This window comes from Staurois parvus, unplaced genomic scaffold (genome assembly GCF_062004578.1).
Source record: "Staurois parvus isolate SC_StPar_1 unplaced genomic scaffold, SC_StPar_1.0 ptg003855l, whole genome shotgun sequence".
NCBI lineage: Eukaryota > Metazoa > Chordata > Amphibia > Anura > Ranidae > Staurois > Staurois parvus.
In genome coordinates, this window is record NW_028321650.1 from 1 (window position 1) to 67,500 (window position 67,500).

General features: G+C 51.3%; 2 protein-coding genes across 2 annotated transcripts; one reads left to right on the forward strand and one right to left on the reverse strand.

The window, feature by feature from the left end:
* Positions 1-1,272: 1,272 nt before the first annotated feature.
* On the reverse strand, positions 1,273-4,496 carry LOC149427339 (mediator of RNA polymerase II transcription subunit 12-like; the record flags this gene model as incomplete). The annotated part of the gene is made up of 5 exons (XM_089668113.1): positions 4,372-4,496; positions 2,498-2,602; positions 1,808-1,999; positions 1,523-1,682; positions 1,273-1,445 (listed from the first exon to the last, which is right to left on the reverse strand). Coding segments are annotated over exons 1-5 (729 nt in total), but the record flags the coding sequence as incomplete, so codon positions are not given.
* A 9,532-nt stretch (positions 4,497-14,028) lies between these two features.
* Positions 14,029-47,399, forward strand: LOC149427340 (G protein-coupled receptor 143-like). Its single transcript, XM_089668114.1, has 9 exons — positions 14,029-14,236; positions 20,406-20,500; positions 21,985-22,079; positions 31,401-31,490; positions 37,328-37,437; positions 38,310-38,418; positions 39,855-39,966; positions 42,962-43,208; positions 46,489-47,399. Exons 1-9 carry the CDS (start codon positions 14,029-14,031, stop codon positions 46,599-46,601), a joined length of 1,179 nt encoding a protein of 392 aa, XP_089524240.1. The 3' UTR covers positions 46,602-47,399.
* The last annotated feature ends 20,101 nt before the right edge of the window (positions 47,400-67,500 follow it).

The following is a 67,500-nucleotide window of genomic DNA, read 5'->3' on the forward strand; positions in this document are numbered from 1 at the left end:
TTCAGCTTTCAGCGCTATCACACTTTGAATGACAATTGCGCGGTCATGCAACACTGCACCCACATTAATTTTTTAGCATTTTTTTGAGACAGATAAAACTTTATTTTGGTGGTATTTATTCACCGCTGGGATTTTTTTTTTTCGCTATGTAAATGAAAAGGTCCAAAATTTTTGAAAAAAAGTTTTTTTCTTATAAAATTTTGCAAATAAATAATATTTCATCGTAAATCTCGGCCCAAATTTATCCCGTTATCGCTTTAGTAAAAAAAAAACAAATTAGTTTATAACCAAAAATATAATTTTTAAACATTTTTTTATTTGTTTTTTTTTCTTTTTTTACATACTGTCACCCTAGCAGTGTGGGGTCACCATGGTGACACTGTACTACTTGTGGGGGGTTATGATTTTTTTTTTACACTGATTGCTTTTCCACCCATAAAGGCTGTAAGAGGAATCATTTCTCCTTCTCTCTGGCTGCATTCCTGCAGCCATTGAGAAATACTGTGAGAGCTGTGATTGGTCACAGCTTGTCACATGGTACAAGGCTGCTGTGAATGGCCCTGTACCATGTGACCTCTGTGATCATTCACACATTTCACTAGTAGTAAGCAATGATGTCAGAAGTGACAGTTTACTACTATTCATGTGATCACTGATTGGCCAATCACTAATCACATGATCGGGACCTCACACAGAGGTCCTGTACAGCGATCGGTCTTCTGTCCCTGTACCATGTGACCTCTGTGATCATTCACACATAGTAAGCAATGATGTCAGGAAGTGACAGTTTATTACTGTTCATGTGATCATGATTGGCCAATCAGTGATCACATGATCGGGACCTCGCACAGAGGTCCTGTACAGCGATCAGTGTTCTGGCCCTGTACCATGTGATCTCTGTGATCATTCACAAATTTCACTAGTAGTAATGTCAGGAAGTGACAGTTTACTACTATTCATGTGATCGCTGACTGGCCAATCAGTGATCACATGATCAGGACCTCGCAGAGAGGTTGTGTCCAACGAACGGTGTTCCACTGTGCCCGGAGGACACAGCGGGCAGCGGATCGCGGTCCTGCGCGCTTCCAGGGAGCGCGCACAAGCAGGGTGCGGGGAGGCCATTTATAAACATCCACCCGCCCCTGCACTGCCACCATCTGGCCGTTTATATACAACGGGCGGACGTGAGGTGGTTAATTTGGGATCCTGGAAGTCGCAGGGGGGCCGTCACTGTGGAAATATCTATCTAGCAGGAAATCCACCAGCCCTGACCTGGAACATGAACATGGCCAGCTTCTCGTTGTATTCCCACTGCTTCAGCGCTACTTCCACCTCCGGAGGAGCCGGTCCGGACGGAGGGCCACAGCCCCCAGTGGCCTGCCGGTAGAACTCTGCGATCTTCTGCAGCTGCTCCCACAGGTAGCGGGTGATGATCTGCGTCCATTCTGTAAGAGGCGGAGGGGACAGGTAAGTACCGCCCATGGACAGAGGAGAGCGGCCGTACGCCCATCGCCCACCTTACCTATGATGGGGTCCATCACGTGCCTCTTCTTCATTTTGGTTTCAGTAATGGCGGCGTAATACGCGCAGGTCATCTTTACCAGCCAGGCCGCCCGCATGACCGGCACCGAATATCGGGCCAGGTAACCGAACACCTCCTCCTTCTTCCCGAATATAGGGACCTGTCCGTCCAAGAGGCAAGAAGAAAACACTTAGAAGCGGGACGCTGGATTGGCCGCATTGGGTTCCTGGACATTTTCGGATATCCGCGTCCTGTATGGACCAATCACAGGCGACGCGCACTCACCTTCTTGGCCAGGTGTGTGAGGGGTTTGGTTCCGGCCAGATCGGTGAACCAGTTATGTATGGAGTTCTGGGAACGAGGCGTCACCAGCCAAAAGTTGTCCTTCTGGTTGACCTGAGGTTTCCTCCGGCCCGTGTCCGGCAGAGTGTTGCACCGCAGCTTCTCCGCCATGATGTTACTGAAGTTGGAGCTGATCTACAGAGAGAAACAGAGAATGGTGTATGGAGCGCACACTGCCGAGACGGGGGAGAAGGAAACAGAGAATGGTGTATGGAGCGCACACTGCCGAGACGGGGGAGAAGGAAACAGAGGATGGTGTATGGAGCGCACACCGCCGAGACGGGGGAGAAGGAAACAGAGGATGGTGTATGGAGCGCACACCGCCGAGACGGGGGAGAAGGAAACAGAGGATGGTGTATGGAGCGCACACCGCCGAGACGGGGGAGAAGGAAACAGAGGATGGTGTATGGAGCGCACACCGCCGAGATGGGGGGCTACGGCACAAAGTGTGGGGGGGGAGAAGGGGGGCTACGGCACAAAGTGTGGGGGGGGAGAAGGAGGGCTTCGGCACAAAGTGTGGGGGGGGAGAAGGGGGGCTACGGCACAAAGTGTGGGGGGGGAGAAGGGGGGCTACGGCATAAAGTGTGGGGGGGGGGTTAAAGGAGGATTCTGACCCCGAGCCGAAACACAGACCTTAGCCGGATTGAAGTTGACATTCTTGGCACTGCCGTGTTCATCTCCGGAGACGGCCGGCTGGTTGTTGAATCCTTGCTTCACATTCAGAGCCGTCAGCTCGTCCTGACAACACACATGTCACCGTTACACAGAATGACACCCCAATCAAGGGTCACCCCAATACCTGCACCCCCCACCGCCCATCAACCCAATACCTGCACCCCCCACCGCCCATCAACCCAATACCTGCACCCCCCACCGCCCATCACCCCAATACCTGCACCCCCCACCCCCCCAGCACCCAAATACCTGCACACCCCCACCTCAGATCACCCCAATACCTGCACACCCCCACCTCAGATCACCCCAATACCTGCACACCCCCACCTCAGATCACCCCAATACCTGCACACCCCCACCTCAGATCACCCCAATACCTGCACACCCCACCGCCCATCACCCCAATACCTGCACCCCCCACCGCCCATCACCCCAATACCTGCACCCCCCACCGCCCATCACCCCAATACCTGCACCCCCCCACCTCAGATCACCCCAATACCTGCACCCCCCCCACCGCCCATCACCCCAATACCTGCACCCCCCCATCACCCCAATACCTGCACCCCCCCCACCTCAGATCACCCCAATACCTGCACCCCCCCCCACCGCCCATCACCCCAATACCTGCACCCCCCCATCAACCCAATACCTGCACCCTCTACCCCCCATTACCTGCACCCCCCCCCTCATCACCCCAATACCAGCACACCCCCACCTCAGATCACCCCAATACCTGCACCCCCCCACCGCCCATCACCCCAATACCTGCACCCCCCCATCACCCCAATACCTGCACCCCCCCAGTGCCCATCAACCCAATACCTGCACCCTCTACCCCCCATTACCTGCACCCCCCCCCATCACCCCAATACCAGCACACCCCCACCTCAGATCACCCCAATACCTGCAACCCCCACCCCCCATTACCTGCACCCCCCAATGTCTGCACCCCCCACCCCTGAACTCAGATCACCCTAATACCTGCACCCCCCATAAACCCAATACCTGCAAACACCACCCCCCATTACCACCACCCCCCATTACATGCACCCCCCATCACACCAATGCCTGCACCCCCCCCCCAACCCCAGATAACCCCAATACCACCACCTCCAATACCACCACCTCCACCCCAAAAGTTACAATGTACAGTCTGATCACTGGGGGAGGGGACTGAGGAAATGACTCCTCCTCCTTCTACAAAGTTACAATGTACAGTCTGATCACTGGGGGAGGGGAGACTGAGGAAATGACTCCTCCTCCTTCTACAAAGTTACAATGTACAGTCTGATCACTGGGGGAGGAGACTGAGGAAATGACTCCTCCTCCTCCTACAAAGTTACAATGTACAGTCTGATCACTGGGGGAGGAGACTGAGGAAATGACTCCTCCTCCTCCTACAAAGTTACAATGTACAGTCTGATCACTGGGGGAGGAGACTGAGGAAATGACTCCTCCTCCTCCTCCTACAAAGTTACAATGTACAGTCTGATCACTGGGGGAGGGGAGACTGAGGAAATGACTCCTCCTCCTTCTACAAAGTTACAATGTACAGTCTGATCACTGGGGGAGGGGAGACTGAGGAAATGCCTCCTCCTGCCTGCAGCAGCCTGATGACGTCACCTGAGCCTAGGCACAGCCAATGATTGGCTCCCAGGGAGGGGTGACCCCCTGTATATGGTATATATGGGGACACTGCAGTCCTTGGCTCCTCCCCTCTGATGACAGTTTGTCTTTCTGTGGCCCCCAGCCCCCCTCCCTGTAGTATAATGTGGGGGGGCCATCCTGGGACCCCCCTGCCCTCCCTCCTCCCGGGGACCCTCACTCGCCTCCTTCTGTTTGGCGTCCTGCGGGTAGACATCGGGGGGCCCCAGCCGGGGTTTCTTCAGGGGCCTCTGCTCGTAGCTCAGGACACCGAAGGCCGCCATCTTTCCTGCTCCTCCGGGGGGCGCGCACCCGATGACGTCTGAGGAGAAGTCAAGAGCGCGCTATTGACGTCACGGGGTGGGCGGAGAGGCCGCCGGCGCCATGTTGGGTGCGGGCAGAGTTCTGTGGTGGGGACTTCCTATAGAATCTTTATAAATGATAAAGAGGACCTGTCACCTGTGAGAGACAAGAGCCTACCGTCCTAATAACACGGGCCAGTGCCCTCCATGGATCCTGGGAACTGGAATCTGACAACCGGATGGTGGGCTCTTCATGTATGGGGGGCAAAGAGACCCCCACAATATTCCCCTGTACACCACATTTCCCCTCAATGCCTGTCCATGTGACCCCATTACTGAGATTTCTCCCCACTTCATGTCCTTGTGACCCCATTACTGACATTTCCCCTCATTTCCTGTCCTTGTGACCCCCATTACGGAGATTTTTCCTCACTTCCTGTCCCTGTGACCCCATGACCCCATTACTGAGATTTCCCCTCACTTCCTGTCCCTGTGACCCCCATTACTGAGATTTCTCCTCACTTCCTGTCCCTGTGACCCCATTACTGAGATTTCCCCTCACATCCTGTCTCTGTGACCCCCATTACTGAGATTTCTCCTCACTTCCTGTCCTTGTGATCCCCCATTACTGAGATTCCTCGCTTCCTGTCCCTGTGACCCCCATTACTGAGATTTTTCCCTCACTTCCTTTCCTTCTGACCCCATTACTGACATTTCCCCTCACTTCCTGTCCCTGTGACCCCTATTATTGAGATTTCCCCTCATTTCCTGTCCATGTGAAACCCAATACTGAGATTTCCCCTCACTTCCTGCCTCTGTGACCCCATTACTGAGATTTCCCCTCATTTCCTGTCCCTGTGACCCCCATTACTGAGATTTCCCCTCACTTCCTGTCCCTGTGACCCCCATTACTGAGATTTCCCCTGAGAGTTCTGTGGTGGGGACTTCCTATAGAACCTTTATAAATGATAAAGAGGACCTGTCACCTGTGAGAGACAACAGCCTACCGTCCTAATAACACGGGCCAGTGCCCTCCATGGATCCTCGAACGGGAATCTGACAACCAGATGGTGGGCTCTTCATGTATGGGGGGCAAAGAGACCCCCACAATGTTCTCCTGTACACCACATTTCCCCTCAATGCCTATCCCTGTGACCCCATTACTGAGATTTCTCCCCACTTCATGTCCTTGTGACCCTATTACTGACATTTCCCCTCATTTCCTTTCCTTGTGACCCCCATGACTGAGATTTCTCCTCATTTCCTGTCCCTGTGACCCCATTACTGAGATTTCCCCTCACTTCCTGTCCCTGTGACCCCAATTACTGACATTTCTCCTCACTTCCTGTCCCTGTGACCCCATTACTGAGATTTCCCCTCACTTCCTGTCCCTGTGACCCCCATTACTGACATTTCCCCTCATTTCCTGTCCTTGTGACCCCCATTACTGAGATTTCTCCTCACTTCCTGTCCCTGTGACCCCCATTACTGAGATTTCTCCTCACTTCCTGTCCCTGTGACCCCATTACTGAGATTTCCCCTCACATCCTGTCCCTGTGACCCCCATTACTGAGATTTCTCCTCACTTCCTGTCCTTGTGACCCCCCATTACTGAGATTTCTCCTCACTTCCTGTCCTTGTGACCCCATTACTGAGATTTCCCCTCACTTCCTGCCCCTGTGACCCCATTATTGAGATTTCCCCTCACATCCTGTTTCTGTGACCCCCATTACTGAGATTTCTCCTCACTTCCTGTCCTTGTGATCCCCCATTACTGAGATTTCTCCTCGCTTCCTGTCCCTGTGACCCCCATTACTGAGATTTTCCCTCACTTCCTGTCCTTCTGACCCCATTACTGACATCTCCCCTCACTTCCTGTCCCTGTGACCCCTATTATTGAGATTTCCCCTCATTTCCTGTCCATGTGAAACCCAATACTGAGATTTCCCCTCACTTCCTGCCTCTGTGACCCCATTACTGAGATTTCCCCTCATTTCCTGTCCCTGTGACCCCCATTACTGAGATTTCCCCTCACTTCCTGTCCCTGTGACCCCCATTACTGAGATTTCCCCTCACGTCCTGTCCCTGTAAACCCCATTATTGAGATTTCCCCTCACTTCCTTTTCCTGTGACCCCATTACTGAGATTTCCCCTAATTTCCTGTCCCTGTGACCCCCACTACTGAGATTTCCCCTCACTTCCTGTCCCTGTGACCCCCATTACTTAGATATCTCTCCACTTCCTGTCCTTGTGACCCTCATTACTGAGATTTCCCCTCACGTCCTGTCCTTCTGACCCCACTACTGATGTTTCCCCTCACTTCCTGTTCCTGTGACCCCCTTTACTGAGATTTCCCCTCACTTCCTGTCCCTGTAACCCCCATTACTGAGATTTCCCCTCACTTCCTGTCCCTGTGACCCCATAACTGAGATTTCCCCTCACTTCCTGTCCTTTTGACCCCATTACTGACATTTCCCCTCACTTCCTGTCCCTGTGACCCCCAATTACTGATATTTTTCCTCACTTCCTGTCCCTGTGACCCCATTACTGAGATATCCCCTCACTTCCTGTCCCTGTGACCCCTATAACTGAGATTTCCACTCACTTCCTGTCCCTGTGACCCCCAATTACTGATATTTTTCCTCACTTCCTGTCCCTGTGACCCCATTACGGAGATTTCCCCTCACTTCCTGTCCCTGTGACCCCCATTACTGAGATTTCCCTTCACTTCCTGTCCCTGTGACCCCCATTACTGCGATTTTTCCTCAGATCCTGTCCTTCTGACCCCCATTACTGAGATTTTTCCTCAGATCCTGTCCCTGTGACCCCCATTACTGAGATTTTTCCTTAGATCCTGTTCCTGTGACCCCTATTACTGAGATTTCCCCTAAACTTCCTGTCCCTTTGACCCCCATTACTGAGATTTTTCCTCACTACCTGTCCCTGTGATCCCCCCCCGCATTACTGAGATTTTTCCTCATTTCCTTTCCCTGTGACCCCCATTAATGAGATTTCTCCTCACATCTTGTCTCTGTGACCCCATTACTGAGATTTCCCCTCACTTCCTGTCCCTGTGACACCCCATTACTTAGATTTCCCCTCACTTCCTGTCCCTGTGACCCCCATTACTGAGATTTCTCCTCACTTCCTGTCTTTGTGACCCCCCATTACTGAGATTTCTCCTCACTTCCTGTCCTTGTGACCCCATTACTGAGATTTCCCCTCACTTCCTGCCCCTGTGACCCCATTATTGAGATTTCCCCTCACATCCTGTTTCTGTGACCCCCATTACTGAGATTTCTCCTCACTTCCTGTCCTTGTGATCCCCCATTACTGAGATTTCTCCTCGCTTCCTGTCCCTGTGACCCCCATTACTGAGATTTTCCCTCACTTCCTGTCCTTCTGACCCCATTACTGACATCTCCCCTCACTTCCTGTCCCTGTGACCCCTATTATTGAGATTTCCCCTCATTTCCTGTCCATGTGAAACCCAATACTGAGATTTCCCCTCACTTCCTGCCTCTGTGACCCCATTACTGAGATTTCCCCTCATTTCCTGTCCCTGTGACCCCCATTACTGAGATTTCCCCTCACTTCCTGTCCCTGTGACCCCCATTACTGAGATTTCCCCTCACGTCCTGTCCCTGTAAACCCCATTATTGAGATTTCCCCTCACTTCCTTTTCCTGTGACCCCATTACTGAGATTTCCCCTAATTTCCTGTCCCTGTGACCCCCACTACTGAGATTTCCCCTCACTTCCTGTCCCTGTGACCCCCATTACTTAGATATCTCTCCACTTCCTGTCCTTGTGACCCTCATTACTGAGATTTCCCCTCACGTCCTGTCCTTCTGACCCCACTACTGACGTTTCCCCTCACTTCCTGTTCCTGTGACCCCCTTTACTGAGATTTCCCCTCACTTCCTGTCCCTGTAACCCCCATTACTGATATTTCCCCTCACTTCCTCTCCCTGTGACCCCATAACTGAGATTTCCCCTCACTTCCTGTCCTTTTGACCCCATTACTGACATTTCCCCTCACTTCCTGTCCCTGTGACCCCCAATTACTGATATTTTTCCTCACTTCCTGTCCCTGTGACCCCATTACTGAGATATCCCCTCACTTCCTGTCCCTGTGACCCCTATAACTGAGATTTCCCCTCACTTCCTGTCCCTGTGACCCCCAATTACTGATATTTTTCCTCACTTCCTGTCCCTGTGACCCCATTACGGAGATTTCTCCTCACTTCCTGTCCCTGTGACCCCCATTACTGAGATTTCCCTTCACTTCCTGTCCCTGTGACCCCCATTACTGCGATTTTTCCTCAGATCCTGTCCTTCTGACCCCCATTACTGAGATTTTTCCTCAGATCCTGTCCCTGTGACCCCCATTACTGAGATTTTTCCTTAGATCCTGTTCCTGTGACCCCTATTACTGAGATTTCCCCTAAACTTCCTGTCCCTTTGACCCCCATTACTGAGATTTTTCCTCACTGCCTGTCCCTGTGACCCCCCCCCCCCCCGCATTACTGAGATTTTTCCTCATTTCCTTTCCCTGTGACCCCCATTAATGAGATTTCTCCTCACATCTTGTCTCTGTGACCCCATTACTGAGATTTCCCCTCACTTCCTGTCCCTGTGACACCCCATTACTTAGATTTCCCCTCACTTCCTGTCCCTGTGACCCCCATTACTGAGATTTTCCCTCACTTCCTTTCCCTGTGACCCCCATTACTGAGATTTTCCCTCACTTCCTTTCCCTGTGACCCCTATTACTGAGATTTCACCTTGTTTCCTGTCCCTGTAACCCCCATTACTGAGATTTACCCTCACTTCCTGTTCCTGTGACCCCCATTACTGAGATTTCCCCTCACTTCCTGTCCCTGTGACCCCCATTACTGAGATTTTTCCTCAGATCCTGTCCCTGTGACCCCTATTACTGAGATTTCTCCTCACATCTTGTCTCTGTGACCCCCATTACTGAAATTTCCTCTCGCTTCCTGTCCCTGTGACCCCCATTACTGAGATTTTTCCTCACTTCCTGTCCCTGTGACCCCCCCATTACTGAGATTTTTCCTCACTTCCTTTCCCTGTGACCCCTATTACTGAGATTTCCCCTCACTTCCTGTCCCCGTGACCCCCATTACTGAGATTTCCCCTCACTTCCTGTCCCTGTGACCTCATTACTGAGATTTCCCCTCACTTCCTGTCCCTGTGACCTCATTACTAAGATTTCTCATAACTTCCAGCCCCTGTGACCTCATTACTGAGATTTCCCCTCACTTCCTGTCCCTGTGACATCATTACTGAGATTTATTATCACTTCCGGCCTCCTGTGACACCCCCCCACAGAATTGTTGTGAGATAATTCAATGAGTACAATTGTACCCCTCCAGATCCTCCATAATTCCATATGTGGTCTTCCTGGATCCTCTGTGCCATGGTCCTCCCGGATCCTCCATTCCATGGTCCTCCCTGATCCTCCATTCCATGGTCCTCCCTGATCCTCCATTCCATGGTCCTCCCTGATCCTCCATTCCATGGTCCTCCCTGATCCTCCATTCCATGGTCCTCCCTGATCCTCCATTCCATGGTCCTCCCTGATCCTCCATTCCAAGGTCCTCCTGGATCCTCCGTTCCATGGTCCTCCCTGATCCTCCATTCCAAGGTCCTCCCTTATTGTCTATTCCATGGTCCTCCCGGATCCTCCATTCCATGGTCCTCCCTGATCCTCCATTCCATGGTCCTCCCTGATCCTCCATTCCATGGTTCTCCCTGATCCTCCGTGCCATGGTCCTCCCTGATCCTCCATTCCATGGTCCTCCCCGATCCTCCATTCCATAGTCCTCCCCGATCCTCCATTCCATAGTCCTCCCTGATCCTCCATTCCATGGTTCTCCCTGATCCTCCGTGCCATGGTCCTCCCTGATCCTCCATTCCATAGTCCTCCCCGATCCTCCATTCCATAGTAATCCCCGATCCTTCATTCCATGGTCCTCCCCGATCCTCCATTCCATGGTCCTCCCCGATCCTCCATTCCATGGTCCTCCATTCCATGGTCCTCCCTGATCCTCCATTCCATGGTCCTCCCTGATCCTCCATTCCATGGTCCTCCCTGATCCTCCATTTCATGGTCCTCCCTGATCCTCCATTTCATGGTCCTCCCTGATCCTCCATTTCATGGTCCTCCCTGATCCTCCATTCCATGGTCCTCCTGGATCCTCTATTCCATGGTCCTCCTGGATCCTCCATTCCATGGTCCTCACTGATCCTCCATTCCATGGTCCTCCCTGATCCTTTATTCCATGGTCCTCCTGGATCCTCCATGCCATGGTCCTCCATGATCCTCCATTCCATGGTCCTCCCGGATCCTCCATTCCATGGTCCTCGCTGATCCTCCATTCCATGGTCCTCGCTGATCCTCTATTCCATGGTCCTCCCGGCTCCTCCGTGCCATGGTCCTCCCGGCTCCTCCTTTCCATGGTCCTCCCGGATCCTCTATTCCATGGTCCTCACTGATCCTCCATTCCATGGTCCTCCCGGATCCTCCATGCCATGGTCCTCCCTGATCCTCTATTCCATGGTCCTCCCTGATCCTCTATTCCATGGTCCTCCATGATCCTCCATTCCATGGTCCTTCCTGATCCTCTATTTCATGGTCCTCCTGGATCCTCCATTCCATGGTCTTCCCGGATCCTCCATTCCATGGTCCTCCCGGATCCTCCATTCCATGGTCCTCCTGGATCCTCCATGCCATGGTCCTCCCTGATCCTCCATTCCATGGTCCTCCCGGATCCTCCATTCCATGGTCCTCCCTGATCCTCCATTTCATGGTCCTCCCTGATCCTCCATTCCATGGTTCTCCCTGATTCTCCATTCCATGGTCCTCCCGGATCCTCTATTGCATGGTCCTTCTGGATCCTCCATTCCATGGTCCTCCCTGATCCTCTATTCCATGGTCCTCACTGTTCCTCCATTCCATGGTCCTCCTGGATCCTCAATTCCATGGTCCTTCTGGATCCTCCATTCCATGGTCCTCCCTGATCCTCTATTCCATGGTCCTCACTGATCCTCCATGCCATGGTCCTCCCTGATCCTCGGTTCCATGGTCCTCCTGGATCCTCTATTCCATGGTCCTCCTGGATCCTCCATTCCATGGTCCTCACTGATCCTCCATTCCATGGTCCTCCCTGATCCTTTATTCCATGGTCCTCCTGGATCCTCCATGCCATGGTCCTCCCTGATCCTCCATTCCATGGTCCTCCCAGATCCTCCATTCCATGGTCCTCCCAGATCCTCCATTCCATGGTCCTCCCTGATCTTCTATTCCATGGTCCTCCCGGCTCCTCCGTGCCATGGTCCTCCCTGATCCTCCATTCCATGGTCCTCCCTGATCCTCTATTCCATGGTCCTCCCTGATCCTCTATTCCATGGTCCTCCATGATCCTCCATTCCATGATCCTTCCTGATCCTCTATTCCATAGTCCTCCTGGATCCTCCATTCCATGGTCCTCCTGGATCCTCCATTCCATGGTCCTCACTGTTCCTCCTTTTCTTGGTCCTCACTGATCCTCCATTCCATGGTCCTCTCTGATCCTCCATTCCATGGTCCTCCTGGATCCTCCATTCCATGGTCATCCTGGATCCTCCATTCCATGGTCCTCCCTGATCTTCCATTCTATGGTCCTCCCTGATCCTTTGTTCCATGGTCCTCACTGTTCCTCCATTCCATGGTCCTCCTGGATCCTCCATTCCATGGTCCTCACTGATCCTCCATTCCATGGTCTTCCCAGATCCTTTATTCCATGGTCCTCCTGGATCCTCCATGCCATGGTCCTCCCTGATCCTCCATTCCATGGTCCTCTCGGATCCTCCATTCCATGGTCCTCACTGATCCTCCATTCCATGGTCCTCCCTGATCCTCTATTCCATGGTCCTCCTGGATCCTCCATGCCATGGTCCTCCCTGATCCTCCATTCCATGGACCTCCTGGATCCTCCATTCCATGGTCCTCCCTGATCCTCCATTCCATGGTCCTCCATGATTCTCCATTCCATGGTCCTTCCTGATCCTCCATTCCATGGTCCTCCTGGATCCTCCATTCCATGGTCCTCCTGGATGCTCCATTCCATGGTCCTCACTGATCCTCCATTCCATGGTCCTCCCTGAACCTCCATTCCATGGTCCTCCTTGATCCTCCATTCCATGGTCCTCCTGGATCCTCCATTCCATGGTCCTCCCTGATCCTCTATTTCATGGTCCTCCTGGATCCTCCATTCCATGGTCCTCCTGGATCCTCCATTCCATGGTCATCCTGGATCCTCCATTCCATGGTCCTCCCTGATCCTCCATTCCATGATCCTTCTGGATCCTTCATGCCATGGTTCTTCCAGATCCTTTATTCCATGGTCCTCACAAGTCCTCTGTGCCATGGTCTTCTTGGATCCTCCTTTTCATGGTCCTCCTGGATTTTCCATTCCATGGTCTTCCCGGATCCTCCATTCCATGGTCTTCCCCTGTCCTCCGTTCCATGGTCTTCCAGGATCATTCGTTCCATGGTTTACCTGGATCCTCCATTGTCTGATTCCTCCAGATCCTCCACCATTCCATGCGTTGTCTTCCCAGATTCTCTGTTCCGTTGTCTTCCTGGATCCTCCTTCATCTGATCCCTCCAGGTCCTCCACTATTCCATGCGTGGTCTTCCTGGATCCTCCTTCATCTGATCCCTCCAGGTCCTCCACTATTCCATGCGTGGTCTTCCCAGATCCTCCATTGTCTGATAATTCCAGGTCCTCCACCATTCCATGCGTGGTCTTCCCGGATCCTCCATTGTCTGATCCCTCCAGGTCCTCCACCATTCCATGCGTGGTCTTCCCGGATCCTCCATTGTCTGATCCCTCCAGGTCCTCCACCATTCCATGCGTGGTCTTCCCGGATCCTCCATTGTCTGATCCCTCCAGGTCCTCCACCATTTCATGCGTGGTCTTCCCGGATCCTCCATTGTCTGATCCCTCCAGGTCCTCCACCATTCCATGCGTGGTCTTCCCGGATCCTCCATTGTCTGATCCCTCCAGGTCCTCCACCATTCCATGCGTGGTCTTCCCGGATCCTCCATTGTCTGATCCCTCCAGGTCCTCCACCATTCCATGCGTGGTCTTCCCGGATCCTCCATTGTCTGATCCCTCCAGGTCCTCCACCATTCCATGCGTGGTCTTCCCGGATCCTCCATTGTCTGATCCCTCCAGGTCCTCCACCATTCCATGCGTGGTCTTCCCGGATCTTCCATTGTCTGATTCCTCCAGATCCTCCACCATTCCATGCGTGGTCTTCCCGGATCCTCCATTGTCTGATCCCTCCAGGTCCTCCACCATTCCATGCGTGGTCTTCCCGGATCTTCCATTATCTGATTCCTCCAGATCCTCCACCATTCCATGCGTGGTCTTCCCGGATCCTCCATTGTCTGATCCCTCTGGTTCCTCCATCATTCATCCTTTGGTCTTCCTGCAGTCCTGATCCCACCAGATCCTCCATCATCCTGTGTATGGCCTCCCTGAGATTACCGAGGCTGTGCTGTGCGTCCAGGGATTGTGGCACGGACCTGGTCCTCCCCTCCCCCACCTATCATGTGGTGTGTGGGTGCAGCGCTGCCCTGGGGCTCCTGGGCCTGGCCTTCTGCTACCATCCAACCAACGTCCGGACTCAGAGGACGGGGAGGCGAGTGGTGCTGGCCGGGGGTCTGCTCAGCGCAGGTTCCATCTCCTATTTTTATCGTTTTATCAGATGTGATTGTACAGAAATCTCGCCGTGTTATCATGTATGTGTCCCCCTCCCCGTGTGGTCTGTGGGGCTCATTCACTCTAGCGGGGGGGGCAGTAAAACATGTTTGAGCTGCATTTTACCACCCCCCAATGTTACCCCTTTAGTCATGGGTGCACATCCCACATGCTGAGCTCCGTGGCAGGAATTCTACCCCCCCCCCGTCACTTTCGATGGGCGTACCGCCTGCTGAGTGCGACCCATTTCAGCAGGCGGGGCCACCCTGCCAGCATCGCGGTGCAGCCGGTTGTGGCGCTCTGGTTTGGGGATTCGATGAGTAAACGCTGGCGGTAAGAAAGCGAAACGACGCGTATCTGAAGAGCCGTCTGAATGTGGATCACTCTTCGAGAACAAGGCGCATGGGCCCTTGGTGGCTATTGTCTCGCAAAAGTGATTTCGGGGTTCTTTAATGCAAATTTTTTTTTTTTTTTTCCTAAAAACAAAACTAAAAAAAAAAAACTGCAATTTTTTTTATCGACTAAAATCAAAACAAAACTAAAAAAAAAAACTGCAATTTTTTTTGTAATCGACTAAAATCAAAACAAAACTAAAAAAAAAAAACTGCAATTTTTTTTATCGACTAAAATCAAAACAAAACTAAAAAAAAAAACTGCAATTTTTTTTGTAATCGACTAAAATCAAAACAAAACTAGAAAAAAAAACTGCAATTTTTTTTATCGACTAAAAACAAAACTAAAAAAAAAATTGCAGATTTTTTTTGTTTTGTTTTGATTTTAGTCGATTACAAAAAAAATTGCAGTTTTTTTTTTTAGTTTTGTGTTGATTTTAGTCGATAAAAAAAATTGCAGATATATTTTTAATCTACTAAAAACAAAACTAAAAAAAAAACTATTTTTTTTTTAATCGACTAAAATCCAAACAAAAGAAAAAAAAATTGCAGATTTTTTTTTTTTTTTTAGTTCTGTGTCGATTTTAGTCAACTACAAAAAAAAATTGCAGTTTTTTTTTTTTTAGTTTTGTTTTGATTTTAGTCGATTACAAAAAAAATAGTTTGCAGATTTTTTTTTAGTTTTGATTTCAATCAATAAAAATAAATTGCACATTTTATTTTTAGATTTGTTTTGATTTTAGTTTTGATCCTGCGGGTGGACGTCATGTCCCAGCCATTGATGTCTGAAGACGCATCACTTCCTGTTCACTTCCGAAGAAAACAAAAAGGTTGACTTTTATCTCCGGGAACTTTTATTTGTTCATTTTTAGAATAGCCGATCTATAAGAAAAAAAAAAAACAAAAGAAAAAATTGCAGATTTTTTTTTTAGTTTTGGGTTTGATTTTAGTTGATTAAAAAAAATTGCTGATTTTTTTTTTTATTGACTAAAATCAAAACTAAAAAAAAAAAAGCTGCAATTTTTTTTCTTTTTGCTTTTTTTTTTTCTTTTTTGATCGGCTATTCTAAAAATGAATAAATAAAAGTTCCCGGAGATAAAAGTCGACCTTTTTGTTTTCTTCAGAAATGAACAGGAAGTGATGCGTCTTCAAAAATCAATGGCTGGGACTTGACGTCCACCTGCAGGATCAAAACTAAAACTAAAAAAATCTGCAATTTTTTTTTTTTTTATCGACTACAATCAAAACAAAACTAAAAAAAAAATTGCATCATTTTTTTTTTTTTTAGTTCTGTGTCGATTTTAGTCAATTACAAAAAAAAATTGCATTTTTTTTTATCCACTAAAATCAAAACAAAACTTAAAAAAAAAAAAAAAAAAAAAGATGCAATTATTTTTTTAGTTTTGTTTTGATTTTAGTCGATAAAAAAACAAAAAATTGCAGATTTTTTTAGTTTTGATCCCTGGGTGGACGTCAAGTCCCAGCCATTGATTTTTAAAGACGCCTCACTTCCTGTTCACTTCCGAAGAAAACAAAAAGGTCGACTTTTATCTCCGGGAACTTTTATTTATTCATTTTTAGAATAGCCGATCAAAAAAGAAAAATAAAGAAAAAATTGCATTTTTTTTTTTTTTTTGTTTTGATTTTAGGCAATTGATTTTAGTCGATAAAAAAATGTCAGATTTTTTTTTTTTAATCGCCTAAAATCAATCAAAACTAAAAAAAAAAAAGCTGCAATTTTTTCTTTATTCTTTATTTTTCTTTTTTGATCGGCTATTCTAAAAATGAATAAATAAAAGTTCCCGGAGATAAAAATCGACCTTTTTGTTTTCTTCGGAAGTGAACAGGAAGTGAGGCGTCTTCAAAAATCAATGGCTGGGACTTAACGTCCACCCGCAGGATCAAAACTAAAACTAAAAAAATCTGCAATTTTTTGTTTTTTTATCGACTAAAATCAAAACAAAACTAAAAAAATCATTGCATCTTTTTTTTTTTTTTTTTTTTTTTTTAGTTTTGTTTTGATTTTAGTGGATAAAAAAATGCAATTTTTTTTGTAATTGACTAAAATCGACACAGAACTAAAAAAAAAAAAAAAAAAATGATGCAATTTTTTTTCAGTTTTGTTTTGATTTTAGTCGATAAAAAAAAACAAAAAATTGCAGCTTTTTTTTTTTTTGTTTTTAGTTTTGATTTTAGTCGATAGTCGATTAAAAAAAATTGCTGATTTTTTTTTTTTTTATCGACTAAAATCAAACCCAAAACTACAAAAAAAATCTGCAATTTTTTCTTTTGTTATTTTTTTTTTTCTTTTTTGATCGGCTATTCTAAAAATGAACAAATAAAAGCTCCTGGAGATAAAAGTCAACCTTTTTGTTTTCTTCGGAAGTGAACAGGAAGTGATGCGTCTTCAGACATCAATACCTGGGACATGACGTCCACCCGCAGGATCAAAACTAAAATCAAAACAAAACTAAAAAAAATCTGCAATTTTTTTTTTTTTTTTTGAATTTATGCGATAAAAAAAAAATTGCAAATTTTGGTTTTGTTTTGATTTTAGTTTTGATCCTGCGGGTGGATGTCATGTCCCAGGTATTGATGTCTGAAGACGCATCACTTCCTGTTCACTTCCGAAGAAAACAAAAAGGTCGACAGATTTGCAGATTTTTTTTTTTTTTTAGTTTTTGTTTTGATTTTAGTCGATAAAAAAAAGCAGATTTTTTTTTTTTAATCTACTAAAATCCAAACAAAACTTAAAAAAAAAATCTGCAATTTTTTTTTTTTTTTTTTCCTTTTTTGTTCGGCTATTCTAAAAATGAATAAATAAAAGTGCCCGGAGATCAAAGTTGACCTTTTTGTTTTCTTCGGAAGTGAACAGGAAGTGATGCGTCTTCAGACAGCAATGGCTGGGACATGATGTCCACCCGCAGGATCAAAACTAAAATCAAAAAGATTTTTTTTTAGTTTTGTTTTGATTTTAGTTGATAAAAAAAATCTGCAATTTTTTTTTTATCGACTAAAAACAAAACTAAACAAAAATCTGCAATTTTTTTATCGACAAAAATCTAAACAAAACTAAAAAAAAAATTGCAGATTTTTTTAGTTTAGTTTTCAGTCAATTAAAAAAAAATTGCACATTTTATTTTTTTTAGTTTTAATTTTAGTTGATTAAAAAAACAAATTGCAGATTTTTTTTTTCTTTTGTTTTGTTTTGATTTTAGTTGATAAACAAAATTGCAGATAAAAAATCTACTAAAAACAAAACTAAACAAAAATCTGCAATTTTTTTTTTATCGACTAAAAACAAAACTAAACAAAAATCTGCAATTTTTTTATCGACAAAAATCTAAACAAAACTAAAAAAAAATTGCAGATTTTTTTAGTTTAGTTTTCAGTCAATTAAAAAAAAATTGCACATTTTATTTTTTTTAGTTTTAATTTTAGTTGATTAAAAAAACAAATTGCAGATTTTTTTTTTCTTTTGTTTTGTTTTGATTTTAGTTGATAAACAAAATTGCAGATAAAAAATCTACTAAAAACAAAACTAAACAAAAATCTGCAATTTTTTTTTTTATCGACAAAAATCAAAACTAAAAAAAAAATTGCACATTTTATTTTTTTTAGTTTCGATTTTAGTCGATTAAAAAAACAAAAATTGCAGATTTTATTTTTTTTTTGTTTTGATTTTAGTTGATAAAAAAATAGCATCTTTTTTAATCTACTAAAAACAAAACTAAAAAAAAAAATCTGCAATTTTTTTTTTTTTTTTTTTTGATCGGCTATTCTAAAAATTAATAAATATAAGTTCCCGTAGATAAAAGTCGACCTTTTCGTCTTCAGAAGTGAAGAGGAAGTGATGCGTCTTCAGACATCAATGGCTGGGACATGACGTCCACCCGCAGGATCAGGGAGGAAAGGGTTACTGAGGGCGGCCTGGGGAGTGGGGAGAGGAAAACCAATCCTCAAATATATCAGTTAGGGGGCCCAAAGCCGGCCCATAGGGCCCCAATCACACCTCTGATTATGGGGGGGGATTGCAGTGATTGGCTGTGGGCTGCAAGCCATGGAGGGATTACCTGGGAATGATCGACCCCAGACACAGACAGTCTGCATCCAGAGCCGACCAATCACATGTGAGAGCCTGCGATCACCAATCAGAAAGTATTGTGTGTCTGCAGAGCAACCAACATCACCACTGACTGTCAGAGACTGCGGACACAGTACAGGAGATGACCAGAGACTGCGGACACAGTACAGGAGATGACCAGAGACTGCGGACACAGTACAGGAGATGACCGGAGACTGCGGACACAGTACAGGAGATGACCAGAGACTGCGGACACAGTACAGGAGATGACCGGAGACTGCGGACACAGTACAGGAGATGACCAGAGACTGTGGACACAGTACAGGAGATGACCAGAGACTGCAGACATAGTACAGGAGATGACCAGAGACTGCAGACACAGTACAGGAGATGACCAGAGACTGCGGACACAGTACAGGAGATGACCAGAGACTGCGGACACAGTACAGGAGATGACCAGAGACTGCGGACACAGTACAGGAGATGACCAGAGACTGCGGACACAGTACAGGAGATGACCAGAGACTGCGGACACAGTACAGGAGATGACCAGAGACTGCGGACACAGTACAGGAGATGACCAGAGACTGTGGACACAGTACAGGAGATGACCAGAGACTGCGGACACAGTACAGGAGATGACCGGAGACTGCGGACACAGTACAGGAGATGACCGGAGACTGCGGACACAGTACAGGAGATGACCAGAGACTGCGGACACAGTACAGGAGATGACCAGAGACTGTGGACACAGTACAGGAGATGACCAGAGACTGCGGACATAGTACAGGAGATGACCAGAGACTGTGGACACAGTACAGGAGATGACCAGAGACTGCAGACACAGTACAGGAGATGACCAGAGACTGCGGACACAGTACAGGAGATGACCAGAGACTGCAGACACAGTACAGGGGATGACCAGAGACTGCGGACACAGTACAGGAGATGACCAGAGACTGCAGACACAGTACAGGAGATGACCAGAGACTGCAGACACAGTACAGGAGATGACCAGAGACTGCGGACATAGTACAGGAGACGACCAGAGACTGCAGACATAGTACAGGAGATGACCAGAGACTGCAGACATAGTACAGGAGATGACCAGAGACTGCGGACAGTACAGGAGATGACCAGAGACTGTGGACACAGTACAGGAGATGACCGGAGACTGCGGACATAGTACAGGAGATGACCGGAGACTGCGGACATAGTACAGGAGATGACCGGAGACTGCGGACACAGTACAGGAGATGACCGGAGACTGCGGACACAGTACAGGAGATGACCGGAGACTGCGGACATAGTACAGGAGATGACCGGAGACTGCGGACACAGTACAGGAGATGACCGGAGACTGCGGACATAGTACAGGAGATGACCGGAGACTGCGGACATAGTACAGGAGATGACCGGAGACTGCGGACACAGTACAGGAGATGACCAGAGACTGCGGACACAGTCCGGGGGATCACCAGAGACTGCAGACACAGTACAGGAGATGATGATCACAATAAGTGGAGGGGGTCAGAGTTGGGTAGTCGGGGAGGGGGGGGGGGATGCTCAGTCTCTCCTGCGGATTGTTCGATCTCTGATCCCATTGGTGGATGTCGGAGGTGATGATTGATGTTTGTGTGGCTCTCTGATCTCTGTTCTCCTCTCTCAGGATTCTTGGTACATTCCATCCTCTGGCTGAGTCTTCCCGGGTTCCTCTCTGATCAGCACTATTGGCCGTCTCGTCTCCTCTGTATCCTCCTCTCGGTGAGTTGTATTCAGTGATCCCTCCAATCTCCTCCATTCGGGGGCGCAGTTCTGTACAACCAATCAGAGGCTTCCGTTTCGAGGCTTCGGTATCAGTACTCAGTATCAGTACCGGACCTCAGTACCAGTATCAGACCTCAGTATCAGTACCGGACCTCAGTACCGGACCTCAGTACCGGACCTCAGTACCGGACCTCAGTACCGGACCTCAGTACCGGACCTCAGTACCGGACCTCAGTACCGGACCTCAGTACCAGTACCAGACCTCAGTACCAGTACCGGACCTCAGTACCGGACCTCAGTACCGGACCTCAGTACCGGACCTCAGTACCGGACCTCAGTACCAGTATCAGACCTCAGTACCAGTATCAGACCTCAGTATCAGTACCGGACCTCAGTACCGGACCTCAGTACCGGACCTCAGTACCGGACCTCAGTACCGGACCTCAGTACCGCACCTCAGTACCGCGCCTCAGTACCGCACCTCAGTATCGGACCTCAGTACCGGACCTCAGTACCAGTACCGGACCTCAGTACCAGTATCGGACCTCAGTACCAGTATCAGACCTCAGTACCAGTATCAGACCTCAGTATCAGTACCGGACCTCAGTACCGGACCTCAGTACCGGACCTCAGTACCGGACCTCAGTACCGGACCTCAGTACCGGACCTCAGTACCGGACCTCAGTACCAGTATCGGACCTCAGTATCGGACCTCAGTATCGGACCTCAGTACCAGTACCAGACCTCAGTACCAGTATCAGACCTCAGTATCAGTATCAGACCTCAGTATCAGTATCAGACCTCAGTACCAGTATCAGACCTCAGTACCAGTACCGGACCTCAGTACCGGACCTCAGTACCGGACCTCAGTGTCAGTACCAGACCTCAGTACCAGTATCAGACCTCAGTACCGGACCTCAGTACCGGACCTCAGTACCGGACCTCAGTACCGGACCTCAGTGTCAGTACCAGACCTCAGTACCAGTATCAGACCTCAGTATCAGTACCGGACCTCAGTACCGGACCTCAGTACCGGACCTCAGTACCGGACCTCAGTACCGGACCTCAGTACCGGACCTCAGTACCGGACCTCAGTACCGGACCTCAGTACCGGACCTCAGTGTCAGTACCAGACCTCAGTGTCAGTACCGGACCTCAGTACCAGTATCGGACCTCAGTACCAGTACCGGACCTCAGTATCAGTACTGGACCTCAGTACCGGACCTCAGTACCGGACCTCAGTATCGGACCTCAGTACCAGTACCGGACCTCAGTACCGGACCTCAGTACCGGACCTCAGTACCGGACCTCAGTACCGGACCTCAGTACCGGACCTCAGTACCAGTATCGGACCTCAGTACCGGACCTCAGTATCAGTACCAGACCTCAGTACCAGTATCGGACCTCAGTATCGGACCTCAGTACCGGACCTCAGTACCGGACCTCAGTACCAGACACTAATCCTTCCTCTCTGTCCTCAGACGTGGATCCATTACTTCTCCTGTCTGCTGTTTTGGGCCTTTTTCTGCTCGTCCCTGGAGGTCGCTCAGCTGCTCAGTCCCAGCCCCCCCGGGAGGTGAGGTTCCTCTGAATACAGGTTATGATTTCTGTGTATCGCTCTTCATAGGAAGGTTATAGAATATAAATGTATAATGGACCGTTAGGCCTTGACATGGACACTATTGTTCTCTCTGGCGGTCCCCCGAGAACGTGGCTGGATGGTCGGCCTGAGCCAGCGTCCGTCCGAGAAAATGTGATTATTAAAGTAGAATTCCAACCTACACCTAACATGTCCGAACAACGCCCCTCCCCCGCCCCTCCGATCACCTCCGCTCTATATGTAACTCCAGTCTGGTCACATGATTCGGCCCCCTGGTGTCAATAAGCAGTTGCAGGGGAGAGGAGGGAGCAGGGGCGGACTGACAACTCATGGGGCCCCCCGGGCAATAGGGGATCATGGGGCCCCTGTGTCCTTGCCCAAACTCAAAATAGCCTATGAAAATGGTACCAGGGGCATCTCATGGGGCCCCCTACTGACCCCGGGCCCTCGAGCAGTGCCCAAGTTTCCAAATGGTCAGTCCGCGTCTGGGAGGGAGCACCGGCGACGGTAGAGGGGGGAGCACCGACGACGGAGAGGGAAGGGCACCGACGACGGAGGAGGAGGGAGCACCTCCTCATCGGTGCTCCCCCCCTCTCCGTCGTCGGTGCTCCCCCCCTCTCCGTCGTCGGTGCTCCCCCCCTCTCCGTCGTCGGTGCTCCCCCCCTCTCCGTCGTCGGTGCTCCCCCCCTCTCCGTCGTCTGTGCTCCCTCCTTTTCGTCATCGGTGCTCCCTTCTCTTCGTCGTGGGAGCTCCAAAAGCAGAGAGGGGAGTACCAATAATGGAGAAAAGGGAGCACCGACGATGGGAGAGGGAGGAGCACAGGCGACGGAGAGGGGGGAGCACAGGCGACGGAGAGGGGGGAGCACAGGCGACGGAGAGGGGGGAGCACAGACGACGGAGAGGGGGGAGCACCGACGATGGTACAGGAGGGAGCACCAACAGAGGGTGTGGCTATGAGTGATGTCACCACCCCAGGCTTTAGCGGTGGTTGAGGGAACTCTCCCCTGCAGCTGCCGCTGGCTGACATGACGAGGATTTTGGCCACCCGGGGTACAGACGTATCAGACAATCTCAGGTCGGTGTGTAATGTGAGGGTCTCCATCACTGGATATACACTGGAAGGGGGGGGGGGGGAGGGGGTACAGGAAGTTGCCTATCCCGACTCATCTAGAACCTTTCCCTACCTCTAGTCACTCTCCCTGCACTGACCTCTCCCAGAATCCACACCGAGCCTCGGAGCCAGGGGCTTAGATAGACTCTGCCTGACCCAAGATGGCCACCAGAGTCACATGGGGCAGAAATGTCCAACCAGATTGTTTCCCCGGAGATAACATATGATGTACGAGTCCGGAGCTCCTCCACTCCAATGACAATGTAATATCTGATGTACGAGTCCGGAGCTCCTCCACCCCAATGACAATGTAATATCTGATGTACGAGTCCGGAGCTCCTCCACCCCAATGACAATGTAATATCTGATGTACGAATCCGGAGCTCCTCCACTCCAATGAAAATGTAATATCTGTACGAGTCCGGAGCTCCTCCACCCCAATGACAATGTAATTATTGATAGATGTACAAGTACGGAACTCCTCCACTCCAATGACAATGTAATACCTGATGTACGATTCCGGAGCTCCTCCACCCCAATGACAATGTAATATCTGATGTACGAGTCCGGAGCTCCTCCACCCCAATGACAATATAATATCTGATGTACGAATCACGAGCTCCTCCACCCCAATGACAATGTAACATCTGATGTACGAGTCTGGAGCTCCTCCACCCCAATGACAATGTAATATCTGATATACGAGTCCGGAGCTCCTCCACCCCAATGACAATGTAATATCTGATGTACGAGTCCGGAGCTCCTCCACCCCAATGACAATGTAATATCTTGTATACGAGTCCGGAGCTCCTCCACCCCAATGACAATGTAATATCTTGTATACGAGTCCGGAGCTCCTCCACCCCAATGACAATGTAATATTTGATGGACGAGTCCGGAGCTCCTCCACCCTAATGACAATGTAATATCTGATAGATGTACAATTCCAGAGCTCCTCCAACCCAATGACAATGTAATATATGATGTACGAGTCCGGAGCTCCTCCACTCCAATGACAATGTAATATCTAAAGTACGAGTCCGGAGCTCCTCCACTCCAATGACAATGTAATATCTGATGTACGAGTCTGGAGCTCCTCCACCCCAATGACAGTGTAATACCTGATGTACGATTCCGGAGCTCCTCCGCCCCAATGTCAATGTAATATCTGATGTACGAGTCCGGAGCTCCTCCACCCCAATGTCAATGTAATATCTGATGTACGAGTCCGGAGCTCCTCCACCCCAATGTCAATGTAATATCTGATGTACGATACTGGAGCTCCTCCACCCCAATGACAATGTAATATCTGTACGAGTCCGGAGCTCCTCCACCCCAATGACAATGAAATATCAGATGTACTATTCCGGATCTCCTCCACCCCAATAACAATGTAGTATCTAAAGTACGAGTCCGGAGCTCCTCCACTCCAATGACAATGTAATATCTGATGTACGATTCCGGAGCTCCTCCACCCCAATGACAGTGTAATACCTGATGTACGATTCCGGAGCTCCTCCGCCCCAATGTCAATGTAATATCTGATGTACGAGTCCGGAGCTCCTCCACCCCAATGTCAATGTAATATCTGATGTACGAGTCCGGAGCTCCTCCACCCCAATGTCAATGTAATATCTGATGTACGATACTGGAGCTCCTCCACCCCAATGACAATGTAATATCTGTACGAGTCCGGAGCTCCTCCACCCCAATGACAATGAAATATCAGATGTACTATTCCGGATCTCCTCCACCCCAATAACAATGTAGTATCTGAAGTACAAGTCTCCGGAGCTCCTCCACCCAAATGACAATGTAATATCTGACAGATGTACGAGTCTGGAGCTCCTCCACCCCAATGACAATGTAATATCTGTACGAGTCCGGAGCTCCTCCACCCAATGACAATGTAATATCTGATGTACGATTCCGGAGCTCCTCCACCCCAATGACAATGTAATATCTGTACCAGTCCGGAGCTCCTCCACCCCAATGACAATGTAATATCTGATGTACGATTCCGGAGCTCCTCCACCCCAATGACAATGTAATATCTGTACCAGTCCGGAGCTCCTCCACCCCAATGACAATGTAATATCTGATGTACGATTCCGGAGCTCCTCCACCCCAATGACAATGTAATATCTGTACCAGTCCGGAGCTCCTCCACCCCAATGACAATGTAATATCTGATGTACGATTCCGGAGCTCCTCCACCCCAATGACAATGTAATATCTGTACCAGTCCGGAGCTCCTCCACCCCAATATAAATGTAATATCTGATGTACGAATCCGGAGCTCCTCCACCCCAATGACAATGTAATATCTGTACCAGTCCGGAGCACCTCCACCCCAATGACAATGTAATATCTGATGTACGATTCTGGAGCTCCTCCTCCCCAATGACAATGTAATATCTGATGTACGAGTCCGGAGCTCCTCCACCCCAATGACAATGTGATATCAGTACGATTCCGGAGCTCCTCCACCCCAGTGACAATGTAATATCAGATGTACTAGTCCGGAGCTCCTCCACCCCAATGACAATGTAATATCTGATGTACGAGTCCGGAGTTCCTCCACCCCAATAAAAATGTAATATCTGATGTACCAGTCCGGAGCTCCTCCACCCCAATGACAATTTAATATCTGATGTACGAGTCTGGAGCACCTCCACCCCAATGACAATGTGATATCTGTACGATTCCGAAGCTCCTCCACCCCAATGACAATGTAATATCTGATGTACGAGTCCGGAGCTCCTCCACCCCAATAACAATGTAATATCTGATTTACGAGTCCGGAGCTCCTCCACCCCAATAACAATGTAATATCTGATTTACGAGTCCGGAGCTCCTCCACCCCAATAACAATGTAATATCTGATTTACGAGCCCGGAGCTCCTTCACCCGAATGACAATGGAATATCTGATTTATGAATCCGGAGCTCCTCCACCCCAATAACAATGTAATATCTGATGTACGATTCCGGAGCTCCTCCACCCCAATAACAATGGTAATATCTGATGTACGAGTCCGGAGCTCCTCCACCCCAATGACAATGTAATATCTGATGCACGATTCCGGAGCTCCTCCACCCCAATGGGCAATGTAATATCTGATGCACGATTCCGGAGCTTCTCCACCCCAATGACAATGTAATATCTGATGCACGAGTCCGGAGCTCCTCCACCTCAATGACAATGTAATATCTATACTAGTCCGGAGCTCCTCCACCCCAATGACAATGTAATATCTGTACGAGTCAGGAGCTCCTCCACCCCAATGACAATGTAATATCTGACAGATGTGTGAGTCCGGAGCTCCTCCACCCAATGACAATGTAATACCTGATGTACGAGCCTGGAGCTCCTCCACCCCAATGACAATATAATATTTGATGTATGAGTCCAGAGCTCCTCCACCCCAATGACAATATAATATCTGATAATGCACGAGTCCGGAGCTCCTCCACCCCAATGACAATGTAATATCAGATGTACGAGTCCGGAGCTCCTCCACCCCAATGACAATGTAATATCTGATTTACAAGTCCGGAGCTCCTCCTTCCCAATGACAATGTAATATCAGATGTACTATTCCGGATCTCCTCCACCCCAATAACAATGTAATATCTGATAGATGTACCAGTCCGGAGCTCCTCCACCCCAATGACAATGTAATATCTGATGTACGATTCTGGAGCTCCTCCACCCCAATGACAATGTAATATCTGATGTACGATTCCGGAGCTCCTCCACCCCAATGACAATGTAATATCTGATGTACGAGTCCGGAGCTCCTCCACCCCAATGACAATGTAATATCTGATGTACGAGTCCGGAGCTCCTCCTTCCCAATGACAATGTAATATCTGATGTACGAGTCCGGAGCTCCTCCACCCCAATGACAATGTAATATCTGATAGATGTACGAGTCCGGAGCTCCTCCATCACAATGACAATGTAATATCTGATGTACGAGTCCGGAGCTCCTCCACTCCAATGACAATGTAATATCTGATAGATGTACGATTCCGGAGCTCCTCCAACCCAATGACAATGTAATATCTGATGTACGAGTCCGGAGCTCCTCCACCCCAATGACAATGTAATATATGATGTACGAGTCCGGAGCTCCTCCACCCCAATGTCAATGTAATATCTGATGTACGAGTCCGGAGCTCCTCCACCCCAATGACAATGTAATATATGATGTACGAGTCCGGAGCTCCTCCACCCCAATGACAATGAAATATCAGATGTACTATTCCGGATCTCCTCCACCCCAATAACAATGTAGTATCTGAAGTACAAGTCCGGAGCTCCTCCACCCCAATGACAATGTAATATCTGTACGAGTCCGGAGCTCCTCCACCCAATGACAATGTAATATCTGATGTACGAGTCCGGAGCTCCTCCACCACAATGACAATGTAATATCTGATGTACGATTCTGGAGCTCCTCCACCCCAATGACAATGTAATATCTTATGTACGATTCTGGAGCTCCTCCACCCCAATGACAATGTAATATCAGATGTACTATTCCGGATCTCCTCCACCCCAATAACAATGTAATATCTGATAGATGTACGAGTCCAGAGCTCCTCCATCCCAATGTCAATGTAATATCTGATGTACGAGTCTGGAGCTCCTCCACCCAAATGACAATATCTGATGTACGAGTCCGGAGCTCCTCCACCCCAATGACAATGTAATATCTGTACGAGTCCGGAGCTCCTCCACCCCAATGACAATGTAATATCTGTACGAGTCCGGAGCTCCTCCACCCCAATGTCAATGTAATATCTGATGTACGATTCAGGAGCTCCTTCACCCCATTGAAAATGGAATATCTGATGTACGAGTCCGGAGCTCCTCCACCCCAATGACAATGTAATATCTGATAGATGTACGATTCCGGAGCTCCTCCCCCCCCCCCCCCAAATAAATGTAATATCTGATGTACGAGTCCGGAGCTCCTCCACCCCAATGTCAATGTAATATCTGTACCAGTCCGGAGCTCCTCCACCCCAATGACAATGTAATATCTGATAGATGAATGATTCCGGAGCTCCTCCACCCAATGACAATGTAATATCTGTACGAGTCCGGAGCTCCTCCACCCAATGACAATGTAATCTGATGTACGAGTCCGGAGCTCCTCCACCCCAATGACAATGTAATATCTGATGTACGAGTCCGGAGCTCCTCCACCCCAATGACAATGTAATATCTGATGTACGAGTCCGGAGCTCCTCCACCCCAATGACAATGTAATATCTGATGTAAGATTCCGGAGCTCTTCCACCCCAATGACAATGTAATATCTGATGTACGAGTCCAGAGCTCCTCCACCCCAATGTCAATGTAATATCTGATGTACCAGTCCGGAGCTCCACCACCCCAATGTCAATGTAATATCTGATGTACGAGTCCGGAGCTCCTCCACCCCAATGACAATGTAATATCTAAAGCACGAGTGCGGAGCTCCTCCACCCCAATGACAATGGAATATCTGATGTACGAGTCCGGAGCTCTTCCACCCCAATGACAATGGAATATCTGATGTTCGAGTCTGGAGCTCCTCCACCCCAATGACAATGTAATATCCGATATACGAGTCCGGAGCTCCTCCACCCCAATGACAATGTAATATCTAAAGCACGAGTCCGGAGCTCCTCCACCCCAATGACAATGGAATATCTGATGTACGAGTCCGGAGCTCTTCCACCCCAATGACAATGGAATATCTGATGTTCGAGTCTGGAGCTCCTCCACCCCAATGACAATGTAATATCCGATATACGAGTCCGGAGCTCCTCCACCCCAATGTCAATGTAATATCTGATGTACCAGTCCGGAGCTCCACCACCCCAATGTCAATGTAATATCTGATGTACGAGTCCGGAGCTCCTCCACCCCAATGACAATGTAATATCTGATGTACCAGTCCGGAGCTCCACCACCCCAATGTCAATGTAATATCTGATGTGCGAGTCCGGAGCTCCTCCACCCCAATGACAATGTAATATCTAAAGTACGAGTCCGGAGCTCCTCCACTCCAATGACAATGTAATATCTGATGTACGAGTCCGGAGCTCCTCCACCCCAATGACAATGTAATATCTGATGTACGAGTCCGGAGTTCCTCCACCCCAATGACAATGGAATATCTGATGTATGAGTCCGGAGCTCCTCCACCCCAATGACAATGTAATATCCGATATACGAGTGCGGAGCTCCTCCACCCCAATGACAATGTAATATCCGATATACGAGTCCGGAGCTACTCCACCCCAATGACAATGTAATATCTGATGTATGAGTCCGGAGCTTCTCCACCCCAATGACGACAATGTAATATCTGATGTACGAGTCCGGAGCTCCTCCACCCCAATGACAATGTAATATCTGATGTACGAGTCCGGAGCTCCTCCACCCCAATGACAATGTAATATCTTTACCAGTCCGGAGCTACTCCACCCCAATGACAATGTAATATCTGATGTACGAGTCCGGAGCTCCTCCACACCAATGACAATGTAATATCTGATGTACGAGTCCGGAGCTCCTCCACCCCAATGACAATGTAGTATCTGATGTACGTGTCCGGAGCTCCTCCACCCCAATGACAATGAAGTATCTGATGTACGAGTCCGGAGCTCCTCCACCCCAATGACAATGTAATATCTGATGTACGAGTCCGGAGCTCCTCCACCCCAATGACAATGTAATATCTGATGTACGAGTCCGGAGCTCCTCCACCCCAATGACAATGTAATATCTGATGTACGAGTCCGGAGCTCCTCCACTCCATTGACAATGTAATATCTGATGTACGAGTCCGGAGCTCCTCCACTCCACTGACAATGTAATATCTGATAGATGTACGAGTCCGGAGCTCCTCCACCCCAATGACAATGTAATATCTGATAAATTTACGAGTCCGGAGCTCCTCCATCCCAATGACAATTTAATATTTGATGTACGATTCCGGAGCTCCTCCACCCCAATGACAATGTAATATCTGATGTATGATTCTGGAGCTTCTCCACCCCAATGACAATTTAATATCTGTTGTACGAGTCCGGAGCTCCTCCATCCCAATGACAATGTAATATCTGATGTACGAGTCCGGAGCTCCTCCACCCGAATGAGAATGCAATATCTGTACGAGTCCGGAGCTCCTCCACCCCAATGACAATGTAATATCTGATGTGCGAGTCCGGAGCTCCTCCACCCCAATGACAATGTAATGCCTGATAGATGTACTAGTCCGGAGCTCCTCCACCCCAATGACAATATAATAACTGTTGTACGAGTCCGGAGCGCCTCCACCACAACCACAATGTAATATCTGATAGATGTACGAGTCCGGAGTTCCTCCACCCCAATGACAATGTAATATCTGATGTACGAGTCCGGAGCTCCTCCACCCCAATGACAGTGTAATAACTGATGTACGAGTCCGGAGCTCCTCCACCCCAATGACAGTGTAATATCTGATGTACGAGTCCGGAGCTCCTCCACCCCAATGACAGTGTAATATCTGATGTACGAGTCCGGAGCTCCTCCACCCCAATGACAGTGTAATATCTGATGTACGATTCCGGAGCTCCTCCACCCCAATGACAATGTAATATCTGATGTACGATTCCGGAGCTCCTCCACCCCAATGACAATGTAATATCTGATGTACGAGTCCGGAGTTCCTCCACCACAACGACTATGTAATATCTGATGTACGAGTCCGGAGCTCCTCCACCACAACGACTATGTAATATCTGATGTACGAGTCCGGAGCTCCTCCACCACAACGACTATGTAATATCTGATGTACGAGTCTGGAGCTCCTCCACCCCAATGACAATGTAATATCTGATGTACGAGTCCGGAGTTCCTCCACCCCAATGACAATGTAACCCCTCACCCCTCAACAGCTGTAATGTGGACAATTCCATCAAATCTTTGGGCAGCTCCCTGTTTTATACAACTTATGTCCAAGGAGGGGAACATGGATGGAAGAGGTTCCACCACCACACTCCTATATCATGCATGTTCTCCAGCTTGCCTACAAAGAGATGTTGAAGTTATTGTCATGTGTTCAGATCTGACCGGAATGTTGTTCTATGTCCCGTGTCCCCATTATGTGTAGATGTTGTTGTGTCTTCTCTGCTCAGGTTTGGAAGACTGTTGACGTTCTTGTGTTGGGGAGCTTCTAGCCTCATGGTCCTCCATGGCCTCCTCATGATGATTCCATCTGAACAAAGGTAAGTAGGATCTCTAGAGCAGCCCTTCTCAGCCAATGGTTCCATGGAGTTCCTCCAGAGTTTGTAGGGGTTCCCAGAGCAATGAGCCATTTTATCCACTCAGGTTCCCACTGACACTATGGATCTTTGAAGCTAAGGGGGTTCTGACAGTTCTGAACTGTGAGTTGTAGAGCTAGTCCTTTTAGTGGGGGGTTCTCTGAACCCTGAAAGTTATTTCAAGGGTTCCTCCATGGTAGGAAGGTCGGGGAAGGCTGCTCTAGTCATTAATATGTATTGCTTTTTTATGAAGGCACCAAATTGAAAGTTCTTTCTATAGACGGCAATACTGTACTAACATGCGTGTTCTTGTGGACACATGCCTGATGAAGGGTTCCTGCTGGGGTCACATGCCTGATGAAGGGGTCCTGCAGGGGTCACATGGCTGATGAAGGGGTCCTGCGGGGGTCACATGCCTGATGAAGGGGTCCTGCGGGGGTCACATGGCTGATGAAGGGGTTTTGCGAGACTCCAAAGCGTTGCCTTGCTGTAACTATCTGATCATTAAACCTTTTGGACCCATACTGGGGATCCTCGGCATGCCGGTGACATTCTCCCTTCTTGTGAATCTGAGAATAACAGGGGTCTCCAAACTATGGTCTTCCAGGTGTTGAACTGCAAGTCCCATGAGGCCTTCAAGACTCTGATAGCCACAGGCAAGGCTCACAGGCATGATGGGACTTGTAGTACCTCAAAAGCTTGAAGGCCATAGTTTGAAGACCCCAGACTTAAAGCATAGCTACCTGATTTTGAGGAACTGTCCCTGCTGTTGAACAAAGTCCCTCTGTCCTTATTTGTCCTTCGTTTGGTCTGATCTATAAAACACATTTTTTATCTTTCAAAAAGCGTTTCTCAGCGATAGACTGAGAAGACAGATGCCATAGACTAGAAGATGGACAAAGGAGAAGACAGACGCCATGGTCTAGAAGATGGACAAAGGAGAAGACAGACGCCATGGTCTAGAAGATGGACAAAGGAGAAGACAGACGCCATGGTCTAGAAGATGGACAAAGGAGAAGACAGACGCCATGGTCTAGAAGATGGACAAAGGAGAAGACAGACGCCATGGTCTACTCTAGAAGATGGACAAAGGAGTAGAAGATGGACAAAGGAGAAGACAGACGCCATGATCTATGAGATGGACAAAGGAGAAGACAGACCCCATGGTCTATGAGATGGACAAAGGAGAAGACAGACCCCATGGTCTATGAGATGGACAAAGGAGAAGACAGACGCCGTGGTCTATGAGATGGACAAAGGAGAAGACAGACCCCATGGTCTATGAGATGGACAAAGGAGAAGACAGACCCCGTGGTCTATGAGATGGACAGACCCCGTGGTCTATGAGATGGACAGACCCCGTGGTCTATGAGATGGACAGACCCCGTGGTCTATGAGATGGACAGACCCCGTGGTCTATGAGATGGACAGACCCCGTGGTCTAAGAGATGGACAAAGGAGAAGACAGACGCCATGGTCTAGAAGATGGACAAAGGAGAAGACAGGCTCCATGGTCTAGAAGATGGACAAAGGAGAAGACAGGCTCCATGGTCTAGAACAGGGGTCTCCAAATTATGGTCTTCCAGGTGTTGAGGAACTGCAAGTCCCATGAGGCCTTCAAGACTCTGATAGCCACAGGCAAGACTCACAGAGGCATGATGGGACTTGTAGTACTTCAACAGCTGGGGGGCCATAGTTTGGAGACCCCTGATTTAAAGCATAGGTCTCTGATCTTTAAGGGGGTGTGTCTTATGCCTACGTACTTTTGGTAATAGGTGTCCCTCGTTCCCTCCCAGAAGTTGTCCGGTGTGCTGAAAGTAGAAGTAAAGGGGTGGAGTGGGGAGGGATTAGACACCCCTGTCAGGTGTTTAGTGCCTCCAATAGGGAGATTCCCCCTCTCTATTATGGACTTTGGGTTGTCCCCAGAACAGGAATCTTCCAATGGGGACACTAGTTCTGGGATTCTTGCACTCTGGAGGGATTTCCTTCCACTTCCTGTTTTGGCTATGAGACAGGAGGTGAAGGGAAATCTCCCCAATGGGGACACAGATGGCAAACAACCTTTTAAAGGGTTTATAAACCGCCCCCCACCACCACCACCCCAAAATGGGGGCAAACGTTCAGCTCTACTCTGACTGGTAATATAAAAGGGGTGCAGAGTCAGAGATTTTCAGTATAGTAAGCAGGGGCGGACTGACAACTCATGGGGGCCCCCGGGCAATAGGGGATCATGGGGCCCCTGTGTCCTTGCCCAAACTTAAAAAAAGCCTATGAAAAAGGTACCAGGGGCATCTCATGGGGCCCCCTACTGACCCTGGGCCCTTGGGCAGTGCCTGAGTTTCCAAATGGTCAGTCTGCCCCTGGTAGTAAGCTGTATTTTTGTGGTGCGTCACATGTCCCCCCCCCTCCCCCCCCTCCAAAATAAAATATTTTCTGTAAAAAACACGCTATAGACTGTTTGTTCACGCGATCAAAAGTGTTGTGGACACGAGGGGGGATCTCTGTGCGCTCTGTATGACGTCTCCGCCCGACTCGGTGGATTTCGTACATAAAGGATGGCAGTTGGTGGTAGAAAATGTCAGTCGGAGCCTCTTCCTATCATTGGTAAGACAAGCGGGAGGTGAATGTATATCTCGTGGGTGGGTGACATGGAGTGTCAGATGGAGGCAGTCACATCTCCTTGGTCAGTAGGGGGCAGTATAGGAATAGAATGATGAGGAATGCGGGGAATCGATCCCGGAGAACGCAGGGAAGATTGATACAACGTATGGCCAAATGTACATTGTATGAGAAGATGGGGCTCAGGTGTCTCTGTGATGTGCGGACGCAGCGCCCCCTCCAGGTTACTGCCTTCGTTCTCTGTACAATGTATGGGACTGCGGTGTGAACTCTCCGTGATTTCTGGATCGTCCTCGTCTCCGGAGTGAACGCTCCTGTGTGGATGTTTCAGCTGTTGAAGCGACCTGGAAATCTAAGTTCAGCCTTTTGGCGGCATGTGTGTATCAGTGGTGTCAGTGGACGCAATAACCCCCAGCATTGGTATCAGTGGACGCAATAATAACCCCCAACATTGGTATCAGTGGACGCAATAATAACCCCCAACATTGGTATCAGTGGACGCAATAATAACCCCCAACATTGGTGTCAGTGGAGGCAATAATAACCCCCAGCATTGGTGTCAGTGGATGCAATAATAACCCCCAGCATTGGTGTCAGTGGATGCAATAATAACCCCCAGCATTGGTGTCAGTGGATGCAATAATAACCCCCAGCATTGGTGTCAGTGGATGCAATAATAACCCCCAACATTGGTGTCAGTGAAGGAAATAATAACCCCCAGCATTGGTGTCAGTGGATGCCTTAACCCCAAACATTGGTGTCAGTGGAGGCAATAATAACCCCCAACATTGGTGTCAGTGGCAGTATTATGTCCCCTCTCTCCCTATTGGGGGTCAGTGGCGGTATTGTGTCCCCTCCCTCCATATTGGGGGTCAGTGGCGGTATTGTGTCCCCTCCCTCCCTATTGGGGGTCAGTGGCGGTATTATGTCCCCTCTCTCCCTATTGGGGGTCAGTGGCGGTATTGTGTCCCCTCCCTCCATATTGGGGGTCAGTGGCGGTATTGTGTCCCCTCCCTCCCTATTGGGGGTCAGTGGCGGTATTGTGTCCCCTCCCTCCCTATTGGGGGTCAGTGGCGGTATTGTGTCCCCTCCCTATTGGGGGTCAGTGGTGGTATTATGTCCCCTCCCTCCCTATTGGGGGTCAGTGGCGGTATTGTGTCCCCTCCCTATTGGGGGTCAGTGGCGGTATTGTGTCCCCTCCCTATTGGGGGTCAGTGGCGGTATTATGGGTCAGTGGCGGTATTGTGTCCCCTCCCTATTGGGGGTCAGTGGCGGTATTATGTCCCCTCCCTCCACATTGGGGGTCAGTGGCGGTATTATGTCCCCTCCCTCCACATTGGGGGTCAGTGGCGGTATTAGGTCCCCTCCCTCCATATTGGGGGTCAGTGGCGGTATTGTGTCCCCTCCCTCCATATTGGGGGGTCAGTGGCGGTATTGTGTCTCCTCCCTCCATATTGGGGGTCAGTGTCAGTATTAATGCCTGAGATGAAATGTCGGGTGTGCCCCCTCCCCCACTTCTCCATATAACAGACAGTGCAATCTGCGCCTGCTGAACACACACAACCCCGTGTCTGTCTTCTGTAATATCTGTAAAGGAGGAGGAATCTGTGCGATGTGCCGGATCTGGCAGGAGACATGACTGGGACTTTGTATGTGATTAGTTGTGGAACGTGAGCCCATATCCGCTCAGCTCTCAGCAGCCCCATCCATCCATCCCGATGGAGCGGCTCAGGCCGGGGGCGGGGCTCTCCTAGCATGTCCTGGCAGCCTCTGAGAAGCAGGGAAACTCCAACGGAACCGCCTCCGGAGTCACGGAACAAATGACTCGCTGGACGTTTGCTGCAATAATCACCTTCAATCCAGAGGTATTCCCCTGCAACATTCTTTTCTGCCACTAGATGTCCTCAGTCTGATGGCCGCCATTGTTCAATCCACATCCTCTGAGCCCAGGTCATCCTGGACCCGCCCCCAGCCTGTGACTGTGAGGTGAAAGGTGAAGCAGGTCCTCGCTCTCACTCTGCTCTCTCCTCCTGTCTGCGTGCTGCTAATTAACCCATCTCCCTATTGTCACCTGTCCCATTTGTATGTTCTATGTATTGATGAGCTGTATTATATATTGATGAGCTGTATTATATATTGATGAGCTGTGGGATGTATTGATGAGCTGTATTATATATTGATGAGCTGTGGCATATATTGATGAGCTGTGGTATGTATTGATGAGCTGTATTATATATTGATGAGCTGTATTATATATTGATGAGCTGTATTATATATTGATGAGCTGTGGGATGTATTGATGAGCTGTGGTATGTATTGATGAGCTGTGGTATGTATTGATGAGCTGTGGTATGTATTGATGAGCTGTATTATATATTGATGAGCTGTGGTATGTATTGATGAGCTGTATTATATATTGATGAGCTGTGGTATGTATTGATGAGCTGTATTATATATTGATGAGCTGTATTATATATTGATGAGCTGTATTATATATTGATGAGCTATATTGATGAGCTGTGGTATATATTGATGAGCTGTATTATATATTGATGAGCTGTGGCATATATTGATGAGCTGTGGCATATATTGATGAGCTGTGGTATGTATTGATGAGCTGTATTATATATTGATGAGCTGTGGTATATATTGATGAGCTGTGGCATGTATTGATGTGCTATATTATGTATTGATGAGCTGTATTATGTATTGATGAGCTGTGGTATGTATTGCTGAGCTGTATTATATATTGATGAGCTGTGGGATGTATTGCTGAGCTGTATTATATATTGATGAGCTGTGGGATGTATTGCTGAGCTGTATTATATATTGATGAGCTGTGGGATGTATTGCTGAGCTGTATTATATATTGATGAGCTGTGGGATGTATTGCTGAGCTGTATTCTATATTGATGAGCTGTATTATATATTGATGAGCTGTGGCATATATTGATGAGCTGTGGTATGTATTGATGAGCTGTGGTATGTATTGATGAGCTGTATTATATATTGATGAGCTGTGGTATGTATTGATGAGCTGTATTATATATTGATGAGCTGTGGCATGTATTGATGAGCTGTGGGATGTATTGATGAGCTGTGGTATGTATTGATGAGCTGTATTATATATTGATGAGCTGTGCCTCTGTGAGATGTGTACTGAGCCTGTCTCGTGTTCCCAGGTGTGACTCTACACAAGGCCTTGTGCTGTTCCATGATGTGGCCCTGTACATCCCTCTGCTCCTTGCGCTCCTCGGGAGCCCCGTCCTGCTGAGAAGAGCCGTGGTGAGCGGTAAGAGAGCTCCTCTGTAATGGAGCAGATGTGGAGTGCGGCCCCCGTCCCGGTGTGAGTGCGGCCCCCGTCCCGGTGTGAGTGCAGGCCCCCGTCCCGGTGTGAGTGCAGGCCCCCGTCCCGGTGTGAGTGCAGGCCCCCGTCCCGGTGTGAGTGCAGGCCCCCGTCCCGGTGTGAGTGCAGGCCCCCGTCCCGGTGTGAGTGCAGGCCCCCGTCCCGGTGTGAGTGCAGGCCCCCGTCCCGGTGTGAGTGCAGGCCCCCGTCCCGGTGTGAGTGCAGGCCCCCGTCCCGGTGTGAGTGCAGGCCCCCGTCCGTCCGTCCCTGAATCACACGGACCGTCTGTCCGTCCCTGAATCACACGGACCGCCTGTCCGTCCCTGAATCACACGGACCGCCTGTCCGTCCCTGAATCACACGGACCGCCTGTCCGTCCCTGAATCACACGGACCGCCTGTCCGTCCCTGAATCACACGGACCGCCTGTCCGTCCCTGAATCACACGGACCGCCTGTCCGTCCCTGAATCACACGGACCGCCTGTCCGTCCCTGAATCACACGGACCGTCTGACCGTCCCTGAATCACACGGACCGCCTGTCCTTCCCTTAATACATAAATCACACGGACCGTGTGCCCCCCCCCCCCCCCACACACGTTCGACCTACCCTAGGCACAGATCACCTGGAGGGGAGTATGGTTTTGATGGTAATGGGTGGGGTTTATTCTGGTGGGTGTGGCCTGCTTTGAGTCCATGGGTCTATACTGTGGTAGCATGTTCTATGACCGGAGGAGCGCGGGGCATTTCATGGGAAGGGTTGTAATGACCGCCCTTCTGTAGATATGAGCTGATTATTCGTCCTCCATGTCCCCCGCAGTGCCCGCCGTCCTGAAGATGCATTGTGGGATATATACCAGCAGTGAGCGCTTCAGGAAGCACAACCTGTGTAGACGCCTTGTGGGGGTTTATGGGGCCTTCATAGCCTGGTAAGTCCAATACTCCCTGTAGAGCCCGTCTAGCCCCACTGTTTCTCGCCATGGCGAATGAGAATGCATGAGCTGATCTGCAGCCCCACAGCCAGCTGAAGGAGCGCACATGGCGGGCTGACAACGGTGCTGCCTCACTGGGAGGCAGAGGCTGAGCGTTGTCGGCCTCCAATAGTAAATGCTGTTGCTGGCGGGATCTCCAGGTAACAGATTCACAAAAAATGATTTGTTCATCTACAGTGAGACTTGATGGGAAGAAGTAGATTTTGGGGTAATGATGCTTTTGGTGGAGGTTGGGGGAAGGGAGGTATAATTAAGGTGTTTGTTGTAATGGACTTCAAATGGCTCCTGAAGGTTGAAGACATTAAACCTTCTCTTAATGGTGGCCCCCGAGCCTTCCCCCAACAATGGCTCTGAGACTTCACCCAAAGGTTCGCCCAACAGTGACTCCAGGCCTTCCCCCAATGGTGGTTCTGAGCCTACGCCCAATGGTGGCTTCGGGCCTTCCTCCAACAATGGCTCTGATCTTTCACCCAAAGGTTCGCCTAACAGTGACTCCAGGCCTTCCCCCAATGGTGGCTCTGAGCCTACACCCAGTGGTTCGCCCAATGGTGGCTTCGGGCCTTCCTCCAACAATGGCTCTGAGACTTCACCCAAAGGTTCGCCTAACAGTGACTCCAGGCCTTCCCCCAATGGTGGCTCTGAGCCTACACCCAGTGGTTCGCCCAATGGTGGCTTCGGGCCTTCCTCCAACAATGGCTCTGAGACTTCACCCAATGGGTCACCCAACGATGGATCTGGGCCTTCACCTAATGGTTTGCCCAACAGATGGTGGCTCCAGGCTTTCCCCCCAATGGTGTCTCTGAGCCTTCACTCAATGGTTCACCCAATGGTGGCTCTGAGCCTTCCCCCAACAGTGGCTCTGAGCCTTTACCTGATGGTTTGCCCAGTGGTGGCTCCAGGCCTTCCCCAACAGTGGCTCTAAGCCTTTACACAGTGGTTTGCCCAACGGTGGCTCTGAGCATTCCCCCAACGGTGGCTCTGAGCCTTCACAGTGGCTCCAGGCCTTCCCCCAATGGTGTTCACCCAATGGTTCACCTATTGGTGGTCCCAACCCTTACCTCAATGGTGGCTCTGGGCCTAACGGTGGCCCCGAGCCTTCAACCAAAGGTGGCTCTGAGCCTTCACCCAACGGTTCACCCAACAGTGGCTTCAGGCCTTTCCCCAACGGTGGCTTCAGGCCTTTCCCCAACGGTGGCTTCAGGCCTTCCCCCAACGATGGCTCTCAGCCTTCACCCAATGGTTTGCCTAATGGTGGCCCCGAGCCCCTGCAGCCAACAGTGGCCCCGGGCTGTCCCTCCCCAGCTCTATCCTGACCCTAAAACCAGATTCCTTTGTGTACCTTCCACGCTAATCGAATGATATTTTACCTGCAGCTGGCTTGGGAATGTCCTGTGTGACTTCATGCTGCTTCTGGTGGAGGCGTTGGGGACCCCGCAGGCCCCTCGGCAGATACAAGTCGCGGCACGAACGCTCTTTGTCATTACGGTAAGAACCAATGGAAACAGGAGGAGTAGTCCTCTGACCTGAGCCTGTGGCGGGTCCCCTCATGGGTTTAATAGAATGAGCAGAAGCCGGCCTTACATCGATCCAAATGTGTCTGGTTCAGCAGGGACTGGCCGATCTTCGATCCATGCATGGACTAGCTGATTGTAGACAAGTCGATCTATCGATGGACAACCAGCCTGTCACTCAGCACATCTCTGCGATACATACAGCCCCCATGTGTTATCCCAAGTACAAAAAAATACCCGCTACTCTCGTGAGCCCCATAATCCCCTATTGCCTGGGGGCCCCATGAGTTCATAGTCTGCCCCTGAGCAGAGCAGGACTCATCCCGGGGCTGACAACGCTTGCTGGAATTGTAATGCAGCAGAGGCAGCGTTGTCAGCCCCGGGATGAGTCCTGCTCTGCTCAGGGGCAGACTGAGAACTCATGGGGCCCCCAGGCAATAGGGGATTATGGGGCTCCTGTGTCCTCACCCACACTCAAACCACACCCAAAAAAGCCTATTAAAGGTACTAGGGGCATCTCATGGGGCCCCCTACTGACTCCGGGCCCTCGGGCAGTGCCAGGATGGTCAGTCCGCCCCTGGCTCTGCTGGACTACAAAACACGTCCCTGGACTACAGAACGGCTCCACGCTATAGAGCTGAGGAAAGACTGGCAATGCCAGCAGGTGAGGAGCTCTCTGGATTTTTCGCAGATCATCGGATACTTTTCTGCACTTGCAGCATTCTAATGGGATCAAACATGGCGTCCTGTATATACATCGCGGAGATGTACTGGATATAGCGTGTGTGTGTATGCGGGTATCTGTATGTATATATACTCCATAGTAATCACAAAGGATAGAAATCCACTCCATGTGCACCACATGCCTGTACAAACCCAGATATTACCTTGTAAGAGTAGCAGTGACATCATCGGACCAATCCCCCTGCACAAGGAGAGGGAGCAGAGCTGTGGGGGGGTTCCAGAAGACTCCACCCACTGCAGGAGGGGGCGGAGACCAGACCAGTCCTGCACAAGGAGAGGGAGCAGAGCTGTGGGAGGGTTCCAGAAGACTCCACCCACTGCAGGAGGGGGCGGAGACCAGACCAGTCCTCCTGCGGAAAGCGAGGGAGCGGAGCTGTGGGAGGGTTCCAGAAGATTCCACCCACTGCAGGAGGGGGCGGAGACTAGATCAGTCCTGCTCAAGGAGGGGGAGCAGAACTATGGCAGGGTTCAGGAAGACTCCACCCACTGCAGGAGGGGGGCGGAGACCAGACCAGTCCTGCACAAGGAGAGGGAGCAGAGCTGTGGGAGGGTTCCAGAAGACTCCACCCACTGCAGGAGGGGGCGGAGACCAGACCAGTCCTCCTGCGCAAAGCGAGGGAGCTGAGCTGTGGGAGGGTTCCAGAATACTCCACCCACTGCAGAAGGGGGCGGAGACTAGACCAGTCCTGCACAAGGAGGGGGAGCAGAACTGTGACAGGGTTCCAGAAGACTCCACCCACTGCAGGAGGGGGGCGGAGACCAGACCAGTCCTCCTGCATAAGGAAAGGGAGCAGAGCTGTGGGAGGGTTCCAGAAGACTCCACCCACTGCAGGAGGGGGCGGAGACCAGACCAGTTTTCCTGCGCAAAGCGAGGGAGCTGAGCTCTGGGAGGGTTCCAGAATACTCCACCCACTGCAGAAGGGGGCGGAGACTAGACCAGTCCTGCACAAGGAGGGGGAGCAGAACTGTGACAGGGTTCCAGAAGACTCCACCCACTGCAGGAGGGGGGCGGAGACCAGACCAGTCCTCCTGCATAAGGAAAGGGAGCAGAGCTGTGGGAGGGTTCCAGAAGACTCCACCCACTGCAGGAGGGGGCGGAGACCAGACCAGTTTTCCTGCGCAAAGCGAGGGAGCTGAGCTCTGGGAGGGTTCCAGAATACTCCACCCACTGCAGAAGGGGGCGGAGACTAGACCAGTCCTGCACAAGGAGGGGGAGCAGAACTGTGACAGGGTTCCAGAAGACTCCACCCACTGCAGGAGGGGGGCGGAGACCAGACCAGTCCTCCTGCATAAGGAAAGGGAGCAGAGCTGTGGGAGGGTTCCAGAAGACTCCACCCACTGCAGGAGGGGGCGGAGACCAGACCAGTTTTCCTGCGCAAAGCGAGGGAGCTGAGCTGTGGGAGGGTTCCAGAAGACTCCACCCAGTGCAGGAGGGGGCGGAGACTAGACCAGTCCTGCACAAGGAGGGGGAGCAGAGCTGTGGGCGGGTTCCAGAAGACTCCGCCCACTGCAGGAGGGGGCGGAGCCAGGACCAGTCTCTCTGCTGAAGAAGAGAGAAGCAGTGAGCGGTCTTTATTCCGGGAAGTCTCACACTGGATCGCTGCACAGATATGGAAGAATCCCGCAAATCGCTCTGAGATTCAGGCAGACGTCACATGACCGATGGATTTATTACCCCAGAATTCAGATGTAGGCCTCATTCACACCATTGTACTGTCTTCACCTCCCCGGGATGCACAGGTGGCATGATGCAACCAATGACCGGTTGCTGGCTGCACGGAGCTCCGCCTACTTCCAGAATACACCTCCACACCGGTCTGTCGCACGGATCAGGACCCAATCAGGCGGCATTGTGATCCGCACTCACGCAGGTTCTTGCAGCCGGCGGCCTGTCAGTATATAACTAGTTGCCTGCATGACCCCCTGTGGTCCTGGGCAGGTGAAGACCGTCCTTCCTGCATGCCTATGGATGGCTGCACCTATGTGGATGAGCCCTTGGAGTCCCATCAAGGAGTCCTATGAAGACGGCTCTATTTCGCGTTGGGTTTTTGGTGTCAGATCCTGTCAGATCCTGTCCTATGTGGAAATGTCTGAACCCTCAGCCTGGATCTCTGAAGGTTTCTCATTACTAACATCCAATTTTCTTTTTTTTTCGCTGTCCTACAACGTGCCGGCTGTGTTGGTGGTTAGGAGATAAGTTACAATGGCCGGCTTTGTGTTCTCAGGGTATTCTGAATCCCGTATTTTGCTGCGTGCATTCTCTGGCTTTTTATGGCTGGAGGAGTTCTGCTCCCAGTGTGAACCAATATGGCGGCATGGCAACAGAAACGCCACCTGTGACCGGTGAGGAGGAGGAAGAGGACGGCGCCGCCGAAGAGGACCATCTGCTGCAAGGTAGACCATCTTCACACGCCTCCGGAAAACTCGTCATTCCCCATATATTACAGCTGATGGATTCCTATTCTTCCATGGGTAAGACCACACGAGAAAACCGCACTTGGGGTGTGCGTGTATGTATGTATGTATGTATGTATGTATGTATGGGTGTGTGTGCATGTGTGTGTATGTGTGTATGTATGTATATGTGTGTATGTATGTATGTATATGTGTGTGTGTATTTGTATGTGTGTGTGTATACAGGGGTGGACTGACCATTTGGAAACTCGGGCACTGCCCCAGGGCCCGGGGTCAGTAAGGGGCCCCATGAGATGCCCCTGCTACCTTTTTCCATAGGTTTTTTTGAGTTTGGGCAAGGACACCGGGGCCCCATGATCCCCTATTGCCCGGGGGCCCCATGAGTTGTCCGCCCCTGTGTGTGTATGTCTGTGTGTGTGTATGTATGTATGTATGTATGTATGTATGTATGTATATATATATATATATATATACACATAAGGAAATGCGTATTTGCTCCCCTGCTGATGTTGAATGTTGGCCCCTCACACAGAAATGATCGGTCTAACAATGGAATGTTCGCCCCTCACACAGAAATGATCGGTCTAACAATGGAATGTTCGCCCCTCACACAGAAATGATCGGTCTAACAATGGAATGTTCGCCCCTCACACAGAAATGATCGGTCTAACAATGGAATGTTCGCCCCTCATACAGAAATGATCGGTCTAACAATGGAATGTTCGCCCCTCACACAGAAATGATCGGTCTAACAATGGAATGTTCGCCCCTCACACAGAAATGATCGGTCTAACAATGGAATGTTCGCCCCTCACACAGAAACGATCGGTCTAACAATGGAATGTTCGGTGTAACACTGAGAGACAGAATACAACAACAAATTCAGCAGAAATGCGTCTAACAAATGATGACGGATCTGCATGTTCATGAGGGAAAGAAGGATTTGATCCCCTATCATTCAGCAGGATTTCTGGCTCCCAGGTTTCTTTCATACAGGTAACAAGCTGAGATTAGAAGCAGTCTCTTAAAGGGAGTGCTGCTAATCTCATTTTGTTACCTGTATAAAAGACACCTGTCCACAGGAGCCATCAAACCATCAGATTCCAAACTCTCCACCATGGCAAAGACCAAAGAGCTGTCCAAGGAGGTCAGGGACAAGATGGTAGACCTACACAAGGCTGGACTGGGCTACCAAACTATGGCCAAGCAGCTTGGTGAGAAGGTGACAACAGTTGGTGCAATCATTCACAAATGGAAGAAACACAAAACAAGTGTCAGTCTCCCTAGGTCTGGTGCACCATGCAAGATCTCACCTCGTGGAGTGTCAATGATCATGAGAACAGTGAGGAATCATCCCAGAACTACACGTGAGGATCTTGTCAATGATCTCCAGGCAGCTGGGACCACAGTCACCAAGAGAACAATTGGTAACACACTACGCCGACAAGGACTGAAATCCTGCAGTGCCCGCACGGTCCCTCTGCTCAAGAAAGCACATGTCCAGGCCCGTCTGAAGTCTGCCACTGAACATCTGAATGATGCAGAGGAGGACTGGTGGGAAGTGTTGTGGTCAGAGGAGACCAAAATCCAGCTCTTTGGCATCAACTCAACTCGCCGTGTTTGGAGGAGGAGGAATGCTGCCTATGACCCCAAGAACACCATCCCAACTGTGAAACATGGTGGTGGAAACATTCTGCTTTGGGGGTGTTTTTCTGCTAAGGAGACAGGACAACTGCACCGCATCAAAGGGACGATGGACGGGGCAATGTACCCTCAAATCTTGGGTGAGAACCTTTTTCCCCTCAGCCAGGGCATTGAAAATGGGTGGTGGATGGGTGTTCCAGCATGGCAATGACCCAAAACACACGGCCAAGGCAACAAAGGAGCGGCTCAAGAAGAAGCACATTGAGGTCCTGGAGTGGCCTTGCCAGTCTCCACACCTTCATCCGATTGAAAAGCTGTGGAGGAGCTGAAAGTTCGAGTTGCCAAATGTCAGCCACCAAACCTTAATGACTTGGAGAGGATCTGCCAAGAGGAGTGGGCCAAAATCCCTCCTGAGAGGTGTGCGAACCTGGGGGCCAACTCCAGGAAACGTCTGACCTCTGTGATTGCCAACAAGGGATTGGCCACCAAGTACTAAGTCATGTTTTGTGAAGGAGATCAAATCCTTCTTTCCCTCATGAACATGCAGATCAGTCATCATTTGTTAGACGCATTTCTGCTGAATTTGTTGTTGTATTCTGTCTCTCAGTGTTACACCGAACATTCCATTGTTAGACCGATCGTTTCTGTGTGAGGGGCGAACATTCCATTGTTAGACCGATCGTTTCTGTGTGAGGGGCGAACATTCCATTGTTAGACCGATCGTTTCTGTGTGAGGGGCAAACATTCCATTGTTAGACCGATCGTTTCTGTGTGAGGGGCGAACATTCCATTGTTAGACCGATCATTTCTGTGTGAGGGGCGAACATTCCATTGTTAGACCGATCGTTTCTGTGTGAGGGGCGAACATTCAGCATCAGTTGGGGAGCGAATACGCATTTCCTGCACTGTATACACACACACATATATATATATATATATATATATATATATATATATATATATAATTAAAATATATTATTTATTATTTTCTGTATATTTTACAATTATATTTTAATTTTTTTTTTTTTTTTTTCCGAAATGAGTTGTAGGAGCATAGAGCACTCTGGGATAAACTGCTCTTGACGTAGTACTGGCAGCGACAGCATGCTCCCAGGGAAAGGAACTCTCCTGAGATCCCCAAAAAACAGAAACAAATTTACCAATAATTCAGAGATTCCTGCACTTGCCAGTGAGAAAAGTGATCAGAAAAAACAATGTTTCATACTGTTGCTTGCTTTGTTCTGATCCCATTTCTCTCTGATGATCGCAGAAACCTCCAGAATTTTTGATAATTTCATTTTTTATAGTTTTTTGGAGGCCAATTTTGTGTATTTTTTATCTTTTTTTCTGTTTTTACGACGTGTGTAATCTCTGAAAGCTGTTAATACCGGCATGCAGTTCCTCAGGTCTTGTTTGCCAGAGACTCCCAAGATTTTTAGGAGTGTGTCGAACCTGAAATTCTAGTTTTGCCCGGACTGACCCTTTAACACTAAAAGGGAAGGTGTTGGGTGCAGCAACCAGATGCCATCCGGCATTTTTGAAGTGCGGGTGAGAAAGTATAAATGCCGGCATCTGGCTTCTCCGGTTGACCCCTCCAGTCTTCCTTTCCTCCAGCTCCGGAAACAACATCATTCATTTATCTTCTTGTAATCTTCTCTGCACCGTATGACAGGTCCTCTTCTTCTGTCCACAGAACTCAGATGTTCTTCTTTGGAAATAAATGCTGTGCATCTCCTGGGGACGAGGGATACAATGGCAGCTCCTCTTGCTGGATCTGAGCTCAAACCACGACACTCCAACATCTGAACCTTGGAGCCCAGCCTGCGGCGTGAGGACCACATTTGTCACCGTTGGTACTTGGTGTGCAGCCCTTGGATCCCAGCAGTCGTTATGGGCATGTGGACATTCATTTGTAGAGGGACAATAGTAGTGATCTTTACCAACCTCAAGCGCCGTATCCCCCATAGCCTCTTACCTCAAGCGCCGTATCCCCCATAGCCTCTTACCTCAAGCGCCGTATCCCCCATAGCCTCTTACCTCAAGCGCCGTATCCCCCATAGACTCTTAACCTCAAGCTCCAGATCCCCCATAGCCTCATAACCTCAAGCGCCGTATCCCCCATAGCCTCATAACCTCAAGCGCCAGATCCCCCATAGCCTCATAACCTCAAGCGCCGTATCCCCCATAGCCTCATAACCTCAAGCGCCGTATCCCCCATAGCCTCATAACCTCAAGCGCCGTATCCCCCATAGCCTCTTAACCTCAAGCCCCGTATCCCCCATAGCCTCTAAACCTCTAACCTGCGGCATGAGGACCACATGTGTCACCTTTTGGTATTTAGTGTGCAGCCCTTGGATCCCAGCAGTCTTTATGGGCATGTGGACATTAATTTGTAAAGGGACAATAGTAGTGATCTTTACCAGCCTCAAGCGCCATATCCCCCATAGCCTCCTAACCTCAAGTGCCATACTCCCTATAGCCTCCTAACCTCAAGTGCCATACTCCCCATAGCCTCCTAACCTCGTTTGCCATACTCCCCATAGCCTCCTAACCTCGTTTGCCATACTCCCCATAGCTTCTGAACCTCAAGTGCCATACTCCCCATAGCCTTCTAACCTCAAGTGCCATACTCCCCGTAGCCTCCTAACCTCGTTTGCCATACTCCCCGTAGCCTCCTAACCTCGTTTGCCATACTCCCCGTAGCCTCCTAACCTCGTTTGCCATACTCCCCGTAGCCTCCTAACCTCGTTTGCCATACTCCCCGTAGCCTCCTAACCTCGTTTGCCATACTCCCCGTAGCCTCCTAACCTCGTTTGCCATACTCCCCGTAGCCTCCTAACCTCGTTTGCCATACTCCCCGTAGCCTCCTAACCTCGTTTGCCATACTCCCCGTAGCCTCCTAACCTCGTTTGCCATACTCCCCGTAGCCTCCTAACCTCGTTTGCCATACTCCCCGTAGCCTCCTAACCTCGTTTGCCATACTCCCCGTAGCCTCCTAACCTCGTTTGCCATACTCCCCGTAGCCTCCTAACCTCGTTTGCCATACTCCCCGTAGCCTCCTAACCTCGTTTGCCATACTCCCCGTAGCCTCCTAACCTCGTTTGCCATACTCCCCGTAGCCTCCTAACCTCGTTTGCCATACTCCCCGTAGCCTCCTAACCTCGTTTGCCATACTCCCCGTAGCCTCCTAACCTCGTTTGCCATACTCCCCGTAGCCTCCTAACCTCGTTTGCCATACTCCCCGTAGCCTCCTAACCTCGTTTGCCATACTCCCCGTAGCCTCCTAACCTCGTTTGCCATACTCCCCGTAGCCTCCTAACCTCGTTTGCCATACTCCCCGTAGCCTCCTAACCTCGTTTGCCATACTCCCCGTAGCCTTCTAACCTCGTTTGCCATACTCCCCGTAGCCTTCTAACCTCAAGTGCCATACTCCCCGTAGCCTCCTAACCTCAAGTGCCATACTCCCCGTAGCCTCCTAACCTCGTTTGCCATACTCTCCATAGCCTACCAGCCTCGAGTACCATATCCCATCTCTAATCTCTGACCAACATATCCTCTAGTATGACTGCACGCTCTGACAATCCTCTCTAGCATTGCATAAACTTTATATTTGGCCCTTTGATACTGGGGGCCACAGCTGAAGCCCTCTATTCCTTGTAATTTGACAACCACTGGTCTGAACCAACAGAATTAAAGTAGGACTCCAGGCCCACAGCTCTGTACACACGTCAGCTGTCTTATTGACAAAGGATTTGTAATTGTATGCATCATCCCTTGTGATTTACACATCTCTTCAACACTGCACAGCCAGGAAAACTTCCCCTCCACCATTTATTGGTTCCCTTCCCTGCTCATTGGACAGAGGCAGCGACGCTTCATTCAATGTCTGGTGGCCGGTCATTGGACAGGGGTGATGAGCCTAATTTTGTTGTTCGATGACCACTCATTGGACAAAGGTGATGAGGCTTCAATCTTTGTCTGGTGACCACTCATTGGACAGAGGTGATGAGGCTTCAATCTTTGTCTGGTGACCACTCATTGGACAGAGGTGATGAGGCTTCAATCTTTGTCTGGTGACCACTCATTGGACAGAGGTGATGAGGCTTCAATCTTTGTCTGGTGACTACTCATTGGACAGAGGTGTGGGGCTTCAATCTTTGTCTGGTGACCACTCATTGGACAGAGGTGATGAGGCTTCAATCTTTGTCTGGTGACCACTCATTGGACAGAGGTGATGAGGCTTCAATCTTTGTCTGGTGACTACTCATTGGACAGAGGTGTGGGGCTTCAATCTTTGTCTGGTGACCACTCGGACAAAGGAGATGAGGCTTCATTTGTTGCCCAGTGACCATTCCTTGGACAGAGGTCATGAGGCTTCATCCATTGTCCGATGACCACTCCTTGGACAGATGTGATGAGGCTTTATTCATTGTCTGTCCAAGGAGTGGTCACTGGGCAACAAATGAAGCCTCATCTCCTCTGGTGATAGGTCATTAGACAGAGGTGATGAAGCTTCATTCTTTGTCATCACCTCTGTCCAATGACCTGTTACCAGAGGAGATGAGGCTTCATTTGTTGTCTGATGACCACTCCTTGAACAGAGGTGTGAGGCCTCATTGTCTGGGGACAGGTCATTGGACAGAGGTGATGAAGCTTCCTTCTTTGTCTGGTGACCACTTGTTGCACAGAGAAGATGAGACTTCATTTATTGTCCAGTGACCACTTGTTGGACAGAGGTGTGAGGCTTCATTTATTGTCCAGTGACCACTTGTTGGACAGAGGTGTGAGGCTTCATTTATTGTCCAGTGACCACGTGTTGGACAGAGGTGTGAGGCTTCATTTATTGTCTAGTGACCAGGCTGTAGAAGAGGTTATATACAAAAGTTTCATTGCTGGTCCAGGAAGTAAGTCTCACCTGCCAGGATGTACAGCCTGGCCAAGGAGTGGAAATCACGGGTAGGGGGGATAAGTGCAACTGAGAGTTCATTTCCATGAAATTTCACAAATATTTATGAGATTTTAGCAAATTTCCCATTTATGGTACATATCTTGGAGTCAAAGGCGAAGGTGAAATTTAAGATAGTTGGTGGAGGATATTAGCTGGGATGTAGGTATGAAGGGGGATAAGAAGGTCCAAATTCTGAACCCCAGCACCCCCCCCCGGCATCCACCGTTCAGCAGATAGATGCTAGTACTGACACTACTCTGCACGAGGGAGGCTTTAGGATAGGGGTCCACAACTGGTCAATTGCGATCTACACGCCGATCACAGCCATGTGATGTATAGATTACAACCCCATGTGCGACCATTTCCACCGCACATAGTTGGGTCCACCACTGCCGGCTTCTCTACCTGTCTATGATTTGGAACACTCTGTGCCTCTTGTACCATAAAGTGGCCGGTAGGGTGGGATAGGCGGGTGTGACCCATGCTGGTAGCGGTGGTGTGACCTCTCCAGTCTGTGCTCAGCAGTACAGAGCCTGTGGACCACTCTGTAAGGTGAAGGAGGAGGTGATGTAGGGTGACAACCCCAAAGTAACCCAGGCCATCCTGCCCTCCTGCTTTCCTCAACCCCCTGGAAGGGGAGGGTCATAGCCTCTTGGGGGGAGGTGGATGAGATAGCCCTGCCGGATGTATTGTTTGGGGTGTCCTGAATGTGGGGTTGAGCCAGGGGCGGACTGACAACTCATGGGGCCGCCGGGCAATAGGGGATCATGGGGCCCCTGTGTCCTTGCCCAAACTCAAAAAAGCCTATGAAAAAGGTACCAGGGGCAGCTCATGGGGCCCCCTACTGATCCCGGGCCCTCGGGCAGTGCCTGAGTTTCCAAATGGTCAGTCCGCCCCTGGGTTGAACCCCCCTCCCCCCCCAAAAAAAAAGAAGAAATGGTCTATGCCCGGGGTCACTGTTCTTGTGTGTGTAAACGTTCCCTCGTTCTTTTCTCTCTGATCATTATTTGTGGACGGTGACTTTATTTTACCATTTTTCTTTCAAATTCCACAAAATAGGGAAAAAAAAGCAATGACCAAGAAAACTTGATGGAATAAGCCCCCCACGCCCTAAACACCCCCATCCCTCCCTTCCTCCCTCCAAAATCAAGCCCCACAGCCATTAAATGAATATACAAAGAGCTTGGTGAGCGGAATAAAAGAGAAGCGTTGCTGAGAAATCCGATTCACCCGAATCACTCGGCTCGTCCCCATTCACAAGACTGGCTGAACAGAATCACAAATCCTCTGGCAAGTAAAACAGTAAATGTGTGTGTATTGGTTGGTCTGGAGTTCTGCTTTACGGTGAACCTCGCACCCAATTGGCAAAATCACTTCTCTGGCGTGCCCCTCCTCCTTTACTAAAACGTGACATAAAAAACCGCATCAGGTGGGGGCAAAAAAGATCAAGAATCTATTTGCCCAGGGACGGACTGACCATTTGGAAACTCTGGCACTGCCCGAGGGCCCGGGGTCAGTAGGGGGCCCCAAGAGATGCCCCCGGTACCTTTTTCATAGGCTTTTTTGAGTTTGGGCAAGGACACAGGGGCCCCATGATCCCCTATTGCCCGGGGGCCCCATGAGTTGTCAGTCCGCCCCTGTATTTGCCCTTCTCCTTTTGGTTCTGTCCGCAGGCCGGGGTGACCTCATCCTTCCGGTGCGATCTCGGGGAACACTAAATCGCGGTGAGAAGGCGATCCTACGCTGTGCTATAGCGCCTCCTCACACCTCTTTGAGGGATCGCCATTCCTCGGGATCTTATTGGCTGGGTATCACTTCTGCATTATGGCGTTTTGGGGGGGGGGGGAGGGGGAGTATTTTTAATGTTTTCTCCCCTACAGTTTTGTTTTTTTTAACATTTAGGTTAATATGTTTCCACGGGGGAGGGGAGGGGCCACGCTGGAGAAGCCGACCTTTCATGGAGTACAAGGTCCACTTTAATAAAACCATTCCAACTAATAATAAACAGCAACGAGTCTTTGTGAGGAGATCAGATCTTGATATTCTCTTATCATGAGCACAAACAAGAGGATTGTAGGAGTCTGCATTTCAAATATTGGCTCTCGGGGCTCCGACCACTTCAAATATTGGCTCTAGGGGCCACAAATCGTCTTCTATATAACTTAACAATGGCGGTGGTGCGGGGTGATTACAGATGCAATCTGAAACACAAAGAGGAACTCCGACACAGAACAATTAAATGTTGTTGTTTGAAGCATGAACAGAGCTGTTGGTCTTTATTGGGTTGTGCATGAGATACACTTTTTTTTTTTCCCCAGCTTGTCCACTTAAGGCCATCACACCCCAGCCGTCCTGAGCATTGTATACATATTCATTCCCCCACCACTTCGCTCAGCACAGGGACCTTAGAGAAATGGATGGTACTGCCAGGCAGGGTGGGCCATGGGACAGCGGTAGGACAATTAGTGTTACGTAGACCATATGACAAAGGAGTCCATAGATCGTGTAGGCCATGTGATAGGGGACTCTGTAGACGGTGTAGGCCACATGACATGGGAGTTTGTAGACCGTGTAGGCCATGTGATAAGGGACTCCGTAGACTGTGTAGGCCACATGACATGGGAGTTTGTAGAACGTGTAGGCCATGTGAGATCAATGTCACACGGTCTATACTATCTACAGACTTTTATCTCACATGGCCTACACGGTCTACAAACTCCCATGTCATGTGGCCTACACCGTCTACGAACTCCCATGAGACATGGCCTATACTAGCCACAGACTCCAATGTCACATGGTCTATACTATCTACAGACTTTTATCTCACATGGCCTACACAGTCTACAAACTCCCATGTCATGTGGCCTACACGGTCTACGGACTCCCATGAGCCATGGCCTATACTAGCCACAGACTCCAATGTCACACGGTCTATACTATGTACAGACTTTTATCTCACATGGCCTACACGGTCTACAAACTCCCATGTCATGTGGCCTACACCCTCTACGAATTCCCATGAGACATGGCCTATATTAGCCACAGACTCCAATGTCACATGGTCTATACTATCTACAGACCTTTATCTGACATGGCCTACATGGTCTACAAACTCCCATGTCATGTGGCCTACACAGTCTACGGACTCCCATGAGACATGGCCTATACTAGCCACAGACTCCAATGTCACATGGTCTATACTATCTACAGACTTTTATTTCACATGGCCTACATGGTCTTCAAACTCCCATGTCATATGGCCTACACACTCTACGGACTCCCATGAGACATGGCCTACACTAGCCACAGACTCCAATGTCACATGGTCTATACTATCTACAGACTTTTATCTCACATGGCCTACACGGTCTACAAACTCCCATGTCATGTGGCCTACACGTTCTACGGACTCCCATGTCATGTGGCCTACGCAGTCTATGGACTCCCATGAGACATGGCCTACACTAGCCACAGACTCCAATGTCATATGGTCTATACTATCTACAGACTTTTATCTCACATGGCCTACACGGTCTACGGACTCCCATGTCATGTGGCCTACACAGTCTACGGACTCCCATGAGACATGGCCTATACTAGCCACAGACTCCAATGTCACATGGTCTATACTATCTACAGACTTTTATCTCACATGGCCTACACGGTCTACAAACTCCCATGTCATGTGGCCTACACGGTCTAGGGACTCCCATGAGCCATGGCCTATACTAGCCACAGACTCCAATGTCACATGGTCTATACTATCTACAGACTTTTATCTCACATGGCCTACACGGTCTACAAACTCCCATGTCATGTGGCCTACACGGGAGTCTGTAGGCCACACACCATGGAATCCATAGACTGTGCAGGCTACGTGACGGGAAGCCATATCCGTTGTAGGCTATAACTTCATCATCCTGAGCTTTCACAGGATTTTCCTTTAACTCCCACTAGCACAGTGTTTCTCAACTCCAGTCCTCATGGACCCCCAACAGGTCATGTTTTCAGGATTTCCATTATTTTGCACAGGTGATTTGATCAGTTTCACTGCTTTAGTAATTACCACAGCTGTTTCATCTGAGGGAAATCCTGAAAACATGACCTGTTGGGGGTCCATGAGGACTGGAGTTGAGAAACACTGCACTAGCAGGACTTGGTGGATGAGGGTAAAGGAAAGATAAGTGTGTGCGGTGGGGGAGGGGGCATAAATGTGAATTTGGTTTGCCCTGTGCAGGCTCACTTTGAATACTGGTACTGCTCCTATTGTATGTCCTGCCTGTCCATGTCATGGAAGCCTGAGCAGACCCCTCCAACCCTGGCCTCCAGATGGGCAGGAGTTCCCTCACAATAACACCGGCCTGAACTGGATATTAGACTTGGAAGAACGATGATGGATTCCTTCGACTCCTCTCCTGCCCTACATATGGGCACTGCCCAGGGCTATGTACCAGAGGGAAGGAGCCTGGACCTTCCCTGCCCAGAGCTAGAGGAAACGAGGCTCTATATTGGGCCTGTTGGGGTTCTCCACAAACAGTATATCCAGGCGTCTACATCTGCTGGTGAATACAACTCCCCGTCTGCACTTTGCACCTCCGCTGACTCCACACCAATGGAATCCACTCGTTTCTACAATAGAATGTAATCTTTCCTCTGTGGCCCACTCCCTTCCACCTTCTCCCCGGCCTCGTTATCACCGGGCTGTGATTGGTCTATCAGCCCTCGCCAATAGATGTCCAATTAATGAACTAAATGTGTTTTCAAACACGGCCATTACAAACCGATTATTTTACTCGAGTGTGCGTCCAACCAGCTGACCTATGAGACGGATAGTCCAGGTGTTGGTCACCTACGTAGGATTGTGGGCCGGAGAGCAGAAATCCTTCAGATTGAACATTGCCAGACATGGAAACCATGAATGGTAAGCATGGAGCCCCTGAAGGACTCCAGCCTAAACCTATCCAATCCCAAAACTGTCCCCTCCCCCTCCTTACACCTCTGCTGACTAACCTGTGTGAGAAAGATCTATGTACTTACCTATTTGCAGCCCGCTCAGGTCCAGTCCAGGGGCGGACTGACAACTCATGGGGCCCCTGGGCAATTGGGGCATTTTACGGGACCCACTACTGATCCCGGGGCCTCGCAGTGCCCGAGTGCTCGAATGGTCAGTCCGTCCCTGGTTCAGTCATGTCAGGCTGCAGGGGAAAGGAGAGAGCACTTGACAAGGGGTGGTAATGCCTGGGAGCTGTGATGTCACCCATAGACTCCTTTGGCCCCTCCGTTGTCACTGCTCCCTCCTCTCCCCTGCAGCAGCCGCTGGCGTTATCACCAATGATGGCGTCCGTGTATTTATTAAAAAAAAAAAAAAAAAATCAAACATATGCAAAAGTAACTGGTGCCTGATTTCTGCCTTTGATGAGCCCTGGTGCAGCAGAATTGGGGGAGGGGCAGCTTTTCTGGGCCAATCAGCTGTGCAGCATTCACATGTAACACACGGATGGGAGGAGAGAGCAAAGAGATGACTTTATTGGTCTGTTGCTGCTCCTTGATTGTCCAGTCACAGGCTGGGGGCGGGGAGGTGACTCAGCTGAGCTGCTTAACTGCAGCAGAGGAAAGTCAGGTCAGCAGCCTGGCTGTGCTGTGTGGTAGGGCTGTGTAAATCCCAGGACTGGATGAAATCCGAGGACCTCTTCTGGATATGTGTGATGGAGGAGTTCCCTCTTCTCCATTCTGTACAAAACCATTTACTTAAAGTGTTCACCTTTACATGGTGACCTAACACTGTACACCCCCACCCAGCACAGGAGGTGCCCTGCTATCAGGAGTGCCGAGGCAGGGAGGTGAGCTGCTATCAGGAGTGCCCAGGCACAGGAGGTGATCTGCTATCAGGAGTGCCCAGGCACAGGAGGCGCTCTGCTATCAGGAGTGCCCAGGCACAGGAGGTGATCTGCTATCAGGAGTGCCCAGGCAGGGAGGTGAGCTGCTATCAGGAGTGCCCAGGCACAGGAGGTGATCTGCTATCAGGAGTGCCCAGGCACAGGAGGTGATCTGCTATCAGGAGTGCCCAGGCACAGGAGGCGCTCTGCTATCAGGAGTGCCCAGGCAGGGAGGTGAGCTGCTATCAGGAGTGCCCAGGCACAGGAAGTGATCTGCTATCAGGAGTGCCGAGGCACAGGAGGTGCCCTGCTATCAGGAGTGCCCAGGCACAGGAGGCGCTCTGCTATCAGGAGTGCCCAGGCAGGGAGGTGCCCTGCTATCAGGAGTGCCCAGGCAGGGAGGTGAGCTGCTATCAGGAGTGCCCAGGCACAGGAGGTGCCCTGCTATCAGGAGTGCCAGGCACAGGAGGCGCTTTGCTATCAGGAGTGCCCAGGCAGGGAGGTGAGCTGCTATCAGGAGTGCCCAGGCACAGGAAGTGATCTGCTATCAGGAGTGCCCAGGCAGGGAGGTGAGCTGCTATCAGGAGTGCCCAGGCAGGGAGGTGAGCTGCTATCAGGAGTGCCCAGGCACAGGAAGTGATCTGCTATCAGGAGTGCCGAGGCACAGGAGGTGCGCTGCTATCAGGAGTGCCCAGGCACAGGAGGTGATCTGCTAGCAGGAGTGCCCAGGCACAGGAAGTGATCTGCTATCAGGAGTGCCCAGGCACAGGAGGTGCCCTGCTATCAGGAGTGCCCAGGCACAGGAGGCGCTCTGCTATCAGGAGTGCCCAGGCAGGGAGGTGCCCTGCTATCAGGAGTGCCCAGGCAGGGAGGTGAGCTGCTATCAGGAGTGCCCAGGCACAGGAGGTGCCCGGCTATCAGGAGTGCCAGGCACAGGAGGTGATCTGCTATCAGGAGTGCCCAGGCACAGGAGGCGCTCTGCTATCAGGAGTGCCCAGGCAGGGAGGTGAGCTGCTATCAGGAGTGCCCAGGCACAAGAGGCGCTCTGCTATCAGGAGTGCCCAGGCACAGGAGGTGATCTGCTATCAGGAGTGCCCAGGCAAAGGAGGCGCTCTGCTATCAGGAGTGCCCAGGCACAGGAGGTAATCTGCTAGCAGGAGTGCCCAGGCACAAGAAGTGATCTGCTATCAGGAGTGCCGAGGCACAGGAAGCGCTCTGCTATCAGGAGTGCCCAGGCACAGGAGGTGAGCTGCTATCAGGAGTGCCCAGGCACAGGAGGTGAGCTGCTATCAGGAGTGCCCAGGCACAAGAGGCGCTCTGCTATCAGGAGTGCCCAGGCACAGGAGGTGATCTGCTATCAGGAGTGCCCAGGCACAGGAGGCGCTCTGCTATCAGGAGTGCCCAGGCACAGGAGGTGATCTGCTAGCAGGAGTGCCCAGGCACAGGAAGTGATCTGCTATCAGGAGTGCCCAGGCACAGGAGGCGCTCTGCTATCAGGAGTGCCGAGGCACAGGAGGCGCTCTGCTATCAGGGGTGCCCAGGCACAGGAGGCGCTCTGCTATCAGGGGTGCCCAGGCACAGGAGGCGATCTGCTATCAGGAGTGCCCAGGCACAGGAGGTGATCTGCTATCAGGAGTGCCCAGGCACAGGAGGAGATCTGCTATCAGGAGTGCCCAGGCACAGGAGGCGATCTGCTATCAGGAGTGCCCAGGCACAGGAGGCGATCTGCTATCAGGAGTGCCCAGGCACAGGAGGTGAGCTGCTATCAGGAGTGCCCAGGCACAGGAGGTGAGCTGCTATCAGGAGTGCCCAGGCACAGGAGGCGCTCTGCTATCAGGAGTGCCCAGGCACAGGAGGCGATCTGCTATCAGGAGTGCCCAGGCACAGGAGGTGATCTGCTATCAGGAGTGCCCAGGCACAGGAGGCGATCTGCTATCAGGAGTGCCCAGGCACAGGAGGCGATCTGCTATCAGGAGTGCCCAGGCACAGGAGGCGCTCTGCTATCTGGAGTGCCCAGGCACAGGAGGTGATCTGCTATCAGGAGTGCCCAGGCACAGGAGGCTCTCTGCTATCAGGAGTGCCCAGACACAGGAGGCGCTCTGCTATCAGGAGTGCCCAGGCACAGGAGGCTCTCTGCTATCAGGAGTGCCCAGGCACAGGAGGCGCTCTGCTATCAGGAGTACCCAGGCACAGGAGGCGATCTGCTATCAGGAGTGCCCAGGCACAGGAGGCGATCTGCTATCAGGAGTGCCCAGGCACAGGAGGCGATCTGCTATCAGGAGTGCCCAGGCACAGGAGGCGATCTGCTATCAGGAGTGCCCAGGCACAGGAGGTGAGCTGCTATCAGGAGTGCCCAGGCACAGGAGGTGAGCTGCTATCAGGAGTGCCCAGGCACAGGAGGCGCTCTGCTATCAGGAGTGCCCAGGCACAGGAGGCGCTCTGCTATCAGGAGTGCCCAGGCACAGGAGGTGATCTGCTATCAGGAGTGCCCAGGCACAGGAGGCGATCTGCTATCAGGAGTGCCCAGGCACAGGAGGTGAGCTGCTATCAGGAGTGCCCGGGCACAGGAGGCGCTCTGCTATCAGGAGTGCCCGGGCACAGGAGGCGCTCTGCTATCAGGAGTGCCCGGGCACAGGAGGCGCTCTGCTATCAGGAGTGCCCGGGCACAGGAGGTGATCTGCTATCAGGAGTGCCCAGGCACAGGAGGCGCTCTGCTATCAGGAGTGCCCAGGCACAGAAGGCGCTCTGCTATCAGGAGTGCCCGGGCACAGGAGGCGCTCTGCTATCAGGAGTGCCCGGGCACAGGAGGCGCTCTGCTATCAGGAGTGCCCAGGCACAGGAGGTAATCTGCTAGCAGGAGTGCCCAGGCACAGGAAGTGATCTGCTATCAGGAGTGCCGAGGCACAGGAAGCGCTCTGCTATCAGGAGTGCCCAGGCACAGGAGGTGAGCTGCTATCAGGAGTGCCCAGGCACAGGAGGTGAGCTGCTATCAGGAGTGCCCAGGCACAAGAGGCGCTCTGCTATCAGGAGTGCCCAGGCACAGGAGGTGATCTGCTATCAGGAGTGCCCAGGCACAGGAGGCGCTCTGCTATCAGGAGTGCCCAGGCACAGGAGGTGATCTGCTAGCAGGAGTGCCCAGGCACAGGAAGTGATCTGCTATCAGGAGTGCCCAGGCACAGGAGGTGATCTGCTATCAGGAGTGCCCAGGCACAGGAGGCGCTCTGCTATCAGGAGTGCCCAGGCAGGGAGGTGAGCTGCTATCAGGAGTGCCCAGGCACAGGAAGTGATCTGCTATCAGGAGTGCCGAGGCACAGGAGGTGCCCTGCTATCAGGAGTGCCGAGGCACAGGAAGCGCTCTGCTATCAGGAGTGCCCAGGCACAGGAGGTGAGCTGCTATCAGGAGTGCCCAGGCACAGGAGGTGAGCTGCTATCAGGAGTGCCCAGGCACAAGAGGCGCTCTGCTATCAGGAGTGCCCAGGCACAGGAGGTGATCTGCTATCAGGAGTGCCCAGGCACAGGAGGCGCTCTGCTATCAGGAGTGCCCAGGCACAGGAGGTGATCTACTAGCAGGAGTGCCCAGGCACAGGAAGTGATCTGCTATCAGGAGTGCCCAGGCACAGGAGGTGATCTGCTATCAGGAGTGCCCAGGCACAGGAGGCGCTCTGCTATCGGGAGTGCCCAGGCAGGGAGGTGAGCTGCTATCAGGAGTGCCCAGGCACAGGAAGTGATCTGCTATCAGGAGTGCCGAGGCACAGGAGGTGCCCTGCTATCAGGAGTGCCCAGGCACAGGAGGCGCTCTGCTATCAGGAGTGCCCAGGCAGGGAGGTGCCCTGCTATCAGGAGTGCCCAGGCAGGGAGGTGAGCTGCTATCAGGAGTGCCCAGGCACAGGAGGTGCCCTGCTATCAGGAGTGCCAGGCACAGGAGGCGCTTTGCTATCAGGAGTGCCCAGGCAGGGAGGTGAGCTGCTATCAGGAGTGCCCAGGCACAGGAAGTGATCTGCTATCAGGAGTGCCCAGGCAGGGAGGTGAGCTGCTATCAGGAGTGCCCAGGCAGGGAGGTGAGCTGCTATCAGGAGTGCCCAGGCACAGGAAGTGATCTGCTATCAGGAGTGCCGAGGCACAGGAGGTGCGCTGCTATCAGGAGTGCCCAGGCACAGGAGGTGATCTGCTAGCAGGAGTGCCCAGGCACAGGAAGTGATCTGCTATCAGGAGTGCCGAGGCACAGGAGGTGCCCTGCTATCAGGAGTGCCCAGGCACAGGAGGCGCTCTGCTATCAGGAGTGCCCAGGCAGGGAGGTGCCCTGCTATCAGGAGTGCCCAGGCAGGGAGGTGAGCTGCTATCAGGAGTGCCCAGGCACAGGAGGTGCCCTGCTATCAGGAGTGCCAGGCACAGGAGGTGATCTGCTATCAGGAGTGCCCAGGCACAGGAGGCGCTCTGCTATCAGGAGTGCCCAGGCAGGGAGGTGAGCTGCTATCAGGAGTGCCCAGGCACAAGAGGCGCTCTGCTATCAGGAGTGCCCAGGCACAGGAGGTGATCTGCTATCAGGAGTGCCCAGGCACAGGAAGCGCTCTGCTATCAGGAGTGCCCAGGCACAGGAGGTAATCTGCTAGCAGGAGTGCCCAGGCACAGGAAGTGATCTGCTATCAGGAGTGCCGAGGCACAGGAAGCGCTCTGCTATCAGGAGTGCCCAGGCACAGGAGGTGAGCTGCTATCAGGAGTGCCCAGGCACAGGAGGTGAGCTGCTATCAGGAGTGCCCAGGCACAAGAGGCGCTCTGCTATCAGGAGTGCCCAGGCACAGGAGGTGATCTGCTATCAGGAGTGCCCAGGCACAGGAGGCGCTCTGCTATCAGGAGTGCCCAGGCACAGGAGGTGATCTGCTAGCAGGAGTGCCCAGGCACAGGAAGTGATCTGCTATCAGGAGTGCCGAGGCACAGGAGGTGCCCTGCTATCAGGAGTGCCCAGGCACAGGAGGCGCTCTGCTATCAGGAGTGCCCAGGCAGGGAGGTGCCCTGCTATCAGGAGTGCCCAGGCAGGGAGGTGAGCTGCTATCAGGAGTGCCCAGGCACAGGAGGTGCCCTGCTATCAGGAGTGCCAGGCACAGGAGGTGATCTGCTATCAGGAGTGCCCAGGCACAGGAGGCGCTCTGCTATCAGGAGTGCCCAGGCAGGGAGGTGAGCTGCTATCAGGAGTGCCCAGGCACAAGAGGCGCTCTGCTATCAGGAGTGCCCAGGCACAGGAGGTGATCTGCTATCAGGAGTGCCCAGGCACAGGAAGCGCTCTGCTATCAGGAGTGCCCAGGCACAGGAGGTAATCTGCTAGCAGGAGTGCCCAGGCACAGGAAGTGATCTGCTATCAGGAGTGCCGAGGCACAGGAAGCGCTCTGCTATCAGGAGTGCCCAGGCACAGGAGGTGAGCTGCTATCAGGAGTGCCCAGGCACAGGAGGTGAGCTGCTATCAGGAGTGCCCAGGCACAAGAGGCGCTCTTCTATCAGGAGTGCCCAGGCACAGGAGGTGATCTGCTAGCAGGAGTGCCCAGGCACAGGAGGCGCTCTGCTATCAGGAGTGCCCAGGCACAGGAGGTGATCTGCTAGCAGGAGTGCCCAGGCACAGGAAGTGATCTGCTATCAGGAGTGCCCAGGCACAGGAGGCGCTCTGCTATCAGGAGTGCCGAGGCACAGGAGGCGCTCTGCTATCAGGGGTGCCCAGGCACAGGAGGCGCTCTGCTATCAGGGGTGCCCAGGCACAGGAGGCGATCTGCTATCAGGAGTGCCCAGGCACAGGAGGTGATCTGCTATCAGGAGTGCCCAGGCACAGGAGGAGATCTGCTATCAGGAGTGCCCAGGCACAGGAGGCGATCTGCTATCAGGAGTGCCCAGGCACAGGAGGCGATCTGCTATCAGGAGTGCCCAGGCACAGGAGGTGAGCTGCTATCAGGAGTGCCCAGGCACAGGAGGTGAGCTGCTATCAGGAGTGCCCAGGCACAGGAGGCGCTCTGCTATCAGGAGTGCCCAGGCACAGGAGGCGATCTGCTATCAGGAGTGCCCAGGCACAGGAGGTGATCTGCTATCAGGAGTGCCCAGGCACAGGAGGCGATCTGCTATCAGGAGTGCCCAGGCACAGGAGGCGATCTGCTATCAGGAGTGCCCAGGCACAGGAGGCGCTCTGCTATCAGGAGTGCCCAGGCACAGGAGGCGATCTGCTATCAGGAGTGCCCAGGCACAGGAGGCTCTCTGCTATCAGGAGTGCCCAGACACAGGAGGCGCTCTGCTATCAGGAGTGCCCAGGCACAGGAGGCTCTCTGCTATCAGGAGTGCCCAGGCACAGGAGGTGATCTGCTATCAGGAGTGCCCAGGCACAGGAGGCGCTCTGCTATCAGGAGTGCCCAGGCACAGGAGGTGATCTGCTATCAGGAGTGCCCAGGCACAGGAGGCGATCTGCTATCAGGAGTGCCCAGGCACAGGAGGCGATCTGCTATCAGGAGTGCCCAGGCACAAGAGGTGATCTGCTATCAGGAGTGCCCAGGCACAGGAGGTGAGCTGCTATCAGGAGTGCCCAGGCACAGGAGGTGAGCTGCTATCAGGAGTGCCCAGGCACAGGAGGCGCTCTGCTATCAGGAGTGCCCAGGCACAGGAGGTGATCTGCTATCAGGAGTGCCCAGGCACAGGAGGTGATCTGCTATCAGGAGTGCCCAGGCACAGGAGGCGATCTGCTATCAGGAGTGCCCAGGCACAGGAGGCGATCTGCTATCAGGAGTGCCCAGGCACAGGAGGTGAGCTGCTATCAGGAGTGCCCAGGCACAGGAGGCGCTCTGCTATCAGGAGTGCCCAGGCACAGGAGGCGCTCTGCTATCAGGAGTGCCCGGGCACAGGAGGCGCTCTGCTATCAGGAGTGCCCGGGCACAGGAGGCGCTCTGCTATCAGGAGTGCCCGGGCACAGGAGGTGATCTGCTATCAGGAGTGCCCGGGCACAGGAGGCGCTCTGCTATCAGGAGTGCCCAGGCACAGAAGGCGCTCTGCTATCAGGAGTGCCCGGGCACAGGAGGCGTTCTGCTATCAGGAGTGCCCGGGCACAGGAGGCGCTCTGCTATCAGGAGTGCCCAGGCACAGGAGGTAATCTGCTAGCAGGAGTGCCCAGGCACAGGAAGTGATCTGCTATCAGGAGTGCCCAGGCACAGGAAGCGCTCTGCTATCAGGAGTGCCCAGGCACAGGAGGTGAGCTGCTATCAGGAGTGCCCAGGCACAGGAGGTGAGCTGCTATCAGGAGTGCCCAGGCACAAGAGGCGCTCTGCTATCAGGAGTGCCCAGGCACAGGAGGTGATCTGCTATCAGGAGTGCCCAGGCACAGGAGGCGCTCTGCTATCAGGAGTGCCCAGGCACAGGAGGTGATCTGCTAGCAGGAGTGCCCAGGCACAGGAAGTGATCTGCTATCAGGAGTGCCCAGGCACAGGAGGCGCTCTGCTATCAGGAGTGCCGAGGCACAGGAGGCGCTCTGCTATCAGGGGTGCCCAGGCACAGGAGGCGCTCTGCTATCAGGAGTGCCCAGGCACAGGAGGTGATCTGCTATCAGGGGTGCCCAGGCACAGGAGGCGATCTGCTATCAGGAGTGCCCAGGCACAGGAGGTGATCTGCTATCAGGAGTGCCCAGGCACAGGAGGCGATCTGCTATCAGGAGTGCCCAGGCACAGGAGGCGATCTGCTATCAGAAGTGCCCAGGCACAGGAGGTGAGCTGCTATCAGGAGTGCCCAGGCACAGGAGGTGAGCTGCTATCAGGAGTACCCAGGCACAGGAGGCGCTCTGCTATCAGGAGTGCCCAGGCACAGGAGGCGATCTGCTATCAGGAGTGCCCAGGCACAGGAGGTGATCTGCTATCAGGAGTGCCCAGGCACAGGAGGTGATCTGCTATCAGGAGTGCCCAGGCACAGGAGGCGATCTGCTATCAGGAGTGCCCAGGCACAGGAGGCGCTCTGCTATCAGGAGTGCCCAGGCACAGGAGGTGATCTGCTATCAGGAGTGCCCAGGCACAGGAGGCTCTCTGCTATCAGGAGTGCCCAGACACAGGAGGCGCTCTGCTATCAGGAGTGCCCAGGCACAGGAGGCTCTCTGCTATCAGGAGTGCCCAGGCACAGGAGGTGATCTGCTATCAGGAGTGCCCAGACACAGGAGGCGCTCTGCTATCAGGAGTGCCCAGGCACAGGAGGCTCTCTGCTATCAGGAGTGCCCAGGCACAGGAGGTGATCTGCTATCAGGAGTGCCCAGGCACAGGAGGCGCTCTGCTATCAGGAGTGCCCAGGCACAGGAGGCGATCTGCTATCAGGAGTGCCCAGGCACAGGAGGCGATCTGCTATCAGGAGTGCCCAGGCACAGGAGGCGATCTGCTATCAGGAGTGCCCAGGCACAGGAGGCGATCTGCTATCAGGAGTGCCCGGGCACAGGAGGCGCTCTGCTATCAGGAGTGCCCAAGTACAGGAAGTGTGCTAATATAGAGTTCCCAGGCACAGGAAGTGAGCTGCTATTTTTCAAGAGGAATTCTAGGCAAAAATTTCTCAGAGACGTCTCTGGGCTCGGGATCAGTTCTAGATGTTCCCTAGAACACGATTTGGGTTCATCTGCATTGACATATTATTGCCTCTTCCGCAGTCTAGTGAATGGTGTATTAGAACACCCTCAGAACGTTCCTCCTCCCAACAACAACGTGTGCCGATCGTCCCGAGACAACAACGTGTGCAGATCGTCCCGAGACAACAACGTGTGCCGATCGTCCCGAGACCACAACGTGTGCCGATCGTCCCGAGACAACAATGTGTGCCGATCGTCCCGAGACAACAACGTGTGCCGATCGTCCCGAGACAACAACGTGTGCCTATCGTCCCGAGACAACGTGTGCCGATCGTCCCGAGACAACGTGTGCCGATCGTCCCGAGACAACAACGCATGCCGATTGTCCCGAGACAAAAACGTTGTCCCAATCAGCACACGTTATTTCAGGACAATCGGCAAACGTTATCTCGGGACGATCGGCACACATTATCTCGGGATGATCGGCACATGTTGTTTTCTCGGGACAATCGGCAAACGTTGCTGTCTCGGGACGATCGGCACACGTTATCTCGGGACGATCGGCACATGTTTTCTCGGGGCGATCGGCACACGTTGTTTCGGGACGATCGGCACACGTTGCTGTCTCGGGACGATCGGCACACCTCCTTATCTCAGGACGATTGGCACACCTCCTTATCTCGGGAAGATCGGCACATGTCGTTGTCTCAGAACAATCGGCACATGTTGCTGTCTCGGGACGATCGGCACACCTCCTTATCTCGGGAAGATCGGCACACGTCGTTATCTCGGGACGATTGGCACACGCCATTCTCTCGGGACGATTGGCACACGTCGTCGTCTCGGGACGATCGGCACACCTCCTTATCTTGGGACAATCGGCACACTTCGTCGTCTCGGGACGATCGGCACACGTCGTCCTCTCGGGACGATCGGCACACGTCGTCCTCTCGGGACGATTGGCACACGTCGTCATCTCGGGACGATCGGCACACGTCGTTCTCTCGGGACGATCGGCACACGTCGTTCTCTCGGGACGATCGGCACACGTCGTTCTCTCGGGACGATCGGCACACGTCGTTATCTCGGCACAATCGGCACACGTCCTTCTCTCGGGACGATCGGCACACGTCGTTATCTCGGCACAATCGGCACACGTCCTTCTCTCGGGACGATCGGCACAGGTCGTTCTCTCGGGACGATCGGCACACGTCGTTCTGTCGGGACGATCGGCACACGTCGTTATCTCGGCACAATCGGCACACGTCCTTCTCTCGGGACGATCGGCACAGGTCGTTCTCTCGGGACGATCGGCACACGTCGTTCTGTCGGGACGATCGGCACACGTCGTTATCTCGGCACAATCGGCACACGTCCTTCTCTCGGGACGATCGGCACACGTCGTTATCTCGGCACAATCGGCACACACACTGATATGGCAGCCTTGACCAATTCACCTTCCAAGCCATGAAATGAGCCGTGTGTTATCAGAGCTCCTCCATTCCCAAATACTCCACACCCTCCTCCGCTCCTGACACCCATCCCTCCTCCGCTCCTGACACCCTGCCGTGGCCGTCACCCTCCCCTCTCCTATTATCCACCATTCCTCATATCACATGTAGGGATCAGTGGGCACCACATCCCAGGTCACACCCTCTGTGTCACTGGATGGCGCTGCGTCACGCGGACAGGAGGGAGATTTGTGACTAATCTGTCAGGATGGGAGTGTCCTCGTCTGATCAATGATGGGGGAGGGGAAGGGGGGTGATTATATCTGGGTCACATGTATGAGGTGTGACCCACAAATGGGCGACATTTACTTTGCTCTGAGCTCTGGAAACCATAAATAATTTTTCATAAAATCCAGATTTCCCATTTTATTCGTCTTTTGTCCCATCTCAGGGATCTCCTGCAGCCTCTTTGTAGCCATTTCCTGTCTCCATACCCTCCATGGCATTTCGGGTTTCCTGATGGTGACACCAGAGGAGCGTGTCTGTGTCATGTGTGCTTGTACTCTCCATGGGAAGCCCATGTGACCGGGTGACAACACAGGAGGACAATTGGGAGTCAGAGACAGAGCGTTGTCACCCTATAACAGGAAGTGACCTCCATGGCGGGATCACTGGGGGCAATTTTAATCAACTTTGCAAACAACATTATCATATATTTTGTGTATAAAATGCCTCATGTTCAGCTTTAATGACCTCATTCCTTCGTTTTCAAACTGTTCGCTTAGCATCTTCCAGCCACAGACACACAGTGGGCCCATGTACCCCGAAGGTGTCATTGGAGAGGCATTCTGTGCCTCGTGCCTCCCTTCCAGATAGGGTCCAGCTGTGCCCATCCACCACGTCCTGCCTGCTCTGGAGGACGAATAAATCCTGGACCCGGTCCATACAGTGCTGACATCATCCGCATACTACATAGGTGGAGCCATTACAGAAACTCAGTCTGTATACTTGAGGATTATATCCTTCCATCCATCCATCCATCTCTCCATCCATCCATCTCTCCATCCATCCATCCATCTCTCCATCCATCTCTCCCTCCATCCATCTCTCCATCCATCCATCTATCCATCTCTCCATCCATCTCTCCCTCCATCCATCTCCCCATCCATCCATCCATCTCTCCATCCATCTCTCCATCCATCTCTCCTTCCATCCATCCATCCATCTCTCCATCCATCCATCCATCTCTCCATCCTTCTCTCCATCCATCCATCTCTCCTTCCATCCATCCATCTCTCCTTCCATCCATCCATCCATCTCTCCTTCCATCCATCCATCTCTCCATCCATCTCTCCTTCCATCCATCCATCTCTCCTTCCATCCATCCATCCATCTCTCCTTCCATCCATCCATCTCTCCATCCATCTCTCCTTCCATCCATCCATCTCTCCATCCATCCATCTCTCCTTCCATCCATCCATCCATCTCTCCATCCTTCTCTCCATCCATCCATCTCTCCTTCCATCCATCCATCTCTCCTTCCATCCATCCATCTCTCCATCCATCCATCCATCCATCCATCTCTCCTTCCATCCATCCATCTCTCCATCCATCTCTCCTTCCATCCATCCATCTCTCCATCCATCCATCCATCCATCCATCTCTCCTTCCATCCATCCATCCATCTCTCCATCCTTCTCTCCATCCATCCATCTCTCCTTCCATCCATCCATCTCTCCTTCCATCCATCCATCCATCCATCCATCCATCCATCCATCTCTCCTTCCATCCATCTATATCTCCATCCATCTCTCCTTCCATCCATCCATCTCTCCATCCATCTCTCCATCCATCTCTCCATCCATCCATCTCT

Bases quoted from the DNA above. Each gene is read 5' to 3' on its own strand.
- LOC149427340 (XM_089668114.1), top strand. From the start codon at position 14,029: ATGGCCTCCCTGAGATTACCGAGGCTGTGCTGTGCGTCCAGGGATTGT. The intron at 38,419-39,854 runs GTAAGTCCAATA...TTTTACCTGCAG, and splicing joins TATGGGGCCTTCATAGCCTG to CTGGCTTGGGAATGTCCTGT. The intron at 43,209-46,488 runs GTAAGACCACAC...TTCTGTCCACAG, and splicing joins GGATTCCTATTCTTCCATGG to AACTCAGATGTTCTTCTTTG.